Source organism: Impatiens glandulifera, chromosome 9 (assembly GCF_907164915.1).
Source record: "Impatiens glandulifera chromosome 9, dImpGla2.1, whole genome shotgun sequence".
In the NCBI taxonomy this organism is placed as follows: Eukaryota; Viridiplantae; Streptophyta; class Magnoliopsida; order Ericales; family Balsaminaceae; genus Impatiens; species Impatiens glandulifera.
In genome coordinates this window covers 1866913-1939001 of record NC_061870.1, presented here as the reverse complement: position 1 = coordinate 1939001, position 72089 = coordinate 1866913, and the positions used below count along the sequence as shown (strand labels likewise).

At 35.3% G+C, this 72089-nt stretch overlaps 5 protein-coding genes across 7 annotated transcripts; 4 read left to right on the top strand and 1 right to left on the bottom strand.

Moving 5' to 3' along the window:
* Nucleotides 1–21580: 21580 nt before the first annotated feature.
* On the top strand, nt 21581–29559 carry LOC124915340. The gene is made up of 9 exons (XM_047456037.1): nt 21581–21735; nt 23229–23266; nt 24099–24136; nt 27742–28005; nt 28087–28336; nt 28448–28663; nt 28732–28824; nt 28898–28996; nt 29069–29559. Exons 6-9 carry the CDS (start codon nt 28469–28471, stop codon nt 29495–29497), a joined length of 816 nt encoding a protein of 271 aa, XP_047311993.1. The 5' UTR covers nt 21581–21735; nt 23229–23266; nt 24099–24136; nt 27742–28005; nt 28087–28336; nt 28448–28468; the 3' UTR covers nt 29498–29559.
* LOC124914407 lies at nt 24331–26919 on the top strand. Its single transcript, XM_047454949.1, has 2 exons — nt 24331–25894; nt 26354–26919. The coding sequence occupies exons 1-2, from the start codon at nt 24331–24333 to the stop codon at nt 26917–26919; spliced, it is 2130 nt and encodes a 709-aa protein (XP_047310905.1).
* An 11766-nt stretch (nt 29560–41325) lies between the features above and the next one.
* Nucleotides 41326–46171, top strand: LOC124915123. The gene is made up of 5 exons (XM_047455785.1): nt 41326–41560; nt 41773–41943; nt 43735–43959; nt 44809–44898; nt 45808–46171. Exons 1-5 carry the CDS (start codon nt 41366–41368, stop codon nt 45922–45924), a joined length of 798 nt encoding a protein of 265 aa, XP_047311741.1. The 5' UTR covers nt 41326–41365; the 3' UTR covers nt 45925–46171.
* Nucleotides 46172–46880: 709 nt separating this feature from the next.
* On the bottom strand, nt 46881–47778 carry LOC124914930 (40S ribosomal protein S27-2). The gene is made up of 4 exons (XM_047455564.1): nt 47671–47778; nt 47430–47531; nt 47302–47330; nt 46881–47213 (listed from the first exon to the last, which is right to left on the bottom strand). Exons 1-4 carry the CDS (start codon nt 47671–47673, stop codon nt 47087–47089), a joined length of 261 nt encoding a protein of 86 aa, XP_047311520.1. The 5' UTR covers nt 47674–47778; the 3' UTR covers nt 46881–47086.
* Nucleotides 47779–54077: 6299 nt separating this feature from the next.
* On the top strand, nt 54078–58860 carry LOC124914958 (CBS domain-containing protein CBSX6). 3 transcript variants are annotated; one of them, XM_047455593.1, is made up of 3 exons: nt 54078–54160; nt 54285–54649; nt 57742–58860. In XM_047455593.1, the coding sequence occupies exons 2-3, from the start codon at nt 54306–54308 to the stop codon at nt 58607–58609; spliced, it is 1212 nt and encodes a 403-aa protein (XP_047311549.1). In that variant the 5' UTR covers nt 54078–54160; nt 54285–54305; the 3' UTR covers nt 58610–58860. The 3 variants fall into 3 exon arrangements, with proteins under 3 accessions (XP_047311549.1, XP_047311548.1, XP_047311547.1); XM_047455592.1 differs by having other exon boundaries at nt 54094–54198; XM_047455591.1 differs by having other exon boundaries at nt 54101–54214; nt 54262–54649.
* Nucleotides 58861–72089: the final 13229 nt, after the last annotated feature.

The following is a 72089-nucleotide window of genomic DNA, read 5'->3' as shown; positions in this document are numbered from 1 at the left end:
GGGCGCAGAAAATGGTCATTCCGAAGAAGGTAATTAAGGAACTCGACACGCTGATGAGAAACTTTATCTGGGGTAGTAGTGGAAGAGGAGGAAAGAAAGTCAAATGGACCGCTCTCTGCAAACCGAAGAACGAGGGAGGCATCGACTTGAAGAACTGTATCGAGTGGAACAAGGCTCTAACCTTCAAGCATCTGTGGGCTTTGGAGCGCAATCAGGAGTCACTATGGATCAAATGGGTGCATACGAGGTTTATGAAACACGAAACCAGCATCTGGACCTGCAAAATTCACGAAGGTATGAACTGGTCTCTAAAAAAGATTCTTAAACTAAGAAGCGACATTGCAGATCTTTATGACATCCGACTAGGGGACGGGAAAGGCACTCTATTCTGGCACGACCCTTGGTTAGAAAACCAGCCTATCATCGACAAGGAGGAGTTTCAAAATACTCGTATTAGAAGGGACTGCGCAAAAGCGAAAATCAAAGACATCAAAGACGGGAATTGGAACTTGCTCTTGAGAAGAATTCTAGAAGGAAAGAGGATACTTGATCATATAAGTAACATACAACTACACGACAGACCGGATATTCATGAATGGAAAGCTGAGGACAATGAGAAGGTGGTATTGAAGAAAATATGGGAGGTAATCCGGGAAAAAGCGCAGAAAGTAGAATGGGTTCCTCTTGTATGGTCAACGAAGATTATCCCTCGACACCAGTTCATCTTATGGCTCGTCTTCTGGGAAAGACTCAGCACTCGTGATCGTATCAGTAAGTATATGAGCATTCCGGACGCGAGCTGTCTTATATGCATAGGAAATGAAGAAACCATAGATCACCTATTTGGGAGCTGATGTATTGCTTCGGAGCTTTGGGACAGATTCTATAAAAGCCTGGAGCTGATCAGTTTCCCGAGCGAATAGAATGAAATCAAAGAAGTAGCACTACTAAAAGATAAGGGAAATAGATTTGCAACAAGCATGTTCAAGTGTGGCTTTGGAGTAGTGGTGTATAACATTTGCAAGAACGGAATGCAAGGGTATATGACAGAACCCGCAGGAGCATTGACGAGTTATGGAAAGATAATATATCGGATTGCAGCGCCCTCGCGGGAACGTGGAGAAGAATTCCAAGCACGGAGCAGAACTAGAATATCTGCAGGAATTGCAATTTACCGTTTTTTAAACTCACTAGAATTGAAAGCATTGTAAACAAATAATTTATTTACGTTTTTAGCTTTTTAGTTTTTATTTAGAATGTTACGACTTCAAAATCATTCTAAGCCTGTCTAGAATGATTTCTTAAACTCGTGGTTTTTTTTCCGGTTTTTGGGAATTTTTAATGAAATGACGCTAAGTCGTTTTTCCCAAAAAAAAAATCTCTCTTTATTCACCTATTCAAACACTTAGAATTATTTTCGTGTTTTGGGGATGAGATCATGTTAGGATCTAGGTAGCCGCTAGAGGACCGGGGGTTGGACTGGTTAGCGGTTCTCTCTCAAAGGGTGGTGATTAATCCGGTTAGAGATTAACACCGGGGTTTCAATACTACACAAACTGTCACAAACCCTTGAACTAAGTTCAAGCGCGGAAGAGGTTTGTTTCAGGTTGAAGCAGCACACTTGTATGATAGGCAGAACTGGTTTCGGATGATGAAGGTTACAGAAAATGATGGGTCGGTTTCGGTAACTTGGTAATTCGGCTTTTAGTAAAGTTAGGTCGTTTATAGCGGTACGGGTCGGTTAGATAATGGAACCGGCAGAAAGTAAATGACAAGACAAATTTTATGAATGTTCGGAGATAAAACTCCTACGTCACCCCTTCCTCTCGAAACCGCGAGAAGGATATTCACTAAGGAATACAAGTACAATCCGATCAAGACTTATCTCCTGCTTGATAACACTCTTACAATTTGCACCGAAATTGTAAAACACACACACTTCAACTTTAGCACTTAGGCTTTTTCTAGAATACACTGTTTGGAACTTGTAAATTAAATGCTCTTAGAATCTCTTGTTATTCCTCTTGTCTCTCTGTGTCGCACCTTTACTCTTCTTCAACTGCCCCTTTTATAGATGAAATATGCCAACGGTCATACTTCATTTCCTTGAATCTGATTGGCTGAGAAGAGGTGCAGAGGTTCAGTGTTTCAGTGATTCAGACCCTGCGGTCATCTTTGCAGACCTGACAGTCAACCTCAGACCTGACGGTCAATCTCAGACCTGACGGTCTGTTCTTCCGGTGTGTAAGACAAACCTGCTAAGTTTGTCTTTTACTCAATGTGGACATTGTCTGTTAGACAGTTGTCTGTACTTGGAAGATCTCCTTTCTGACTTATCCCGAAGTGGAAAAATCCTGTAGGACTGTCTTCTGCAGCCTGCAGACTTTTCTCAGACTTGTATGGATATGGAAGTGTTCAGTCTGTTCCTTTGGTATCATTCTCAACAGATACCCGAATTGTCTTCTTGTGTTGGTCGGTCATTCGACTTAACCGGATGGCTTCCGGTGTGAGTAGTATAACCGGACTTCTTCCGGTTATTCCTCTGCCTTGTGGCTGATCGGCTGTCTGATGTTTCCGGTTTTAAGCTTTGCCCGATCCTTTCTTTGTGCGGTCATGTTCCAAGTGTTCCTGGTCGGTTTATTAACTTGACCGGCTAGTTTTCTTTAGCCGGTTCTTTTGTTTGACCGGTCCGGTTCCTTGTTCCTGCATGGAAGGTTTATTTAAGTTAGGTTTATGTGAACCGGTCTAATTTTATCTAACAATTTCTCTCTTTTTGATTATTTTATTTAAAATTATCAAAACAATGTAAGTTTGCAAACGTAGGCCGGTTCTTTCTTTGACCGGATTTTTGAAACTGACTTAGGAGAATTTTTCGAAAAATTTGGAAAAATTTTGAGAAAAATTTAGTCTTATCTTTTATCTTATCAATTTCTCCCTTTTTGATTATTTTATTTAAAATTATCAAAACAATGTAAGTTTGCAAACGTAGGCCGGTTTCAAAAATAACTTTATATATATGATAGATAACCGAAAATAATATATAGAAATACTAAGACAAGCATAGGTAAAAGAAAGAGAGCCCCTATTCCGAGTCCGAGAAGTCATAGCTGGCCCTCAGATTCTTGTTCCGCTTTTTCTTCACTGGTTGCGGTCGACTGGCCGATTCGGAGACTCGTTGTCTTGTAGACCGAGGCTGCAGGTGCTCTTCAACCTCCTCTTCGACGTGAGTAGCCGGGTCCGGTTGATTCTGAGTAATCGTTTCAGTGACCTCGTTCAGCAGTCCGGTTACTAGGTCCTTCGTAGATGGTTTTCTTTTTTGCTTTGCCGGTATCGAAGAGGCAAAGGCCTCCTTTTTCTTTTTGTTAGCGGCTGCAAAACCTTCTAGCCTCTGTCTTTCCCTTTCTAACCGTTCTGCATCCTTCGCAGCTTGAGCGGCTACCGTCTTTGCAAATCCCGGGAACTAAGCCTCTGTCCTTCGAATTCGCTCGGCTTCTTCCTCTTCGGGAAGTCGCGGTGGGTCCTTCGCATTTCTTGCTTCGTTGTCCAGCGCATCCTGGACTTCTTGAGCCGCTCGGGCATCGGCCTCCACAGCCGCGGCATCCGCATTCATCTTTGCTTTGAGTAGTTCAGCAACTTGTGCGGAAAGCGCCTTGAGTTCGTCCTCGAGACCCGCATTCTTCTTTTCAAGTTCGGATACCCGTCCAAGTGTTGTGCCGACCAGGTCCTCCGTGACTTCTGTCAATCGATGATCGGTTTCTCTTTCAAGCTGGTCGAAGTTCTTTTCTATCTCGGAAGTCTTATCTTCCAAAATCACGGTTCGCCGAAGAACGTTAGTGTGCAGAGCCGCTTCTTTCTGGTGATCATCTTCGATTTCTGAGAACCGGTCTTCTGTTCTTGACAAAAGTTGCCTTGTAGTGTTGGCGAACTTGAGTGCCGAGCTAACGGTTCTCTGCATCTTTTCTTCTAGTGGGTTAACTGTCGAGTCTTCAAATTTTTGAAAGAGACTCTGGACCCATTCTTTTGTGACGCCCGGTTCGGAGACTTCCGGTTGTTTATGTGGAGACTGCCCGGTGAGAGGAGGGTCTGTCCTTTCATCGGTGTCATCTGTTGCCGGATTCGCCCTTGGAGGTGTTGGACCGTGAGCTGGACTCGTATCGATCCGGGGAGTTGTATAGTGCGGTAGTTCCCTTTGTCCGTACATCGCCTCCAGCCAGTCAATTTCTTTAATGAGTGCCCCTCTTACTTTCTCAAGCCTTTCCAACACCAACGGTGTTAAGGTGTCCTCCGATGCTACCTCTTCGAACCTTGCCGTGATCTTCTGGATCCGTATGGTTAGCTTCCGTAGTTGTGCTCGCGGTCTTAAGAGGCAGGTTCGGCCCAGGACCTCATGAATGGTTTCGGAGTTTGTGAGGTCCATGACTACGTCCTTCACTTCCCTTAGCCTTTGGAAACATTCCTCGTCGGTGTAGCCCAGTAGGATGTGCCTATACCGTTTGCCGAACCGGTGCTCGTGCCATTCCCGGTATATCTCGTCAACCTTACCAGCACGCCGTTCAATGACCTTTAGGGTTTTGAGCGCTATCTTATCGGCCTTTGCCTGTTCATCCTCCTCCTCCTCTTCTTCACTGCTTTCCTCACCGCCCTCGGCGTTCTCAGAATTTGCGCCTGTTCCGGTGTTGTCGGGTCTTTGGCCCGAATGCTCTTCATTGTTCGGTCTTTCGTCATCGGTCTTCTCTGATTCGGTTCTTTCAGATGTGGAAGCCGACTCTTCCTCCTCCGTTGGTTGTGGCGGTTCCGAGAAGACTATTTTCTCTTTCCCTTTGCTTTCGGCCTTTTCTTTAGCTGGGGCCGCTTTCTTGCCGGTTGTCTTCTTTCGGCCACCCATGGAACCGGGGGCCGGTTGCTTTCGTTCCAGGAATTGTTTGGCTCTGATTAGGCTTCTTGATGGGATGGTCACGCCGGGACCGATCTTGAGGTTATGGTGAAGGAAGATTTTACCGAGAGGAACAGCGTACCCCCATGACCGGTTTGAGTCCGGTTTCACCATTTCCTTCAAATTGTGGAACACTTCCTTCGCCTAGTTCACCTTTGTTCCTTCTATCAGGCCGACTAGCATCCTTATTTTGTCTTTGGTTAGGCTGCTGTAGTTTCCTCCTCTCGCCTGAACCGCCTTTGTGAAGATATCACAAATCGGTATATACTCCGGTTTCAACGTCGATTTGTTACCGGATACTTTTATCGGCTCCTTAGTCGCTGAGAGTATCTAGCATGCTGCTTCAAATGTCCTTAGCTCTATATCCGCCGTTGCATCCTGACCGGCTGTTGGAAGGCGCAGGCTCTCCGCCACCGATTCCTCGGTTAGCTCTAATTCAGTACCGCCTACAGTTGCGTTGATCTTGTCGTCAGAGATAGTTGCGGTGTTGAAAAATTCCTCAACCGCATCTTTATATAGAACGTGAGGACCGCCGAGAAAATACTCCAGACCGGCTTCGGCTACCCGGTTAATAACTTCTACTGCCGCAGGTGTTCCCTTCTGTCGGATTTTCTCGAAATCTACTTGAGTCATGTGTTTGAACAAGACCGAGTTGCGCCCCATCTTAGATAGTTGAGAAAGTTTGAGGAGAATAAGTGCAGATAACCTCTTGAGAGAGTTTGAGAATTTAGAGAGAGAAAGCTGTTTCGCGTGAGAATGAAAGTAAATGGCCGAGAGCCCCTTTTATAGGTGCGGTTTGGAAATCCAACCGTCCCATCAATATTTGGCGGGAGTTTTCCCTCCAAGCCAAAAGGGCGGCAAACCATGGGCGGGAATGAAAAGGCGCCAATCTGTGGGCGGTAAACCAGGAGGCGGGAGCTTTGGCGGGAAATTTCCCTCCAAAAATTTTGCTTTCGCCATTGATGACGCAATCTTCTTGAGACCGATTGATGCACCGGTTTTCTAAAGTTAACCGGTTAAGCAGAGTTTTGCAATCTTCTGAGTTTAAGCGGTTTTTCTTCGAGACCGGATTAGGGCGCGGTTATTTTGATGATGTTAACCGGTTACTAGATAGATATTCAAGGTATTTAGAAGACCCGGTCATTTAAACTGAAATGAAATTGTATTCAAGAAACAATACCATAAAGAAGAACGAAAGATAGTTCGGTGCGAAAACAGACATTCATAAGATGGAAAAGTACAACTTATGTAAAAACCATTTTGGAGAACTTCTCTTCCACCGCATCCACGTCAAGTATGTTCAAAGGGGATGTCGGTATACCTAGTCCAAACTCTGGCCGGTACTTGAGAATCAGCTTACTTATGTGAGGTGCATAACCGAGACCTTTCTTGGTTATCACCATGCTCTTCAGATTTTGAAATATGACCGTTGACCAGTTTATGGCCGTCTTGCCAACAATGTGAGTCATTATGTTGTAAGTATTTTTAGAGTACCGCTGATTCGGTGACTGACATAGGATAGACCGAGTCACAATCTCAAGAAGAAGTTGACCGTGACTAGCGAGTCGGGTTTTTAACCCATAGTGTTCCACCGGGTCAATAGTGGCAGAGAGGTATAGTGCGTGTTCAAATTCCGCAAGTCCCTCTATAGTTGGAAAATCAGAAAACCCTTCCGTGGGCAGGTTGAATTGGGAAGCAAATTCGGCTTCATCAAGCCAGAAGGTGTGGTCTCTTACCGTAGAGACGATGTAATTTCCCCTAATGCAAGCGCTTCGAAAGAAGGTCTTGACATCCTCTAAGAGAATGGGACTGGATTCTTCGAGAAAGGGTCGAAGACCAGTTGCAATGAGAGAGTGAAACATGAACTCCTTTCCATGATTTCCGTCCCACTCTTCCATACATGAGTTGAAATCAACGCTTAGAAAGTTTCCCAAAGTTCGGCTCGGCATGGTTTTGCAGATAGAGATAGAGTTCAAGAAGTTTCAAGAGTGTTTTGTGTGTTGAGTTGAGTAGAGGAAGGCCCTTTATATATGGTCGGTTTTGGAGGGAAACTATGAACATTGAATGTCAGTTTTGTTTTATTAGGGAAGAGAATCTTTATGTTTCCAAGGTTTATTGGGAAGAGGCTGATTGCGGAGCCCGAGGTAGGTGTTAGTTGAGAAGTAACCAAATTAGTTGGATAGTAATTATTCAGGTGGTTGGGGGTTACTACATTAATTAAATATCACTTTTCAATTAATGCACCAACACAAAAGAGATTAATCAAAAGAGACCGAGAATAACATAGATAAAGCCGAAGAAGGCACGGATAAAACCGAAGATACCACCGAAGAGAGACATGATAAAAGCCGAAGTGATCATAATGATGTTGGATAAAGATACACCCGGTACGTGCAGCAAAATGACCGGGTGCAGGAATGAGTGATTTAGTGTTCATGAGAGTTGACGACACTGTTGGGGTTGTTGCGACGGTTCCTTCTCCTCCAAGCCCTTTCGAACCGCTCATAGAAGGAGTCGGTTATCTCTTTGGTCATCACTTGAGACTGGTTAAGACCCTCCCCCGGACAAGTCGGAACACCAAGTTCAACTAGTAGGCAGCTTAGTTGTGGGACCAGGCCGACTGTTCGCACCCCAATCATCCAGATCAGGACATCGAACAGGACCCTCGACCAATTCACCGGTGTACTGGTGGTGATGGCTGCCATCATGTTGAAAGCCGCTGTGTAGTAAGTGTTTGTTACATCTCTTCCCAAGATGCTTCTTCCTATCACATCGTTGAGGAGCTGATATTCAGCTCTCAAGAGTGACTTAGTGCCATGATCATCGACAGGTTCGTTTGAACGTGCAAAGGTGAGGGAAATTTTGGCCTTGACATCGGCCGGAACATTTAGATCTGTCAACCCTTGCTTCGGTAAGCTGAAGCACCTAGCGAAGTCGTTCTCGGTGAAATCAAAGACTATACCTCCTACTTTCGATTGGATATGAGTATCGAAATGGGGAGTTCCTCTGAATACCCTGGCATTATACATGAATTCCAGGACTGATTCAGAGTATATAGTCTGCTTATCATTCAGGAAATACCGAAGACCAGTATCTTCCAGGGATTTGATCACTTTGTACACCTCATAGTGTTCGGTGCTCAAGGCAGATTGGAAATCAACTTGAAAGATGTTAGGGAACTGAGACATTTTTGCCTTAGTGAGAGAATGATCTTTTGTCTTGTGAGTGTTTTGGTGAATGTTTGCTTCTCTTAAATACTAGTTGGGGGAGTATCCTAATGTCCAGGTATTGCATTCGATGATATCTATTAACTGCAGGATAACGGGTATTGCATGAAATAGGTATCTTTGCAGTCTAGGATGTTGGTCATAGACCTAGACTGTGGAAGATATCATCGAATCTTCACGTCTTTTTAGATGCGACCATTTTACTTTGAAAAGGCAATATTTCAGAACAGATATCTTTAAACACTGATAGTTATTCCATTTATGTTTGAAATTCAAATAATCTAAAATAGCCTATTTCCGAACTAGTCAGCTATCAGTTGTTCATCCCGATGCGGTTATTTGGTGCATGCACCAAGTAGCCGGTCGGTTTACTCTATCCGATAAGCTGGGCGGTTCTTCCATAGATACCAAGAAAATTTGAAGTCCAACAGGTTAGGAGGAACTACCGGTTTTGTCTGTCCGAACCGGTTTTCCTTTTTAGGCATCCTTAGGAAGGATTTGACTAATGTCGGTTAAACCGAGAGTGAGTCTGAATTGAGAGAACTTAGCTTCATGTAGAGGCTTGGTGAAGATATCGGCTACTTGTTGATCTGTCGATACGTATTCTAGCCGGATATGCTTCAGCATGACATGTTCCCGAATGAAGTGGTGCCTTATGTCAATATGCTTGGTTCTGGAGTGGAGAACCGGATTGTAAGTAATTGCGATGGCACTCGTGTTGTCACAGAAGATTGGAGACTCTTCGGCTATGACGCCGAAGTCCGTCAGTTGTTGTTGGATCCAAAGTAATTGTGAACAACAACTTCCGGCCGCCAGGTATTCAGCTTCTGCGGTTGACGTGGCCACCGATGTCTGTTTCTTGCTATGCCATGAAACAAGTCGGTCACCTAGGAACTGACATGTTCCGCTGGTGCTTTTTTTGTCAATCTTACAACCTGCATAGTCTGCATCTGAATAACTCGTTAGATTAAAGGACGAGTCCTTTGGATACCACAGACCGACATCAGGTGTGCCCTTTGGGTACTTCAATATCCTCTTTGCGGCTGTGTAGTGGGATTGTTTTGGATTTGCTTGGAATCTCCCACACACACCGACTGCGAATAGAATGTCCGGTCTACTCGCTGTCAGGTATAGGAGAGAACCGATGATTCCCCGGTAAGCTATCTAGTCTACCGATTGACCCTCATCATCCCTGTCCAATTTAATCGATGAGCTCATTGGAGTAGCCGTTGAGGAGCATGTATCCATCCCAAATTTCTTTAGGAGCTCCTTAGTGTACTTGGGTTGGCTAATGAAGGTTCCTTCTTCGAGTTGTTTAACCTGAAGACCTAGGAAGAAACTTAATTCTCCCATCATACTCATTTCAAACTTGTTAGTCATCAAGGTTGAAAACTTATCACACAATTTAGGATCGGTTGAACCGAAAATAATATCATCTACATAGATTTGAACAAGTAGGATATGTTCCTTCTTTTCAAATTTAAACAACGTTTTATCCACCGAACAGATGGTGAAGTCATGTGCGATTAAGAATGCGGTTAGCGTGTCATACCAGGCTCTAGGAGCTTGCTTTAGACCGTATAAAGCTTTGTTTAACCGATATACATGGTTTGGAAATTCTGCACTTTTGAAACTGGGTGGTTGTTCAACATACACCTCTTCACGTAGGTCACCGTTCAAAAATGCACTCTTAACATCCATTTGGAAAACCTTGAAGTTTTTAAATGCAGCAAATGCTAGAAAAATTCTAATGGCCAAAATCAATACCTTCTTCCTGTTTGTAACCTTGTGCCACTAATCTGGCTTTGTTCCTCGTGACCAAACCGTCCTCATTGAGTTTATTTCTAAATACCCATCTTGTTCCTATGACCGGATGATCTTTCGGTCTAGGGACTAGGTACCAGACTTTGTTACTCTCAAATTGGTTTAGTTCTTCTTGCATCCCCAAGATCCAATCCGGATCTGACAATGCTTCATCTATTCTTTTAGGCTCAATCTGGGATATAAAAGCGGAATTAAAGTATTCCTCCAGAAGTTGACCCCTAGTTCGAACAGGTTCTGAAGGGTCACCTATAATTTGCTCAGGAGGATGTTTAGTGTTTCTTCTGAAATTCGGTTCAGGGATGTCTACCAGATTACCGTTTATTTGATCAAGGCTAGACATGTCAGTAGGCTGAACAGGATTGTCAGACCGACCGACTTCCTCGGATTGGGCCGAAGTGTCAGCTTCCTGTCGTGGGACAGCTTGATCTGGCTGGGTTTCAATATTACCCATCTGGTCATGGACAAACCGCCTGAAGACCGGTGTTTCATCTTCACTATCAGAATGGATGTTGTTGTTTTCCAATCTGTTGTGTAGATCAAAGCATGATGCAGTATTACTTTCAACCGATTCATCGAAAACAACGTGAAGTGTTTCCTCCATGGTTAAAGTTCTATTGTTATATACTCTATATGCTTTACTCACTGCCAAGTAACCTAGCATGATTCCAGTATCGATTTTTGGATCAAAAGCAGAAAGATATGTTTTACCATTTATATGAATGTAGCATTTACAACCAAAAATCATGAGGTACTTAAGATTGGGAACCCTGTTAAAATAAACCTCATATGGTGTTTTGTTATGAAACTTGTTAATCAGAGACCGGTTTTTTGTATAACATGCAGTGTTGATAGCCTCAGCCCAAAATTTCTGAGCAATGCCTGAATCGGCTATCATGGACCGTGCGGCTTCCTTGAGAGTCCGGTTTCTTCTCTCGGCCAGGCCATTTTGTTGAGGAGTCCTAGCACTAGACAACTCGTGTCTAATGCCGGATTCATCAAGAAATGCGGTTAAAGTACTGTTGGTAAATTCGGTACCTCGATCACTTCTAATATTATTAATGCGAGTTGATTTTTCATTTTGCAAACGCTTAAGAAGTGTGATCAGGTTTGATGCGGTTTCACTTTTAGATGGTAAAAATATTACCCATGTAAACCTAGAATAGTCATCAATAACTACCATGGTGTACAGCATACCTCCTAGGCTAACGACCTGAATCGGTCCAAAAAATCCATGTGTAAGAGATCTAAGCATCGGCTAGATTGGATATTTCCTTTACTCTTAAAGGTTGACTTAGTTTGTTTACCCATTTGACATGCTGAACAAACCTTATCCTTGTTAAATACTATGTCAGGGATACCTTCTACTAGCTTTTTACCGCGAATGTAGTTTAAGGTTTTCATGTTTAGGTGGTTTAGTCTCTTATGCCATAACCAGGTTTGATCAGTCTTAGCTATCATGCATACAGGGTATTCTACCTTAGTTTTCAAGTCTACCTTGTAAATATTACCTAACCTATTTCCGGTTAGTAGTATAACGCCTTGAGAGTTCTTAACTAAGCATGCATGTTTAAGAAATTCTACCGTATATCCAGCATCACACATTTGACTAATGCCTAGCAAGTTAAAACGTAGGTTTTCAACTAGGAGTACGTTATCAATAGTTAAGTTATCATGGACAATCTTACCCTTGCCCACAGTTCTACCTTTTGAATTGTCACCGAAGGTGATTAGAGCACCGGTTTCTATTCTGATGTCGGTTAGCAGGTTGTTGTTTCCGGTCATATGCCTGGAGCAACCGCTATCCAAGTACCATTCAGAGTTTCCTAGCCGTTTCTTTAGATCCTGCAAAATGTACATATTTACAACTATTTGGTACCCACATTTACTTGGGTCCACATGCGATTAGTCCCTTGGGTATCCAAACCTTGACAAACCGGACGGCCTTCTTTGCTAGGGTTTTAACCGTCCTTTTGGCACTCGGTCTTGTGTATCTCGGTTTTCCTACAAAGGTCTTAAATGGTGGTGATCTTTGGTTTGACCTATGCGGTTCAGGATTGGCTTTCATATATTTGAGGATTTCGGCTTTTCTTTTCACAGGGTCAAGCCACTTCTCGGAATCGGTTGGACCAACATAGTCATATTTTAGCTTTTCTTCCCTATAATATGCGGTCAACTCTTCTTCGGCGGTCCAGGAGCTTTTGAGAAATCTTATAAGAGGGAGGTTACTTTTTGTAAATCTTACTTTCTCTACGGGTTTTTGGTCTTTGGAGCTATCCTCTATGTATCCTAGGCCAAACTTGCAACGGGGATGTCTGTAATGACTACACATTTTCTTTACTATATCACTAGATCTCTTATATGCAGCCATCTTATATTGGAGTCGGGCATTTTCTTCTTAGGTTAGTTCTCTAGCCTGTTCACTAGGCTGTTCGGTACTAAGTGGTGGTTCAGGTTCTAACTCGGTTTCTATGCTAGGGGTTTCATCTGGTTTTATGATTTCCGGTTCGGTTATAATGAGTACTTCTGGTTCTGTCGGAATGGGTACTATAGAATCGGTTCTAATGTTGAGGTGCTTAGGTAGCATGGCTAGAAGGTTCCTATACTCTTCTACCATGTCATTCAATGCATTATATAACTCATCTTTAGTGAATTCTTCACAGGGAGAATCAAATACCTGTTCCTCATTTGCCATGAGACATGTGAGTTCATCATCACTGTCACTGTGAGCCCACAAGCTTCCTCCATCATCGGCTATCAGTGCTTTCGGTACCTCACTTCCTTCACCGGTTTGTTGATAATTGTTTCGGTTATTTTGGTAATCCGGTTTCCGGTCATCCCTCTTTGGTTTTCTGCATTCCCACTTGAAGTGTCCCAAACAGTTGTAGTTATAACACCTTATATTGGATTTATCACCATAGTAGTTGTTTGTCGGTTGGCTTCTTTTCATGAACCTCCCAAACTTCTGTGCAAGCATAGCCATGGCATCCTCGGTGAACTGTTCGGCGGTTCTGATCGGTGTAGGTACAGGTGCAGGTGCCGGTGCGGGTATAGCTGGTTCTGTAGATGTGATTAGTGCTCTAGTTGATGTTGAGGCCGAGACTTCTTCTTCAGTCCTAGATCTCATTTCAAACTCATATGCCTTAAGGTCTTCGAATACATCGTGTAGTTTCATCTTACGTAGGCTTTTTGATTCCCTCATTACCATTGTCTTTATGTCCCATGCACTTGGAAGAGATCTCAGAGCTTTCATGATGACCTCTTTGTTATCATACCTTTTGCCAAGAGTTGCTAGCTCATCTAACACACCTGTGAACCGGTCACTGTACTCATTCATTGTTTCTCCCGGTTTCATCTTGATGCTTTCAAACTTCTGAGTAGCTACCATCACCTTGTTTTCCTTTGTTCTTTCGTTTCCCTCAAAGATCTGAATGACCGTATTCCATGTCGCGGTTTTGCAATCTCTGATCTTGCAGTATGTATTTCTGTCCACACTGTTGGAGATCCGGTTTCTAGCATGGTTATCCAAGTTGTTTCTTCTCCTATCTTCAGCTGTCCATTCTTTTCTGTCCTTATCAATGAATATCGGTCATTCGGTCAGAATGGACTCCATCTCATCATCAAAGGTGATTAAGTGTAGGTGCATGCGTGCCTTCCAGTTGGCAAAGTCATCACCTTCTAGCATTGGAGGCCTATCCTGAAACATGCTTGCTTGAGTATTGAAACTAACTGCTCTGATACCAATTGTTAGGATCTAGGTAGCCGCTGGAGGACCGGGGGTTGGACCGGTTAGCGGTTCTCTCTCAAAGGGTGGTGATTAATCCGGTTAGAGATTAACACCGGGGTTTCAATACTACACAAACTGTCACAAACCCTTGAACTAAGTTCAAGCGCGGAAGATGTTTGTTTTAGGTTGAAGCAGCACACTTGTATGATAGGCAGAACCGGTTTCGGATGATGAAGGTTATAGAAAATGATGGGTCGGTTTCGGTAACTTGGTGATTCGGCTTTTAGTAAAGTTATGTCGTTTATAGCGGTACGGGTCGGTTAGATAATGGAACCGGCAGAAAGTAAATGACAAGACAGATTTTATGGATGTTCGGAGATAAAACTCCTACGTCACCCCTTCCTATCGAAACCGCGAGAAGGATATTCACTAAGGAATACAAGTACAATCCGATCAAGACTTATCTCCTGCTTGATAACACTCTTACAATTTGCACCGAAATTGTAAAACACACACACTTCAACTTTAGCACTTAGGCTTTTTCTAGAATACACTGTTTGGAACTTGTAAATTAAATGCTCTTAGAATCTCTTGTTATTCCTCTTGTCTCTCTGTGTCGCACCTTTACTCTTCTTCAACTGCCCCTTTTATAGATGAAATATTCCAACGGTCATATTTCATTTCCTTGAATCTGATTGACTGAGAAGAGGTGCAGAGGTTCAGTGTTTCAGTTATTCAGACCCTACGGTCATCTTTTCAGACCTGACAGTCAACCTCAGACCTGACGGTCTGTTTTTCTGGTGTGTAAGACAAACCTGCTAAGTTTGTCTTTTACTCAATGTGGACACTGTCTGTTAGACAGTTGTCTGTACTTGGAAGATCTCCTTTCTGACTTATCCCGAAGTGGAAAGATCCTGTAGGACTGTCTTCTGCAGCCTATAGACTTTCCTCAGACTTGTATGGATATGGAAGTGTTCAGTCTATTCCTTTGGTATCATTCTCAACAGATACCCGAATTGTCTTCTTGTGTTGGTCGGTCATTCGACTTAACCGGATGGCTTCCGGTGTGAGTAGTATAACCGGACTTCTTCCGGTTATTCCTCTGCCTTGTGGCTGATCGGCTGTCTGATGTTTCTGATTTCACTAGTAAAAAAAGCTTTAATAGCGACGACAAATGCCGACGGGGATAAAAACCATCAGTATATAGTATATCATTGCCAACCACAACTACAATCGTAGGTATTTAGGGTTTAATAGCGACCACTTAAAAAGCCCTCAGTATTTGGGGCTTTATAGCGACCATTTAAAAAACCCTCAGTATTATAATCAATATATCGATGATTTTGAAGCCTTGGTATGCCTCCTTAGTTTTAAATAAAATATAAAAATTTAATTTATCAGATATTATCAAATTAAAATTTTATATATCAATTTGTTGAATTATCATCTTATTTTAAATTGTTTATTAATCTCTTTAATACATAATTTTTAATTTGATTACATATTATCTTATTTTTCAATTTAAGACTATTATTAATATTTATTTAAATAAAATAAAAATACTATAATTTTAAAATAATTAATTTATATTATAAAAATTAAATTATCCCATGTTATCTTTCTGATCTTGTCGGCAAAGAAAAAAAATCATGTAGAAGAATTTGGATAACATAATTAACTTTTTTTTTTTAATCTTAATTTTATATTATATTTGAACATAATTAGTTTTAACTATATAATCTTAATCTTAAGTTTAAGTATGATTGTTGAAATGATCAAAATATAATTTTTCAAAAAGATTCAATTTATTGTTATATTTTTCTTTCTTTATAAGAGAAGATTTTAAAAATATAACTTTTTATAAAACCAACGAATGAACGTTTGACTAGGATGAAGCTTTCTAAAAAAAAAAAATTTATTTTTTAAAACATGAATGAAATAATTAATTACAATAACAAGTATGAAAACATGGAATATTGCTAGTGCAAACACAATCACACTAAGTTTAGTTCAGTAAATAACAATATATGTTTCATCATTTATTCCTTCAACATACTTAACTGTTGATTAGTATTATTTATAAAGAAATAATGGGCAACATTGATATTTTTTTGTTTGAATTTTAGTACTACATGAAAATCAATTATTTTCGTTTCTAAAATAAATATATCTATATTATTTTCTTACTCGTCTGAATGGACCAGTTTTTTTAGAGGTATATAGGGAAATTTGATGAAATGGCCCTCATAAGTGGCTTAATTCTAAAAAAGGCCCGCGCATACTAATGTTTGCAAAATGGGCCTTTTTGCCATGCGAAATGTTCATTTTACCCCTGTAATTGCATTTACTCGAATTACACTTGCGCGTAATACACTTACGCGAATTACACTTACGCGAATTACACTTACGCGTATTACATTTACGCGTATTACACTTACGCGTATTACACTTACGCGAATTACACTTACGCGTAATATGTAATATGCGTACATTGAAAGACGCATATTACATATACGCGCATTATGTAATATGTGTCTTTGATACTATATAAAGCGCCTAATTTTGACCCTCATTTTAAATCTCCAATTTTTAGGGTTCCGACTCTCTCTCAAACCCTATCCCCTTCGATCCCGCTGCTCCGCTAAGGTAAGACATTCTCGTCTCAATGCATTCTTATGTATTTTAGGGTTTTGAATATTATCCAAGTGCTATTATGTTGGATGAGGATTTAGGATTTTAAGTAAATCTTACAAGTTTATCTATATAAATGACAATCAACAACACATGGGTTTGTACTTCATTGATCTATGGAAGCAGAAGTTAAACATTTCGACGGATATGGAAATTGAAGAGGAGAATCCGACGGAGCTTAACACTCTCATCATCGGTAGAGGATTCGTTAGAGTAGGCAGATTGATGGATGGAGTAGGCAGAAAGTCAGATTGGACGATGAACCATGAATTCAATGCTCATTTATATTAAAAACATGCTCTTTCATTTTGTCTTCCATCTTCCATTGATGATGAACCTATTCCTATTTTGATCTTCTAGAAGGTGCATCCATATATTTTCTGCCAAATTTTCCTTCTGCTGCAATTAAGTAAATAACTTAACATATGGATTAATTACTATGGTACACATTTTTCATTTCCTGGTTTTTTTGAAATAAACATAATTTTCAATTTGTTTGAACATTATTTTCCATTATTGCAGGAGATTCTTGATGGAATTGAGTTTTCTAGGGGTGACTCCAAATCAACCTGGGGTTCTATGCGTGCAGCAATGGGGCACCCATAACCTTTTGACTTGAAATATGTTGCTATTGGGAATGAAGACTTTGTTACTATTCAATGATATTTTTTTATTGAAAAAGATCCATATTTTATGAATAGTAATAAAATATGTTAGTATTCAATGATCTGCGAATGTGAAACCGTCAAATGGAAAAATTCTGAAATGAAATGCATAATCTATTTGAAATTGCGAAAACCTATGTTGTTTCAGGGAATTACCTCCAGTTCTATTCTGCCATAAAACACGCCTATCCAGACATCCAGATAATCATAATCTGTGACGGTTCTTCTCAACCATTGGATCATCCAGATGATTTTTATGACTTTCATGTAAGATAAGTAATTTTGTATAGATTAGAATTTGAACTGAATATTCTTACAATCTTCCTTCCTGTTATTAGATTTTTTTGTTAATAGATTGATTTTCTCAACAAATTTATTACAATGCAGATGATGTCTTCTCTAAGACTTATAAGTTTGATCAAACATCACGAAATGGCCCAAAGGTACGCGCTAAATCTTGTCTTATATTTACTTAATTCCATAAATATATATTAACAAAAAGATAATTGTTGCAAGAAACATTTAGATGGTTCTGAGGCCGACTCTATTATTTCAGGCTTTCGTTAGTGAATACGCTGTGACAGGAAAAGATGTTGGTCAAGGAAGCCTTCTAGTAGCATTAGCTGAAGCTGGATTCCTTATTGGTGTAGAAAAGAACCGTTTTTTTTTTTTTTATATAATTCTAAAAAAAGATCATAAAAACTTGCCTATAGATGACAATACTTGGTTATATGTAAATATAGTTTTTTTCCACTAATATGCAAAAAATGAACAAGGAGGCAATTATATATCTTCTTTGCTTTTTCGTATTTTTAACCTTTCTTTGCTCGCCTTTGATACTTGAATGCAATGATGTTGTGTCAATGGTCAGTTATGCACCTCTGTTTGTTAACTCCAATGATAAAAGGTGCATATGTTTTATTTGACTCTTGTCTACTATAATACTATTACACTAATGATGGTGTTTATATCAAAGTGATACTCTATTTTTTATATGATCCCAATGAAGAGTCAACATATTTTGTGAAGGTGGTACATAATGGAACACATAATCTGGAACAACAGATTTAAGGAGGATTTCACCCATATATAAGTTCGTTGCAATGTGCAGTTGGCTCCAATCCAGAGTGTGTTTGATAACATAGACACGAAAATAGATGTAACGATCTCCCCGCATTCGTTTACATGTTTAGACTTGACAATTGATCAGTTTAACCATCTGCATACAATATCAGACAACGCCACTGCAGTCAATGCTTTCAACATGAGAAAGACTCAATCCATCTTACTCGAAATACAGTAATAAAATTGTGGGGGATGTATAACTATGATCACTACAAAGTAGTTAATTAATTATATATATTTTTGACTTCTTTATTATTGATTGTGCCTCTGGGACTGCACTGCACAAATGCATGTTTATTTTATTCTATGGTTGTTGTTTATGTTTGAATTTGAGAAAAATATCTCATACTAATTTAAGGCTCAAAATTAATCTGGTTTCTTTTAGTACTTCCACTTAAAAGGCAAAAAATATGTAGAAATGATCTCAAACCAGTCATTCTGAAAAATATAAAGGCAAACAAGAAAATAGAATTAAGCCACAAGCTTAAAGAAAAGATATCATTGTCATAGTAACATTTTTAACAAAAGATCATAAACCAGATGACCATTATCTCACATTATGATTGTCTAATGTAACATTTTAACAATGTTATTATTACAAATATCATATGACAGAAATTACTTGGTCGGTCGGTGTCTTATGAGTTCACACAGCTAATAAGTAACTTCATAAAGTCTTAGCCTGGTGGCCAATTCATTTGACGTCCCCCAAGGAGATGGACATGAAGGTGTTGATTTACATTCTGCTAGTCCATCATTAATCACAACTCTAAAGCCATCTTCAAGGCCTTCCTGCTTGGCAACAATTTTGGCAGTGCACATTAGTCGGCCAAGAATCTCACAGTGCCTCTCCTCAGCCTGACAATAATATTAAGCAGCTATCTATTAGTTTTTCGTAGACTTATGTTATTATGCAGCTTTCCATCTAGAAGGGTTAAGGTTTCGAACAAATTCCTTTTTTCTTATATGAAAAATACAATTTTTTAGCTTGTCCAAGTTATATGCCCATTTATTCTTCTGAAATTCTTTGGGAGTGAATGAAGCAAATAGGTTCAAAAGAAAATATAGTCAACCAAACCAATCTTTGGATTTGCACTGAAAAATGAGAATTTCCCATCAAATAATTGGTTTAGTTTAGTTATGTTGTCATAGAACCCCAAAAAACTAACAAAATAGTTAGTTCAGTAAATTTATGAATTTTTTAACCAAAATAGTTAGTACTTGAAGCAAAAACGATTTCATCACATTAACATCATAGACGTTCTGAGCAATCAGCCCCTCGATAAAAAGCCACGCCAAGGCTTTGGAATCTTTTTTGTCCTGCTGTGTTCCATATCTGCAGGGATTGATTACTATACTAAAAATATTGAGAAATTAAATATATAACAACTTGTGTAATGAAAATTGGAAGTAGAAGTGAGACATTTAGTCTATCACCAAACTGACATTTCCATGTTCAACTTATTAAAGAATGAAAAATGAATATAAATTATCATCTAACCATTATATCAAGTATATAGGACCATATTGGCATATTCAACATAAACATTTTGTTCATTGCAAATCATTAGGTGTTTGAATCCCGTTGTTAAACCCTAAAGAAAATGGCACAAAATTTAACCTCATTATCTTTTTGTGACCACCAAATACATTTTTTTAATGTGTTTAAGGATCTTGAAAAAAAGAATCTAGTGCTGACATTACATACCAATTAAATAATCCAATCAAAATCTAATAGTGAAGAAAGCTGACCTCCAAAGTGAAGGCTCTGTCTTCAAACTTTAAATTGCTGAACTTCTTTACTAAGGAAATCAGCTCCAATGGTAGCCTTATACTGATTGCTAAACTTACGATTCACATACTTACAGAGCCGAAGCAATAAATAAAACACTAGACAAAGAAATACATCAAAGAACTTCAACAAAAGAAATCATTATCAGAATGTAGGGTACCACATGATTCTTATTGATTCATCAATGACGTCTTCCAGACCTACCAGAAGAAGATGAAAGATATATCCATGTCAGCAAATCAAAACCTCGAACCTTAATATACAAACGAAATCAAAAGTTGAAATTCTACAGAAGGGCATGTTTTGACCAAATTCAGAAAATAATGTTTCAGATCTACGAGCAGCCAACATGATATCTCAAGTAAATGATTCGAATAGCAACATATTTCAAGTCAAAAGGTTATGGGTGCCCCATTACTGCAAGCATAGAACCCCAGGTTGATTTGGAGTCACCCCTAGCAAACTCAATTCCATCAAGAATCTCCTGCAATAATGGAAAATAATGTTCAAACAAATTGAAAATTATGTTTATTTCAAAAAACCAGGAAATGGAAAATGTGTACCATAGTAATTAATCCATATGTTAAGTTATTTACTTAATTGCAACAAAAGGAAAATTTGGCAGAAAATATATGGATGCACCTTCTAGAAGATCAAAATAGGAATAGGTTCATCATCAATGGAAGATGGAAGACAAAATGAAAGAGCATGTTTTTAATATAAATGAGCATTGAATTCATGGTTCATCGTCCAATCTGACTTTCTGCCTACTCCATCCATCAATCTGCCTACGCTAGCGAATCCTCTACCGATGATGAGAGTGTTAAGCTCCGTCGGATTCTCCTCTTCAATTTCCATATCCGTCGAAATGTTTAACTTCTGCTTCCATAGATCAATGAAGTACAAACCCATGTGTTGTTGATTGTCATTTACATAGATAAACTTGTAAGATTTACTTAAAACCCTAAATCCTCATCCAACATAATAGCACTGGGATAATACTCAAAATCCTAGAATACATAAGAAGGCATTGAGACGAGAATGTCTTACCTTAGCGGAGCAGCGGGATCGAAGGGGATAGGGTTTGAGAGAGAGTCGGAACCCTAAAAATTGGAGATTTAAAATGAGGGTCAAAATTAGGCGCTTTATATAGTATGAAAGACGCATATTACATAATGCGCGTATATGTAATATGCGTCTTTCAATGTACGCATATTACATATTACGCGTAAGTGTAATTCGCGTAAGTGTAATACGCGTAAGTGTAATTCGCGTAAGTGTAATTCGCGTAAGTGTAATTCGAGTAAGTGCAATTACAGGGATAAAATGGACATTTCGCAGGGCAAAAAGGCCCATTTTGCAAACATTAGCAGACGCAGGCCTTTTTTGGAATTAAGCCACTTATGAGGGCCATTTCATCAAATTTCCCGGTATATATGGTTGTGTTACATGGAAGAAGTTGCATCATTTGAATTTTTTTATCCTTAAGTTTTAAGGAAGAATTTCAATTTTGATAAAAGATCAATGGCCCTTTTAAGGGTTTATCCTAAAATTAAAAACAAGAAATTTTGGGGTCCATTCTCTCCGACCTTCATTTCAGCTCCCGCCACCCGCTCCCTCTCCCTACTGCTCCCACATCGATCTTTGGATCAGTTACCAGAGGAGAACATCATTCAGAAGTCGGCGTTCTATGACTACCACCGCTTCATTGACGTCAAGAAGATAGTGTACGAGGAATTGTCATCAGGTCTCTGGTGAGTTTCGTGCGTGTAATTGTGTCTTATTTCTGATATGTTTTAGGGTTTAGGTAATTTGAGAACTTCTGATCTGAGATCCGACTATTAACTAGTTCAAAGTCAATGTTCTTTTCCAGAGTTTTCTTTAGGTAATTTGACGAAATGAATGTCCTCTTATAGCTTTATTCATACCGAATTGTATTTGTTCCTTTATTTTCTACTGAAAGAATGATTAACTACTATACTTGCCTTATTTTCATTCACATAGATGAATTAGTAAGTTATTACTTGTATCATTGTTCATGCCAAATTGTATTTGTTTTTTTGCATTAGTTCCTTTATTTTCTACTAAAAGAATCGATAACTACTCTACTTGCCTTCTTTTCACTCACATAGATGAATTAGTAAGTTATTACTCTGATACTAATCAGGCTTTATACCAATGATATCATTCTTCAAACATGCTTTCAATTACTGCTTACTTTGGCTCCGCGATTCCAACAGCTCTTTCTCCCTGTTTCTTGACAAAAATGATTAAAAGGTCATGATTATTCATATAACAACACAAATAAACACCTGTAAAATCTTGAAGACTTTTTCTGCAATGTACATTTGATGAAGAGCACTACATTTCTACTGTAACTTATTTGGATGTAAATATAGTAAAACTCATTGATATGCTCTTTTTACAGTATCCAGATCCAAATCCTACATTTCATTTTGTTACACACATCGTTCTCAACATAAATTTAATGAAAAACACTCTATATTACCTCATTCCTAGTACTAGTAGTACCAATTCCATAGTCATTGGGTAATTTCTTTACATGTTCAATAGTCATGATGATACATGTCAGTTTGTTTGATTAAAATAAATTGATATAAATAAAGGAACAAATACAATTAGTTTATTTTAGAAGAAACTGTCCAGGGAATCCTTAGGACATTGCTTGTAGGGAAACCCTTTCAAAATTGGAGGGATTCTTAGTTGGACATTCTTACTTCTCGTTTTGTAGTTTGAATTTGACGAATTGATGGAATTTCTAGAAATAGGAAATCTGGATGGCGAATATTGATCCCATTTGCCAAAATCTCAAGATTTTCTAGCATGAATAATCTAGTCATGGTGAACTAGGTCTTCTTCTTTTGTAGTTATGGTCATTGATGAAAACAATTATTGAGATGAAAATAAGACAAAAAGAAACATCACTTTTAAGATTTCTATGACATATAATTGTGTTTCTATATTAATGTGGATGAACTAGCATCATTTTTAATAACTAATAAAACTTAATTAAAATGTCATGATTATTTATGTAACAACACAAATACCTGTAAAATCTTGAAGAACTTAACTAATTTTTGTAGTATGGGGTTGCTTTTTATGAAATATTTATATATAATTTTGTAGTTAAACAGATTTATAACACTTCTATGATAGTCTAAAACTCTATATTAAAATTCCATTTCTTTAGTGAGAACTTAACTAATCCACTTTCATATATTTGCAGGTTGAAATATAAAAAGTGAGGTTTGAAATAGTGTGCAGGTACTTGTTCCATTCTTTATTTTATGTTCATTTTTGTCATGTTTGTTTCTCTCTTGATTATTTTTTGTTTTTTCTTCAAATGTTTACATCATTAGTAGGTGGGCCATTTCAATACAAATAAATTAAAAACAATGAGAAATGTATTAAAATTATATGTAGTCATCTCCTCCTAAGGAGGAAGACCTAAAAGTTTAAACAATCCCCATCAAAGTTACTATAATACATAATGTTCACTAATAGTTAGGTTCTTGAATGAATCCTACATTTTTAACACATCTTTTAGTTTCTTCTTGAACAATTTTGTTTTGATTTTATTAGAGAAGGACCATAGTACTATAATCTACTTATTTCCCTGTTCTATCATGCCTATGTTTTATCATTAGCAGAATCAATGACATGACAATCAAATATTTCCTTAAATATTCCATGATTTTGATGTAAGTTTATTCTGGTAGGATGATGAGTGGTTAACCTAAGGAATATGAGAATTATTAAAATTGTAGTTAACCGGATTCAAGGGGTTATTGCATTGAATAGAATAAAGTTTAAATACTTTGAAGTGGGTAAAAACTTTCAGCTGAATTTAGTTAATAAGAAAAGGATATATAGAACTCTGGGTTGTTTGGTTATCGCCCCTATTCTAAAAGGAAAAAAGATATCACGGTATTTATTATCATTTTTGTCGTTGGGATTTTTTTATTGATTAAACATTGCTATGTTCACGCCACTTTATTTTGTCATTTATAAATGATTTTTAATTATTTATATTTCCTAATGTCTTAATAGTATTTTGAGGTATCCATCTTCATTCTTGTCGTTGAAAATTTTTCAGAGTTCTCGCGTGTTGATCATTAATTCATCAAATCTCAGGTATCAACTTTTACCATCTTATCTTTCATTTGATAGATTTAGGAATAATTATGATAGACAATTGTTGACCCACATAACAAAGCGTGTGGAATTTTGTGTTAGTTTTCATAAACTCTTGAATTTGAATTGTCATAAATAATTCAAATTTTTGTAAAGAGTTTTACGTGAAAATGATATTATAATTTATTTGTAGAATGCATACACCTGATAAAACATGGATGAATCTTGCACGTCAACATCGAGATAGTCAAATATATATTCAAGGGGTTAATTCTTTTTTGGACTTTTCTGAGAGATCGGGTAGAACAAGTAACATTTCATGTCCGTGTGTTAAATGTGGGAATAGAAGTTACTTGGATAGAGACATCGTGAAAAGTCACTTGATTGTGTATGGAATAAGACAAAGTTATACATTTTGGTATTGTCATGGAGAAAAGCGATCTAGAAGTTATGAAGATTGTGATAATAATGAATTAGAGGGTGATAATGATGAAGTAGAGGCTGATAATGATGAGTTAGAGGATGATAATGATGAATTAGAGGGTGATAATGATGAAGACAGTGATAACGATGTAGAAGATTCAAATCGTGGTAATGATAGTGAAGAACCACATGAGGAAGCTAAAGCTTTTTTTAGTTTGTTAAATGATTCCAAAGAACCTTTGTACCAAGGATCAAGAATTTCAAAATCGTCAACATTACTTAAGTTACTTCACCTCAAGAATGCTGGACAATGGACAAATACATCTTTCAACATGTTGTTAAAATTGTTGAAAGATGAAATATTACCTGAAAATTCTAATCTTCAAGATTCATATTATGAGTGTAAGAAGTTTATTAGGGATATTGGTCTTTCTTTTGAAAATATAGATGCGTGCAAAAATAATTGTATGCTATTTCGGAAAGAGCATAAGGATTTGCAATCTTGTAAAATCTGTGGATTATCTAGATTGAAAGTTGACAATTCTAGTGGAGCAACTATAAAGAAAGTCAATGGAAAAACAATCCCAAATAAAGTGTTACGTTATTTTCCACTAACACAAAGGCTACAAAGGTTATATATGTGCTCAAAAACCGCTCATTTAATGAGATGGCACAAGGATACAAGAGTTGATGATGATATTTTGAGACATCCGGCTGATTCTATGACATGGAAATCATTTGATGAAAATTATAAAGATTTTTCCTTAGAGCCTCGTAACTTGAGACTTGGTCTCGCAAATGATGGGTTTCAACCATTTGCAAATGGAAAAACATCGTATAGTATTTGGCCTGTGATCCTTATTCCTTATAATTTACCACCAACTATATGCATGCAATCATCTAATTTCATTTTATCAATGCTAATTCCTGGTCCAGATAGTCCTGGAGATGCAATTGATATTTATTTACAACCTTTGATAGATGAGTTGAGTGAGTTGTGGAAAACTGGAATAAAAACATTTGATGCATCAACTTCACGACATTTTACTTTGCGAGCTGCATTATTATGGACGATTAATGATTTTCCTGCATACGCAAATTTATCTGGTTGGAGTACAAAAGGAAAGTTAGCATGCCCTTACTGTAATAAAAATACCATCTCAATGAGATTGATAAATGGTCGTAAAGAGTGTTACATGTGTCATCGGCGTTTTCTCTCAGAAAACCACAAATTTCGAAAAGAAAAAGATTTGTTCGATGGTACGATTGAAATTAGAAAGGCACCTGAATTATTATCAGGAAAAGATATTTTACATCAAGTACAAGATTTGAAAGGTATAATCTTGAGTAAGGACGCTACTAAAAAGACAAAAATAATTCATGGAAGTCGGGGTGATAATTGGAATAAGATGAGTATTTTTTTTGAGTTGCCTTATTGGGAATCATTATTATTGAGACATAATTTGGACGTGATGCATATTGAGAAGAATATTTGTGATAGTGTTATTGGAACAATTATGGATCTTCCTGGCAAAACTAAAGACAATCTTAATTCACGTCTCGATTTGCAGCTCATGAATATAAGACATTCATTACATCCTGTTGTCAATGGGAATAATCTTGAATATCCCATCGCTCCTTATACATTGTCCTCCAAAGGAAAAATACAACTTTGCCAATTTCTTAAAGGATTAAAAATGCCAGAAGGTTTTTGTTCAAACATTGGAGGTTGTATAAGTGTTAGCCAATCAAATATTTCAGGTCTTAAAAGTTATGATTGTCACATATTGCTAGAATACCTGATTCCTCTTGCAACACGTGGATTACTTCCAAATGAAGTGTATGAAGCCCTTGTTGATCTATCAAAGTTCTTTTCTATGTTATGTTCAAAATCAATAAAGAAAGAGGACTTGGAAAAACTTCAAATTGATATTACTTTGACACTTTGCAAGTTGGAAAAAATATTTCCACCATCATTTTTTGACATAATGGTACACCTATCAATTCATTTTCCATTGGAAGCTTTGCTTGGAGGACCTGTTCAATACAGGTGGATGTATCCGATAGAGCAGTATATGGGTATTTTGAAGACATATGTTCGAAATAAGAAACATCCAGAAGCTTCGATTTCTGAGGGTTATCTTGTAAATGAAAGCATTAGTTTGTGCTCAAGATATTTTGAAGATTTATCAGTACAAATTTCTGATCAACCAGAAACATCCTTATCAATATTTTCTACCATTGAAGAATTATCAACAGGCACGCCATATATTTATGAAGATGGTGATCGAGAGCGAGCTCATGTGTACATATTAAAAAATTGTGAAGAAGCTGAACCATTTTACAAGTATGAATATTAACTTATTTTTCAATTAATCTCATTTTTTATAAGGATTGCTTTTACCATGATTAAATTATATCCAAATTTTTGTGTAGTGAGTACATGCAAAAACGTGTTCTAAATACACAGGTTTTGTCAAATGATGAAGTTGATAGACAATATTCATATTTTTCAAGGATAAAGTAAGTTGAAAATTTTGAATAAGATCATATATGTTTCTCAAAAAATACTTAACACGTTGTTTGAACTTAATAGGTGGAATCTTTAACAAACGAAAGTCAAAGAACAAAAGATCTTATAACTTTACGACGTGGTCCTACGCTGTATGCAAAGAAATTTGTATATTGTAAAATAAACGGGTATAAATTTACCACGGAAATGCATGATCAAGGTTTAAAGACACAAAATAGTGGCATTCTTGTGGCTGGAAACAATGGCACGGAAACAATGAACTATTATGGAGTATTGGAAGAAATTATTGAAATGCAATATCTTTGTGGAAAACGGATTCTGGTTTTTAAGTGCAAGTGGTTTGATGTGCATTCTGGAGATAAAGGAATCAAAGTTGATAAATGTGGTTTTGTGAGCATAAATTGCAACCGAACATTGAAAAGTCAAAATGAACTTTTTATATTGGCCACTCAAGCAAAACAAGTATTTTATGTGAAAGATAATACCAATAAATTAGGTTGGAAGATTGCAACGAATACAAATCCTCGATACTCAAACATTTGATATTCTTTAAAGGTTTATGTATTATCATTATTATTGTTTATTGATCAAGCATTATATTTTATTATTCATTATTTAAACAAAACGTTTATTGAATTTGTTATTGTAGAGATGATGAGACCTTAAGCAAAGAAGAAGAAAACATTACCACCACTTGGCTTGGCTGCCGCTGTTGCACAATTACAAAGAAGAAGTACTACACAACAAATGAAAAATGTAGTATCTGATCAACCTATTAATGAGGAACATATACCATCGAATACTGTAGTACCACCATCAATTAATTTAGTACTCCCATCGACTAATGAGGAACATACAACAAAGATCAATGTGGTACCTCTTATTGATGATGTTGAATCAACGACCGAATCAGGTATAAATATTAAATTGAAGTTTCTTTAATCAATAAGTATTTATATGTTTTGTAATTCAGTAACAATTATTTGTAATGCAGCATTACCTCCATCTACTTCCAAAAAAGATGAGGAACTAATAAAAATTTGGCATTGTCGAAATTGGCGAGTGGAGAGAAGTTACCGCTAATTTTTAGTCCGATGAACAACCGACCATGTTGTGAAAACAGGAAAAGGTGGTCTCGTCACTTAGGGGCTTCAGTGCGTGATAATCAAGTCATTCCACACCGCACTTTGAAATGGGAATTTTTAACTCCGACGGTTATAGATCATTTGTGGCAGACGGCAACTGTGAGTTAAATTTACAACATTAAAAACAATCTTCTATGTCAAATTATTTTACGTTTTTTTGTTAGATTAGTTTTTTATAATTGAACTCCTAAAATTAACTCATATTTTCAGGATAAATTTGATAGTTAAAATATGTCTAGCTATCGCGATGCCACATTGAAACACATGAACGATTTGTGGGATAATTGGAGATGTGAAATAAATTTGAAGCATATCAAGCCCCACATGGGTAATTTAGTAAGAATTAAGGCTGACAAACCACATGAAATTTTACAAGAGGATTGGGATTGGTTAATTACACATCGCTTCTCGACCGATCGTTTCAAGGTTATTTCTATACTAATAATTTTTATTATAAATAATTTGTATAATTTATAAAATTCTATTAATTGCAGAAAATGAGCACAACTAATTCTAATAATAGAAAAAATGTATTGTTTGTGCATCATTCTGGGAGCAAACCTTTTTCACAAGTACAACATGAAATGGTAAGACATATAATTGAAATTTATTTTATAACTTGTATAAAGAAGATAATTTACTTATTTTAATGGTATTTAGGAATTAAGGTACGGACATCCACCAACTTTTGAAGATGTCTTTCTTGAGACTAGGAAACAAAAGGACAAAACCGTTGATCCTACTGTACAACTCAAAGTTGTAAGTATTTAATGTTTTATTTATATTTTATTATTTGTTTTATGTTTTTAAAATCAATATATATTGTTGAAGGATGAAATGCGAGCGGTGAGATTAGAAAATCCGTCAATTTCAAATATTAATTTAGCTGACATGGTATTTGGGCATCAAAAGCATGGATCTGTGATTGAAATGGGAGGAGGAGTCCTTCCTTCACAATTGAGAAATAAAGAATCACAACAAAGCTTCCACCAAGAAAATATTGCCCTTAAGAATGAATTACAAAAGTTAGCTGATCATCAAAAGGCATATGAAGCTAGAACTGAAGCCAAACTAAAAGCAGTTCACGATGAAAGATTGGCTGATAAAGCTGAATTTGAGAAAAGGTTGGCAATTATAATGTCATTTATGTCACCCAATTCATCAATGCCTCCCACTTCATCAATGCCACCAAGTGTATCGCTTCATGATATAGGTCAGACTATTATGTCATTACATATTTTATTGTTTATATTCCTATGAAATATTATTTTGGTTATTTTAACTTGTTAACTATTTCATAGATGAGTTCATTTTGGATGATATTCAAGAAGAATGAATAATTTTCATTGTTCAATGGATAAACAGGTATTTGTTTTTGTAATTTTTGTTATTTTAACTTGTTATATAAATTTTAGTGATGTTTTCACTATTATGTTGGTTGATTGCAATTAATTTTTCATATTATTTATAGGTACTTTAAATTCATAAAGATGGAAATTTTAAAAAAACATATTGAAGACTTTTGTTTTTGTAAGTTGTAGAGTAATTTTTTATAACAATTTATATAAGAGCACAGTTATAATAGAAATCTCAATTGACTCAAAATGTAAGGGACATGATTGCTTTTCTAGGTGTCAACGGTGTATTGCTCTCTTTGCTCAGGTTTTCTCACATCCCTTTTCTCTCCTTTGACGTATATTTAATATAGTTGATCTTTATGGTTCAGAATCGATCAACTATAATTATCATTAATGCTATATTGATATTAAGATTTGAGATAATTTATGTATTAATATTTGTAAAATGAATATTATATTGTTGATTTTTATGGTTCAAAATCAAATAAACAGAGTGATCATGAAGGATATACTGATATTAGGATTTGATATTATTTATGTATCAATATGTTTAAAAGGAATATTATATAGTTGATATTTGTGGTTCAGAATCGATTAAATAGAATGATCTAATAGTTGTGTAAGATTTGTGCATAATTCTCTTTTGTATTTGGTTCAGTTGGATGAAGTAGATCCAATTTTTGTGTGCTGTAAGGAGGATTCATTTTCTAGGTGTCAACGGTGTATTACTCTCTTTGCTCAGGTTTTCTCACATCCCTTTTCTCTCATTTGACGTATATTTAATATAGTTGATCTTTATGGTTCAGAATCGATCAAGTATAATTATCATTAATGCTATATTGATATTAAGATTTGAGATAATTTATGTATCAATATTTGTAAAATGAATATTATATTGTTGATTTTTATGGTTCAAAATCAAATAAACAGAGTGATCATGAAGGATATACTGATATTAGGATTTGATATTATTTATGTATCAATATGTTTAAAAGGAATATTATATAGTTGATATTTGTGGTTCAGAATCGATTAAATAGAATGGTCTAATAGTTGTGTAAGATTTTTGCATAATTCTCTTTTGTTTTTGGTTCAGGTGGATGAAGTAGATCCAGTTTGTGTGATGTAAGAAGGATTCATTTTCTAGGTGTTAACAGTGTATTGCTCTCTTTGCTCAGGTTTTCTCACATCCCTTTTCTCTCATTTGATGTATATTTAATATAAGTTGATCTTTATGGTTCATAATCGATCAAGTATAATTATCATTAATCCTATATTGATATTAAGATTTGAGATAATTTATGTATCAATATTTGTAAAATGAATATTATATTGTTGATTTTTATGGTTCAAAATCAAATAAACAGAGTGATCATGAAGGATATACTGATATTAGGATTTGATATTATTTATGTATCAATATGTTTAAAAGGAATATTATATAGTTAATATTTGTGGTTCAGAATCGATTAAATAGAATGATCTAATAGTTGTGTAAGATTTGTGCATAATTCTCTTTTGTTTTTGGTTCAGGTGGATGAAGTAGATCCAATTTGTGTGCTATAAGGAGGATTCATTTTCTAGGTGTTAACAGTGTATTGCTCTCTTTGCTCAGGTTTTCTCACATCCCTTTTCTCTCATTTGATGTATATTTAATATAGTTGATCTTTATGGTTCATAATCGATCAAGTATAATTATCATTAATGCTATATTGATATTAAGATTTGAGATAATTTATGTATCAATATTTGTAAAATGAATATTATATTGTTGATTTTTATGGTTAAAAATCAAATAAATAGAGTGATCATGAAGGATATACTGATATTAGGATTTGATATTATTTATGTATCAATAAGTTTAAAAGGAATATTATATAGTTGATATTTGTGGTTCAGAATCGATTAAATAGAATGATCTAATAGTTGTGTAAGATTTGTGCATAATTCTCTTTTGTTTTTGGTTCAGGTGGATGAAGTAGATTCAATTTGTGTGCTGTAAGGAGGATTCATTTTGAAGTGTAAAGTGGAATGGATGAATTTTTTTCTGAAACTTTCTCAATTGTCTTGCTTGAAATTGGTCATTTGGTTAAAACTATAAAGCAATTTCGATTTTCTTTTTGTAGTAAGGAAATAGTTGTGATATAATTACTGTTCAATGGTAAGTTAGGAAATGGTTTATTAATACCTTAAAACTAAATATTTTATAATATTCTATGTTTGGTTTATGTTTTAAAAACATTATTTAGTTTGTTTTAATATTTTAAAAATTGACATTACAAATAGGTTACTCAATGGTGAGGGTAAGAGTTGTCATGACAGAACATTCTATGACGACGGTAAGAGTGGTCGTCATAGAGTCTTTAATAGCGACGGTAAGAGTGGCCATGATAAAGTTCTTTATGGCGACGGTAAAATTGGTCGTCATAGAGTCTTCTATGGCGACGGTAAAAGTGGTTGTCATAGAGTCCTCGATGGCGACGGTAAGAGTGGTCGTGATAGAGTCCTGTATGGCGACGGTAAGAGTGGTCGTGATAGAGTCCTATATGGCGACGGTAAGAGTGGTTGTGATAGAGTCCTATATGACGACGGTAGGAGTGGTCGTGATAGAGTCCTATATGGCGACGGTAAGAGTGGTCGTTATAGACTATTCTATGGCGACGGTGAAAGTCGTCGGCATAGAGGGCTTTATGGCGACGGTACTAAATTGGTCGTTGTATGTGTATTTGGGCAATAACGACAAGGGCAATGCCGACGATTGACGACTGCTTTTTCACTATCCCAAATTGTTTATAGCGACGACTTATATCCCAATACCGACGACTCTTACCGTCGTTATTGAGCCTTTTTTTACTAGTGTTTTAAGCTTTGGCCGATCCTTTCTTTGTGCGGTCATGTTTCAAGGTGTTCCTGGTCGGTTTATTGACTTGACCGGCTAGTTTTCTTTAGCCGGTTCTTTTGTTTGACCGGTCCGGTTCCTTGTTCCTGCATGGAAGATTTATTTAAGTTAGGTTTATGTGAATCGGTCTAATTTTATCTAACAGGTCAATACCAAAAGATTTATATAAATCTCTCCCTATTTACCTCTTTCAACACTTAGAATTATTTTCGTATTTTTGGGATGAGGTTAATACCAAAATATTTATATAAATCTATCCCTATTGACCTATTCCATAACTTCGAATTATTTTCGTGTTTTTCGGATGAAGTCAATACCAATAGATTTTTATAAATATCTCTTTATTGACCTCTTCCAACACTTAGAAATATTTTCGTATTTTTGGGATGAGGTCAATAGGGAGATATTTTTATGAATCTCTCTCTATTGACCTCATCCAACACTAAGAATTATTATTGTGTTTTTTGAGATTAGGTCAATACCGAAAGATTTATATATATCTCCTCCTATTGATCTTATCCAACACATTGAATTATTTTCGTGTTTTGGGGTTGAGGTCAATACCGAAATATTTATGTAAATCTCTCCCTATTCACCTCTTCAAACACTTGGAATTATTTTTGTATTTTTGGGATGAGGTTAATACCGAAATATTTATATAAATCTATCCCTATTGACCTATTCCATAACTTTGAATTATTTTCGTGTTTTTTGGATGAGGTCAATACCGAGAGATTTTTTTATAAATCTCTCCCTGTTGACCTCTTCCAACACTTAAAATATTTTTGTGTTTTGGGGATGAGATCAATAGGGAGATATTTTTATAAATCTCTCCCTATTGACCTCATCCAACACTGAGAATTATTATCGTGTTTTTGGGATGAGATCAATATCGAAAGATTTATATAAATCTCTCCCTTTTTATCCAACACATAAAATTATTTTCATGTTTTGGGAATGAGATCAATATCGAAAGATTTATATAAATCTCTCCCTATTGACCTTATCCAACACTTAGAATTATTTTCGTATTTTGGGTATGAGGTCAATACCGAAAGATTTATATAAATCTCTCCCTATTGAACTATTCCAATACTTAAAAATTATTTTCGTATTTTTCAAATTAGGTAAATACAGAGAGATTTTTATAAATCTCTCCTTATTGACCTCTTTAAACACTTATAATTATTTTCGTGTTTTTTGGATGAGGTTAATACCGAAATATTTATATAAATCTCTCCCTATTGACTTATTCCATAACTTTGAATTTGTTTCGTATTTTTCGGATGAGGTTAATATCTAAAGATTTATATAAATCTCTCTCTATTGACCTATTCAAACACTTAGAATTATTTTCGTGTTTTTCGGATGAGGTCAATAATGAGATATTTATATAAATCTCTTTTTATTTACATATTCCAACACTTAGAATTATTTTCGTGTTTTGGGGATGAGGTCAATACCGAAAGATTTATATAAATCTCTCCCTAATGACCTCTTTCAACACTTAGAATTATTTTCGTATTTTTTGGATGAGGTTAATACCGAAAGATTTATATAAATCTCTCCCTATTGGCTTATTCCAACACTTAGAATTATTTTCGTATTTGTCGGATGAGGTCAATACCGAGAGAGTTATTTAAATCTCTCCTTATTGACCTATTCCAACATTTAGAATTATTTTCATTTTTTTAGATGAGATCAATACGGAGAGATTTATAAAAATCTCTCTATATTGACCTCTTCCACACTTAGAATTATTTTCGGATTTTTTGGATGAGGTTAATACCGAAATATTTATATAAATCTATCCCTCTTGACCTATTCTAGAACTTCGAATTATTTTCGTGTTTTTTGGATGAGGTTAATACCGAGAGATTTATATAAATCTAGTCTTCTAGTGAATATTTTTTCTTGTTGAGGAAGAAGGGGTGACGTAGGAGTTTTATCTTCGAATATTCGTAAAACTCCTTGTGTTCTTTTACTTTCTGCCATTTACATTCATATGTCTAAAACTTCAAATCAAACAAATTGTTCCGCACTTGAACTTGTTCAAGAGTTTGTGAAGATTTGCTAAAAATAGAAACATATTTTAACTTCTAACAGAGTTAAAATCGAATTGAAGTTTGTAAACTATTAACAATAGTCAGACCCCAGTCTCTATTGTCAACACCGATCCTAACAGTTTTCTAAGTTGATGCATGACAAGTTTGAGATGAGTATGATGGGTGAGTTGACGTTCTTCCTTGGACTTCAAGTTAAGAAACTTGAAACTAGAATCTTTATAAATCAAGCGAAGTATACCAATGAATTACTGAAGAAATTCGGTATGGAGAACTGCTGAGCTGCCTAAACTCATATGAACTTTTTGTGCAAGCTAGATAAAGATGAAGGTGGCTAGGATGTCGATATCACATCTTATAGAGGGATCATTGGCTCTCTACTCCATCTAATAGCAAGCCGACCAAACATTCTATTTACTGTCGGCGTGTGTGGAAGATTTCAGGCTGATCTTAAACAATCTCACTACATATCTGCTAAACGTATTTTAAAATATTTGAAGAGAACTCAATGTGTTGGACTGTGGTATCTGAAGGATTCCAGTTTCAACTTAATTAGTTAGTCTGATACAGACTACGCAGATTGTAAGATTGATAGGAAGAGCACCAGTGGAACGTGTCAGTTCATTGGTGATCGTTTGATCTCTTAGTTCAGCAAGAAGCAGACATCTATTGACACGTCTATAGTAAAAGAAGAATATCTTGATGCAGGTAGCTGTTGTGCTTAGTTATTGTAGATTAAATAACAGTTGAATGACTTTGGCATTCAGGCAGACGAGTCTCCTATCTTCTGTGACAACACCAGCACTATCGTAATCACATATAATCCGATGTTGTATTCACTGGAATACGTTCCCACTAATCAACAAGTAGTTGAAATCTTAATGAAGCCACTTCCCGAGACTAAGTTTTCTTACTTTAGAAATATTTTAGGTCTTTTAGATTTAAATTAATTAATGATGCATAAACTTAAGGAGAATTTATCGGACAACTGATAAGCTAGACATGTTGAAAATATTGTCTCCAACCATGCTAAAAGAAGAGTCGGCTGATGACACTGTACATCACACGAGGCTGTGCTTAAGCAATTTGGAATTCCAGCATAGTAATGACACTAAGCTGATAGGAGTCTACTGTCGACACACAACTGTTGTTGTGCGTCAGAAACTCACCTTCAACATAGTAGTGATATTAAGCTAAAAGGCAAGTCATGCGGACAATACAGTTAGTCGATTGTATTAGTGTATATCAGACGATGCGTCTTAAGATGAGTGGAACAATTATTTTAATCTTATTAATACGCTGTGGTTTCATTCCTCTTTAGACAATGAACGGTCACATTTTTTAATAAGATTTTTTTAAAAAATAAATTTATTTTTAAAATAAATAACATGAAGACACGTGTCTATCATGTTCTATAAAGTGTGACCAACATGCCTAAACCGATTTATATTCCTATTTGCCATTTACAACCCTAAAGGTGTCTATCTTCTCTAGAATCCCAGCTTTCTTCATCTTCACCCTCTCAAACCCTAATAATCTGCAATGGTTTCTTTTGCACAAAATACTATGTAGGTAGATTTCGAATCCGTCTACAACCTAGGGATGCCGAAGATGTTGGAAATATTTTAAGCCCTAAAAGCTTCCGGTCTAAGGAAGTTTCTTAGGGGACCATTCACAGTTCACGAACCTAAGGTTCGCGAGTTCTTTTCCTCAGCAAGGAGAATCAGAGACACGATTCAGTGCACCGTGAAAGGCGCTTATGTTATTATTTTAGATGAGCTGTTTGCTCAATATTTTGTGCTTTCGACGGAAGGGATATCAATTTTTAACCATATTCCGGCCGATACGATCAAGGAAATGCAAACGGTCTTCTTAAACGACTCCTTTCCTGTTGAGACTCATGGAAAGAAGAATCTATTGAGGCCGGAATACTGTCTTCTCAACGACATTGTTTTGAAATCCCTTTGGGCGAAGGTAGGGTCCTTTGATTCTTATACTCAGGACATATTCGAAATAATGGTGGCGATAACAAAGGGAATGAAAATTAATTAATCATCTATTCGTTTCTCAATCCTTATAATGATGGTGTCGTTCCCAAAGAAGTAGCACACTAGATTTGCCATGCAGATCAGTAGGCTGCTCGAGGTCCTATACAAGGGAGTAAACGTCCACCCAAACAGGATTATGACCAACAAAACGGTCAACAAATAAATTTTCAAAATGAAAGGGGTGCAAGACTCCTATCTTAACTCATCCACTTAGTAGTCGAGCGGACAGTCAATAACTCTATCCAAACGCTCAACCCTCTCTCGTCGTCCAAGGAAAAGAAGGAAGTTGATGGTTTAGGAGTCTACAACGAGCTCAAACAGCCAAAACCTTGATTCAATCGAAGAGACAGCTAAGACTGTCTCCAAGGGTAAGAAGGCTAGATTAGAGGAAACCCCTATTGCAGAGGAGACTCCTAAGGTGATTCTTGAACTGGATTTAGTCGAGGCGTCTGCTGAAGTTCTTGTTGAAGCACCAACTGTTGTGTCTGCTGGTGTTTGTGCTGAAACACATGCTGTAGAGTCAACTATTAGGAATGCTGAAAATACAACAACAACATCTCCTGTAGAAGCTGCTCCCTCAACGAATATCTCTCCAGCAGTTCTCATAGCAAGAGTTCATGATGCTATAGGTATTATATTTAGAGAACATGTCCCTACTACTGCACAACCTGCCGAAGTTGCAGGAAAAGGAAAAAAATCTTGCGGTCTTTGTTCCTATTGCTCCCTCCACGTACAACGAACCATCGATCTAGTTATGGAGGAGGTTGAGAATACAACGACGAAGAGGCTGAGACTCTTCGATAAATAGAGCACTAAAAGGCTCCACAAGAGGTTTTCTAAAAATTTTCTTAGTGCCGATCATAAGAAGAAATTTAAGGCGCTGATATTTCTGGAGAACTCGATCTTGAAGTGGTCATGCACTAGAGACATTCATGAAGCTCTTAAGAGGAGAAAATTAGTTACTGCCAATGTTAGAGGAGGTGTTCTACACCCAATCCTTCGTGTAAGATAGGAAAGTTACGATCCACTTGAGAGAACAACATGGCTGGATGTAAGAGCCAATGAAAAGCTGCAAGAGATCTTGGATTCTTTCAGCTCAAATTTTATGTCAATCCTACATGGTACTAAGTCCTCCAGGGGTGTTGAGATTGAATCAAGAGGGAGTTCTCTGGCCTCTCCATCTTTGGAAGTGCCAAGAAGCCAAGATGTCGAAGAGCAACCTATGTCAAAAATATGTTGTTCTTGTTCCCTGTGACTGAGAAACAACTCTCTTTAGTTGCATTGCAAAAGATCTCCCATGCTCTAGAGCATCATCTCTCTCAAGATACTGAGCAACACTTCTTGTTAGATGTTGAGCAGCAGTTCTCCCAAGCTGCTGAACAACCATCCTTCCTTGCTCCTGAGAAGCAGCTCTCCCAGGCTGCTATGTAGCAGATCTCTTCAGATTTTGAACCACAACTCAGTCCCTCTGTCAAGAAGCATCCCTCTTAAAACGAGCAACAATCCTTCTCGATTGAGAAACAACTCTTTCCGGCTGCATCCAGTCCCTCTGTAGAAGCAACTGGGATTATCAAAGGCATTTGTGTAGAGATTTAGAAGCTTCACTTCTCATCTCAAGCGCTAATACATGTATTGTCTCCTCGATCTTCCCCAAATTCAAAAGATCCGAAGCCATTTGACATTCAGGATAGTGCACAGGCCATTCCTCTACAGATTCTACCAGTTGTTTCCCAACTTGAATAGTCGACTCATCATTCTCTAGAAGAGTCATCTTTAGGAATGATGGATCTGTGCAACATCATACATGATACCATTGTTCCTCTGCAATAGAGTATTAAAATAATTATTGGGGAAATGGAATCCCTTAAGGAGCAGGCATGAGGTACATCGACTGCATTGGCCTCGTCATCATCCGATCAAGCTAAAGTCCTTAGTTAGGTCACAAAGAGTAACATTGATGTCACTATCATCAAAGAATCAATGACCAAGCTCAAAAGTGTTTTGACTAATTTCATCGGCAACAACAATAGGAAGCTCTCTACGAAGATTGATACTATGGGCATGCAAATTGCCGAAGTAACTAACTTCCTTAAGAAAGTAGTAGATAATAGAATAGAGGATGTTGATGTTATAAAAGGGGGAAAGCAGTAAAAGAGGCAGAGGAGTAAGGGGGAAGCCTAGACGAGGAGGAAGAAATTAAAAAGGGGGGATTTTTAATACTCTGAATATTTTGCTTATTCGTATTTATATATATATATATATAAATCTACCTTCAGTTTTTTTTTTGTTTTTATAAAACTTAGTTTTAACATCATTAAAAAGAGGAAAATTGTTAGATTAAGTTAAAAAAATAAAAAGGGGAAATTTATTAAATTAAGATTAAAAGGAAAACCATTAATTAAGTTGAATTATGAAAAAATGATTTAATTGATTAAAATGGACTTAGGATAATTAAAATTAATACGACATAGTTTTGATGATGCGTTGATTTTCAGCAAATGTTTTAATGCGCATGTAAATTTAAAGAAGCGCTGGCAGCAGAGCTGAAAAGGCGCTGGCAGCAGCCTTGTTCAAGCAGCAGAGCTGAAGAGGCACTGGCAACAGCCTTGTTAAAGTAGCAGAGCTGAAGAAGCGCTGATAGTAACCTTGTTCAAGCAGTAGAGCTAAAGAAGTGCTGACAGCAGACTTGATCAAATAGTAGTGCTGAAAAAGTACTGGCAACAGACTTGATCAAGTAACAGTGCTGAAGAAGCACGGTCAGCAGTCTGAAGAAGGGATGACAACCTTGCTCCATCAGCACAGTTGTGTTGCGCTAACTACCAAGTAGCGAATAGCAGTGTTGTACCAACAGTTGTGTTGCGCTAACAGCCGAGTAAGCAATAGTAGTGTTGCACCAACATTTGTGTTGCACTAACAACGTACACGATCATATGAATTTATGATTGTGTCATGATCGTACAGTTTCAACACAAAAGCAAATATCAATAATAATAACATAAAAAATATTAAGGAAAAATAACTAATAGATGTCAAAGTTTTTCAACTTGGAAATGAATTGAGTATATCTCCATACAATTCGTGGTATTATCCAACAACATTTTTTTGATTATTAAAAATCATTTTTAATTTTGTGCATTGATAATTTTTTTCTATAAAATTGTCATTTTAAATATTAATATTGAACTAGATTTAATGTTGATACTATAATTTATTAGTATCGTATATCATGTTTGATCATGCTGATTCATTTTGATCCAATCATTATTCAATCCATAATGAATGATTTGTTGGAGAATTAATTCCTTCAAGGGTAATATTGTTTTATTTAAATGTCCATTTAATTTACAAAGAACTAATATATATATATATATATATATATATATATATATATATATATATATATATATATATATATATATATATATATATATATATATATATATATATATATTATTAAGAACTAACATTAAAAAAATCTCTAGGTAGTGACTTCTTTCAAAAAAATACGAAAATAATTCAAAGTTATGGATTAGGCAATTGGGATAGATTTATATATATCTTTCGGTATTAACCTCATCCCTAAAACACGAAAATAATTCTAAGTGTTGAAAGAGGTCAATAAGGAGAGATTTATATAAATCACTCTATATTGACCTCATTTGAAAAATACGAAAATAATTCTAAGAATTATAATAGGTCAATAGTGAGAGATTTATATAACTCTCTTGGTATTGACCTACACCGAAAAATACGAAAATAATTCTAAGTGTTGAAATAGGTAAATAGAGAGAGATTTATATAAATCTCTCGGTATAGACCTCCTCTGAAAAATACAAAAATAATTTTAAGTATTGGAATAAGTCAATATGAAGAGATTTATATAAATCTTTCGGTATTGACCTCATCCCAAAAACATGAAAATAGTTCTAAGTGTTGGATAAGGTCAATAGGAATCGATCACACTAATATTTATGTTTTTGTTTCTAAATGTGTGACTAAGAATAGTTTCAGTAGTCCATCGACTAAGGTTTTATAAATGGATACAGATCTAGAAACCTAACTTGTTTAAAATGTGTAGTATTAGTAGGTCTATTCTAATATTTAGGTTTTTTTCTAAATGTGTGAATAAGATTTTTTGTAAATGGATACAAATTCAAAAACCAGAAACGAAAATAAAAAAGTTTCCAAACATTAAATCAAGTTCCCAAATATGGACATGTTTGGGATAACCCTAACTACAGGAAAATCATGTTCGGGAACTTACCTTCTATTAGTGTTGGACTTGGATATAATTTAAGAAAATTGATTCTCCTGAAAAATAAAAGTAAAATGATGTTACTAAAATCATCATTTTAGGGTTTGAGTTGTTCGGGAACAATGTTGTTGACCTTTGAAGACTTACCACTTTCGAACTTGCTGAAGAAGATACGCGGAAGAAGGAAGAAGTCCGAAGTCGCGGAAAAGAAAGAAATAAACCAAAGTCGCGGAAGATTAAAAAAGAAATTAAAGTCGCCAAAGAGCCAAACGTAAAAATTGAAAATGAAGAGACTGTCAGACGGGGTAGAGGGTCGCTACTCAACGTTGCTCCCTCTCATTATTCTAAGTTTAAATAAAAAAAAATACATATATAATATTAATTAATAAATATTATAAAAAAATATATCCTAATTAAATAATACTTGTGTGTAATCGGTCGGGGTTGAATTTACTTGAAAACAATGAGAATGAATCTTTTACCGCACAGTTAGGTCTTAAAAGTGATGTGGGAGAAAGAAATGGAGTTAGGGAAGACATTGTACCAGCAACTGCACAAGCTTTCTGCAATTAAGTCCGAAGAAGACCTCGAACAAATACTTGTAATACTCTGGGCTTCCCGGAAAACTGGTCTTTCTCTTCCTCAGAAATCACATTTCCAGTCTTTGCTCAATCTTCCTTCAACTGCCGAAGTCGACCTTGTAATCTTCATCCTCTCCTTCCTTCTCTCATTCTTGCATCATTTGCACCTATCGATTACATCCATTATCTATAGTTTATAGATTCCTTTCTTCGTCAATTGATAACACATTTAATGATCGTAGTTGGGTTTTGAACTGATCATTTATATTCATAATCCATCATTTCTCAACCAATTTTTTCAATGAATAATGGATTATATTCATCTATATAGGTTTTGGCATGCCTTCGTTCACTTATCAGAAAATGTAGTCGTGAGAACTTGTCTGGTGATGACCTTTTGAAGCTATTCCCTCCTGATCTATCTCTTGATCTGCAAGACATTCTTATCTTGCAAATTCAGAAGCACCAGAACAGCTGGAATGAAGAAGTGTCTAAGGAAAAGGTGATTTCAAGTTGTTTATTTCTCCAGTTCATTACTACTTTTCACTTCCAATAGCACATAGTGTTAGATTTGATAGATGTCCATGATGCTTCATATTTAACATATCAGTTGATAGGTTTCTAGCTCCACTTTTCAAGAAAGGGATGCTTTACAGAAATTTATTTACTGCATTTACATACAAAATTAATGGCTAAGAGGGTTTATAACAACAACTTATTCAGGGATGACTATTTAATTAACTTAGTGAAAATCATAAAATTTAATAACAGCAGTTAGATTGAAATCTTGCTTGCCCAATGCAGATAATTGGTCCTAAATCTGAGACCATTCATGTCTTAACAACGGGAAAAAAAGGCACCTTGTATAAATCTTGCTTGTCCAAACGTATAAAGCAATCATGTACAGCGCATGGAAAACTCACTTACTATTGACTGATGAAATGCAGCACAGATCAACTGCCACATACTGGGCCTTGTTGATCTTGGGTTATTTGAATAATTAAGTGTTTTTTTAAAATAATTTTATTTGATGTAGATTATTAAAGAATATAAAGTTATTTGTGTAAAAAGACTCTAATTAGAGGTATAAATATATTTGTCTAAGATATTGAAGGCATTTTGGTTGATAATTTGAATATTATCACATCTAACAAGCCCAAAAAACATAATAAGTAAATTGACTGACTCTGTTATGGTTCTTGATGAAAGATAAGGAAACAAGACTATCGGAAGAGAAGATGGATGAACAGATCAAGATTGGATCCAGAATAGAGATGAGACTACAACTGTTATTCATCATATATTTATATTACTATTCTAACAAACTAATTAAACTACTAACTAACATACTAACAGACATATTAACTACTATACTAACTATCTCTAACTATCTAACTACAAACACGTGATAAACTCCTAACGATAGACATTGTAGCCATTGGCCAACAGTACCATAATCTCCTTTTCAAAGCTAATATCTTGTTTTTTTCTGAATACTTAGATGAACAAATAGAGTTACAGTACAGTATAGCATAGGAGTGTAAATTAAGTGGGGACAAAATTCCAATGTGGGACTTCTTCTGGTCTGAGCTATGACATTGTCTTTGGGTTTATTTGTTATGATGACGGTTCAGCTTGTGTGAACCTCAATTAATTCATGTGGAGTCAAATCTAACATGAGATCTCAAAGTGGTCAACTTCTTTTTTGAGACCATTATCTTTTTTTCTTTCTTTTTTTTTTTCCTTTTGGAGAAGTCTAACACAACATCTCATCCGCCATGAACCTCCATTTCAATAAAGATGTTTTTAATTGAATCAAATTTGAGACTCTTAAAAAGACTGTTATCACTTGTACTACCTTGAATGATCAGCTTATTCCAACCTTCTTACCTACTAGTCTACTACCCTAGTGGATTTGTGTGAGTATATCCTTAGCTTAAACGTGGGGATGTGAACACATGTTAATCAATCTAGGGTTTGTATTTGGGAATGCAAGTGTTGAACCCTTGTTTTTATATATTTCATGATCTGAGTTGTGTACATAATTCAATCTTGGGAGAATTTCATCAAATTAGGGCCCAATTAAAGAGGGAGATATGTGTATAGTCTCATAAAGGAGCATTTTTTGTTATCCAAAAGAATATTTCCACAAACATATTATTACTTGTTTGGACTTCTGTATCACTTAGATTGTCAAATTGCACTATTTCTAAATTCTAGTTGAATTTTCTTTTTTCCTTATAATTTATGCTTGTCTTGGTCTTCTGCTGATATTTAATTTTACACTTGCCAGAATCTATTGCCAAGGGCCGAAGCCTCCCTCCATGTCAATGAAGTTCTGTTATCTTCTTTCATGTCTTCCCTCTCAGATAATATTCTACCTTTTCGGCAAGATAATGCAGTTAACAGATTCATTAACAAGAATATGGAGATTCCTATGCCAATCATTGATGAGACTAATGTGACACACTTAGCTTCCATCCCTCTCCAACATGATGTTGGTCCTTCAGATGATCAGGTACATGATAACAAATCCTGTAATATTATTGAGTGTTGTAGTTTTATTGTTCTTGTTAGAAAAACTTAGACTTATTTCTCTTGTTTACTTTCCTTCCTTTTAATGCTAGAGTTCCTCTCAATAGTGAGATACTGTTATTGTAGTGCTTTGAACCCTGTTTAATCCAAATTATTCCCAAACAACTTCGTCGAGGGTTGTGAAAGAGAGGATTTTAACTAGTTGTGAAATTATATGATTAACTAAAAAGGAATTTCGATGATGCTTTTAATTAACACTTGGATAAGATTACCTTTATTCAAAAAGCTGAAATTGAGAAATTGGTAGAAAAGACCATTAAGAAAGTTTTGGATTACCTCTTTTGAGTTAAAGGCTATTCCTCCTCTTAGTGAAGAGCATATATAAAGAAAACGTCTCCATGTTCAAAAGCAGAAGACCTGTCTTCAGGAAACCACCCTTTAGTTAGTATTTGATGTCAAGCATAAATCAATCTAATTAATGGTTTAATCCATGTGTTTGAATTTGAATGGAATCAAATGCTAGTTTTGTCTCAGTATTCACATTGTCCTATTTTACATCACAATTTGCCTACCTTGCATCAGTGATTCTGATCTTTAAGCAAACGTCTGATTTATTTAAAATCCGGTTGATGACTTCCATTTTTGTCCATCACGCACTTATTTCTTCTACGTAAGTTAGAGGCTTGTATATAATCGAATTGTCCTGAAATGCAACCTCAATGCTTAAAAATGACCCAAAAATCCTTCATGTACTATTAGTTCTAGTAACAATTTAACAAAATCTAGTAGAAAGTATTAAATCAATGTTTTTTTTTATAACGATGAGATATAGGGAAGTTTACCTCTACTCAAATCAATGACATGGACTGTGGAGAATCAGAACGACGAACCCGCTAACAGACTGGCTATAATTTGTCTTAAGGTATGATTACTGTTAAAAAAATGGTTAGATATTGATTTTTTTTTCATTTGTTGTCTAACAAGGAAAAACATTTTTATTCTGTTCTTATTAAAGAGTTGGTGGTAATTGAAGATTATACCATCTGAACTACTGCAGAAACTTAACAAAAGTTAGTTTAAAAATCGTAGCAAGTTGGCATGTAATTTTAAGAGTAATTATACGCTTATAGCCTATTTGATATAATTGGTAGTGAATCTAAATCATGGTCATTCACTTGCATTGGTCCTTTCCAGAAGTAGAGACTTGTCATTTGTTTTTATTAAATTTTGTAACAAAACCACCAGAATTATATATCTTCAGTTAATTTACAGTCATTCTTGAGTCTTGATTTGGAATCCTTTGATCTTGTGGGAAAATATTAGGCCATTTTTGTTCTTGGGTTATTTGATTAACTAAGTGTTTATTTCAATATAACTTGATTGATGTAGTTATTGAAAATTAGGCTTATTCGGGTGAAAAGACATTCCGTGCATAAATAAATAATGAAAAAAGTTAGAAACAGAGTCTTTTGGTTGATAATTTTGAATGATATTATTAATGAGTAGATTGTTGATTAGATAATGAGTTATATTAACATAAACTCAAATAATTCACATGAGGCATTGCCTTAATATTCTAGTTAGGCTTCACCAACTTATTCTGAATCTGTTTCTACGTACTATCACTTCCTTCCTAACTGTTGATCCAACTTATTACGAGTCGCACATTTCATACAAAAGAATTTGAATCTTTATCATATTAATTCATTGACCATATCTAAGACAAATTTGGATTTCAGATACAAAAGTATTTTCAATTAAAGTCAAAATGAATGGTTGCTTAAATTATTCAACAAAGTCTACAAAATTTAATTTTTTGGTGTTTGTACAGCTTCAGGATTATTCCCTTTCTCCTTCAGGCGAAACGGAGGTGAAGTTTCAGCTTACTAAAGACTCTCTTGAAGCTATGCTGAAATCACTAGCATGCATGCATTCTCTACCATGTTGAAGAAACACAATTCAAAACCATAGGCAGTTATGAGAACTTTGTTATGGAGCACTAGATATATGCATATTTGGTCAAGGTGTGGAGTGTCCTTGTTGAGCATTTGGGCACATTCCAGATTGAAATCCATTGAAAATTTCGTTTGGGTTTCTATCCTATTGTATTCCAACTTTTTTTCATATTGAACTGTTTTTTCACACCCATCTATGTAAATACCGCGTGTATTGGATGGTTTTTCTATGAAATTTTTTTCACGTAGGCACAAAGACATTTGAAACTCGTTTCTGTGGCCGATTGATTCACAAAATGATCTATTTAAGAGAGAAGGGCAACAATAAGACAAATTGAATTAAGAAATGCACTTTCTTTGCCCGGAAATATGTAAGGAGAAGAAGGGCCACTTTTCTTGTAACAAATTTATTCCATTGAATTTGTCCACAGCAAAAAGAATAAGAACGAGAGTGCAAAGCGAAAAGGGATTGACTTGATTGGTTCTCGCCTGTGTATCACCCGCTGGCGAGGATGGTAATGTAAAAAGTAAAATTTTATCCATCCGACTTCGCGAGACCATTTTGGCCCCATTTCAACTTATTGAGAATCAACTTTATGGTCTCTTAGACAAGCTTTTGTTATGCCCTTTATTTTAATTTAGTGTGAATTTATGTAAATCTTGAAACATTCATTTGATAGAATGCATTTAATCAATATATCTTTCAACAAACCCAATCTCCTATAAGCTTCAACCTTATAGTAAAACCATTGGCAATCTAATAGTTTCAACTTACCATTGTCACAAAAATCATACATAGACAAATAGATTCAACAATAACTGTCATAAAAACAATGATTAACATCATACATACGAGCTCACTCATGAATAAAAATTAAAATTGCTACAATTGAAGAAGAATAGAATTTCTCAAGCAAACTGTTTTTCAGTATAAATTTGATATTCAATACACAGAAAAGAAGAGAACCCTTTTAATATAATGCAAAACCCACCATCAAATTAAGGATTCATACTTGTCTTTGACAATTAATTAACAAAACCATCCTAAAATCAAGAAAATTCCAACTATGGTACCAAAAAGGTTTGAAGTTTGAAGCAAATAACTAACACAACATAAAAATAAAAAAACTTTTCCAAAATAAAATACTGAAATTCTTAATCTCCCTTTCTCCTGAAAGAACATCCCTCAGTCAGCCTGGCACGACCACCCGTAGGTTGACACAAAACAGTCTGGCAGTTTCCACAAACCACCACAGTCTGAGAGTGGCTAAAGACTGTCGTTCTGCAAATTCAGTTTTATACATAAGTTTTAAGATAAATCATCTCTAGTAATTAAATGTGCAAGATCATATATATAGTAGGCAACTTACATATTGAAACATCCCTGGCACTTAACATCCTTCAAGTAGCAAAAGAGAACGAAACAAGAATGAATTAATACAAATATATAAGAATTGGGACATTAAAAGACTAGTGAACAGAAGAGATAATGTTTTACCATGAAGAATGAATTAGGGGATTGGACAAGGCGTTTAAGCTTGTGCTTCTTCTTCTCCAATTCAACTGGAGGATTCAACAAATCGACATCGTTTGGAAGAACCTAAAATATAACAACCATAATAAATAAATAAATAAAACAAAAAGATTTAAGATTCTAACAACAGTTCAATTCTCTATTTCATCTCAGAATAACCGATCTACAATAATGAAGTTTGGAGATTTAATGATTTAAAACTCACCATTCTGATAGAGAAGTTGAAACACGGATGCCCTAGACAAAATGCCTTCTCTAGCTCTCTCTCTTTTCTAATAGCAGCAAATCTTAGAAAAGAGAATTAGGGTTATACATTATAAATAGATGCTTATCAAGAGTAGGCCGTTGGATTAAAATATAATAAATCGTATCCGTTGGATTTTTTTATAGAACTTATGGGCTTTTAAATGTCCCCAACCCGGACAGGGTTTGTGGCCCGACCTCTTAATATTCTATTATTATTATTTAAATACAAATAGGAATTCATTGACAAATCAAAAAAATATTATAAAAATACAATAACTCATCATTTTAAAATAAAATAAAATAACAGAATACATTATTTTATTATCTAATATTTATTATACTAATAAAATAAAATAAAAATATTATGAGTTTTTAAATGTTCAACCACCCTTTTTTTTTCAAACCCAGGGACAATAACGCAGCGGAATTTTGACTTGATTTTTAGCCCTTACACGACTTGTTTTGCGCACCAAAACAATCAATCAAACTCAACAAGCAGTCAATCACCACAATAGTCAATAAAACATACAGCAAAAAGAAACACACACCGTTTACGGGCCACGCCCAACTTTATAATTATATTCACTCACAAATAACGATTACAAAGAGGTTATAAACTCTCAAGGCTGCACACAAAATGACTCTCACTTGTGGGGAATATTTTTCTATCCGAAATCCAACAATTTGTCTTGTGCAGTTTAGGAGATATTTATACCCAAAAAATAACAATCTGCCTAGGAAAATAACCGACCTAGGGTGGGGGGAAAAACTATCAGGCAGTTGTCGTTGAACGTGGGTCTTAACTATCGGTCGTGGGTCTCAATCGTCCACTACTTCAGCCCCCACGTTCTCCATCGGTCTCAGCTGCGCACCAGCTACTAGATGTGGGTCCAACCGCCTATAGTGGGTTATAACCGTCCACTATACACACGTTCTCCACCAGTCCCAACTGTTTCTGACTTTTTTCGCCACTCTGCCCATCATGCCGACATTTCTGGTCCTCTCTACCATCATGCCGACATTTCCGGTCTTCAACCCATCATGCCTACATTTTGGGTCCTCAACCCATCATGCATATATTTCTAGGTCCCCTATTTAGTCGCCATTGGTCCTCATCTAACCGTCTCCATTTGACTCCATTTTTTCCGCACTTCATGCACGCATTCTCTCAATGCGCTAGACGTTGTCACTCTTATGCCTATGTCGCACGCACACGACTCCTCCTAGGCATTCACTCGGTCTTGTCATTCCGCAATCATGTCACGACAAACGCACACGACTCTAGTTGACTCCATCTTTTCTGCACTTCATGCACGCATTCTCTCAATGCACTAGACGTTGTCACTCTTATGCCTATGTCGCACGCACACGACTCCTTCTAGGCATTCACTCGGTCCTTTCATTCTGCAATAATGCCACGACAAACGCTTGGCTCCAACCTTGTGCCTATGTCGCCCGCACACAACCATTGTTCAACACACTTCTCTTGGTCTTGACACTCCACACTCATGCCACGATAGAAGTTTGGTTGCTTTAGCACTTCGCATATCAGGTGCCTATGTCGCCCACCCGCGACTCTTCTAAAACACCTTCTCGGTCCTAGCATTCCACAATTGTGCCAAGACAACTTGGCTAACACCTTGTGCCTAAGTCGCACGCACACGACCCATCTTCGGAACTCTTTTCTCGGTCTTTCCATTCCACAATCATACCCTGACAAAAGGTTGATTGTCTCCACACTTCTCATTTTCGGTGCCCTGTCGCACACCCGTGACTCTTTTTAGGCACCTCTCGGTCCTGGTCATCCACAATCATGCCAAGACCGAGGCCACATATTTAAGGTTGTAACAGACCACCCCCACTAGAGGAACACAACGTCCTCGTTGTGGGCCACACCAAACCCGCCTCGCCCAAGTACCTAGAAAATACTTCATCGGTCTTCCTAGCCGAACTCACTTTCAGCATCTGCATCAAGACCGTGTACTTGGCAGATCTATCCACACCTTGGATAGAGGTCTTCCCGCTCGCATTTAGGAATCTCATCGCACACAAGTATTTGGAAAGAACTTCATCGGTCTTCTCAACTGAACTCGCCTTCAGCAATGCTCTTTAGACCGTATACTTGTTTGATTTATCCACTACCAGAATAGAGGTTTTTCCGCTCGCATTTGGGAATTTAGCCTCGCCCAAATATTTGAAACACCCTTCAATAGTCCTCTCGGTCGAACACCACTTCAGCCATACAAATAAGACCGTATATTCGGATAATCTATCCGCTCCCGGGATAGAGATATTCCCGCTCGCATTTGGGAAACCAAGAAAAAAGTTCCTTGAGAGTCCTTGCCACGGTTTCTCAAGAATCACCAACAGTTTCACCCATTGTACCTTCTTTTCGGCCTTGTCCAGATAGTACACACCTACTTCACATGCAGCTGATGCGTGGAGTGCTCTTTGGTTACCTTTCGAGCACCTTTCGAAAGTCTAGACTTCACAAGCGTTGGAACCTTAACACATGCCGACGTTTGGCCCTCGCTAGCCAGAATCTCCAACAAATTCGACGCATTCGTCTCTCCCTCCAACATTCGGCTTTCAACTAGCTGAATGACCATGAGACGTCCCGACTTTCCTCTCCTTGGAGAATCGCAAGCTTCTGCCACAAAGGAGGGAGAACTCGGCTCTCCAAATAGCAGTTCTCCCAAATAAGGCCTCACCATGACCTTTTCTTGGACAATAAACTTATTTCCTATGATGACATCACCATTATCTAATGGGACAGAAACCCGTTTGATCTGCCCCTACCGACTTCCCACCCGGAGGTCAACAATCACCACGATGGTTTTTGGCGCGACTTTGGAATTCAAGGCCTTCTCTCAAGTTTTATGTTGGGACCACTCATATCCCCGCTTTAGAATTCTTAAGATGACTTCCCGCAATCCCATCTTCTCATGACTCACACAAGAATAATTTAATAATCGAGCCCTACAACAAAGCCCTACATCACCCATATGATACTTACTAGTTATATATCCCCGCTCCTCCATAGGGATTTTTGCTACTATGAGATCTACTCCAGGATCCCACGGAAACTTCTCTAATTTTTTGCAGCTCCTCACATCGCCAAAGAATGTTGGTTCACGCACCCTAAACCATGTTGAAGAAACGGATACTGTTGCCAATCTCGAGGCAGCATCTTTCTTCGAAAACTTGATCTCACTATCAAGTTGTTCCCATTTAGATTCAAGGTCTTCCTCGCATAGAAGCACATTCCTTCTAACAAACTTTGAAACTTCAGCAGTGTTATCCCGCGTGGACAACCAATCTGAATTTAGGCAGTCTATCTCAAAAATAGATAAAGAAACTTCTCCACCGGGGGTTGGGGTATCAACCAAGTCATCAAGGTGTCGCACCCTTGGTTCTATCTCAAGAACTCAACTTCTGGTTGATTTATATTCGGGCATATTCGATAAATATTCAGCGGTTGGCTCTGATACCACTTGTTATAAGGGACAATAACGCATTAGAAAATAAAAGTTAACTATGATTTACTAAAATAGGCTAAATGAGTCTATTGTTTATAGTACATATGTTTAAATGACATTTTATTAGTACACGTCTAAGTGAGCTACTTGTACGAATATACATCTAATTGAGTTTTTTTTTCTTAAAATGTATCTCAAGAACATTCAACTCCATAATAATTCGGTCATTTGTGTTTAGAATTTTAATGATGCATCTTAATTACAATGTCAAATTGTAAAATTATAATTATTTAAGTATATTTTGTTTTTATAATGTTTATTTAAGTCTTTGTTTAAACTTCTTTTTGGATGATTCTTAAATCATTGCGTAATTAATTTAGAAACCTATAAATTTAGATTTTCTAAGAAATTTTAAAATATTTATATAAATTTTGGTTTAATTAAATTGTAACTATCTGTTAGGATTGGGTACAACAATAGCAGGGGTGAATATTGTTGTGCTAATCATAACTTTCAATTCGATATTAATCTTGTTAGAGATGAAAATTTGTTTCTATTTTTCACAAATCTTCGCAAGCTCTTGAATGGATTCAAGTGCGGAAATGCTTGCTCGATTTGAAACAACAAATATAAGATTGGAAGAAGTAGAAATGAAATAATACAAGGAGTTTTATGGATGTTCAAAGATAAAACTCATATGTCACCCCTTCTTCTATTTCCATAAAGTTTTTCACTAGAAGACTTTGATTCGTATAGCAACTACATAAACTCAGTCAGGAGCACAAGACTTAACAGTTGTCTGTTTCTGAACTCATGGATAACACTCTATTGAATAGACAACATCCTGTTCAATTTACAATACTAAAAATACACTCAAGTAAAATAGTAGATGAATTACATAATGATCTTAGAGCGAGAGTAAACACCGTGCTTATCAATTCTTAATTCGTGTGATTGTGTTCAGGGAAGCGAGCTCAAAGATCCAGAGATTCGCCGTTGTACTCTAATCACCTTTATATTGAAGGGTGGCAACGGTCGAATCTTTCTCTTGGATACGTGTCAGTTTTCCGTTAGACGTACGTCAGTTGTACGAGAAGGTACATAAGAATATATCTGTTGAATCATGGTGTACCTGATTGTACTATAGAATAGTCGGTAGAACGTGGTGCATTGGAAGGTACAACGCGGACTAGATGAATAATTGAGTACTTGGTAGTTAAGCGTATAAAGCTGACTTGGCAGACAACTGATAACATCGTCTACTATTCACTATGCTGATGAGTCATGCAGATAAGACAAACGCTTCTTCAAACGGCTACTGAAGTAAGGCGTTTGCTCGCGTACTTCTTTAGACTGGGGCGTCTGATGAAGTAAGACGTCTGCTCGCGCACTTCTTCAAATCAGGGCGTTTGATGAAGTAAGACGCATGCTCGTGCATTTCTTCAGACTAGGGCGTCTGATGAAGTAAGATGTCTGCTCGCGCACTTCTTTTGACTAGGGCGTCTGATGAAGTAAGACGTCTGCTCGCGCACTTCTTTTGACTAGGGCGTCTGATGAAGTAAGACGTCTGCTCGCGCATTTCTTTAGACTAGGGCGTCTGATAAAGTAAGACGTTTGCTCGCGCACTTTTTCAGACCAGGGCATCTAATGAAGTAAGACGTCTGCTCGCGCATCTTGAGACGTATTTGCGCATAGACAATTTACACAACTTAATTTTGTTCATGAATACATCATTAAAATTATGTCGTTTTGATTTAAACTTATTCACCTAAGTTCATTTAAATAAATTACAACATTTTTTTTTTAAATTAATTATTTCTCTTTTAATTAATTTTCCTTTATCTTTATTTAATTTAATCTAACACTATCTTTCTTACAAATCAATTGACGTTAAAAATTATTAAAAATTAAGAAATGTCCAAATAAAATTCATCGATTAAAAGATTAGGGTTTAGAGAACGATACGAATCTTGTTTCTTATGTTTTTTTGGGGAAAACGGTTAGTACCATTTTATTAAAATCCCAAAAGTAGGAGGGTTAGAAATCAATGCTAGACAAACCCTAACTATGATTAATGATGACCATCATTGTTTTTTATATTTGTATCTACATGAATGAATTATGTGAAACTAAGAAGATATTTTATCTTTGATAAATATATTATTGTTAATGGACCATTATGCATGTCTCTTATGAATGCAAAAGCTTTTATTACAAGTTTTATTAGGCAAAAAAGTAATATGATATATGGAAAGAACTATATCCATAAATAAAATAGAATAGTTACGATCCTTCTTATTTTCTTTACAAAATAAAGATGTCCTATGTTTTAACATTTGCTCTTGGTTAAAAGAAGGTATTTATATATATGAAAATTTTGTTTCAAGATATTTTTTGAAAAATGTCAAACTAAAAAAAGTATGATATTATCCTCTCTTAAGGATTTAAAACTATAGAAATAATGTTTTAAATTGTGTTTTACAATATAAACATAAAAAGATTGCGATCCCAAACAAACGTCATTTTCAATTAAAATTTTTACTAAAAATAAAATTTCAGTTAAATAATTAGAACATAGTTACTAACATTAAAAATCAAAAACTAATTTTCTATTCGTCATTATAAGATTGATTTCTTTCTTTTGTCATCATTATTTTTTTAAATCGGTTTTTGTTTAATTAATATAATAATATATTTTCTTGACATTATGAAATCATATTAAATAATTTTAAAATATTTTACTTAATAGATAGTGTAATAAAGGATTTACTAGGACCAGTTAATTAATAATGATGACGTATAGTTAGAATTGGACGAGGCGGCTTGAGAAACACATAAATTTAGATCTGTATATTAATTAATAGAGAATTATCCATTAATTTTTCTTCTTTACGACTCAATAATTGAAATTGAAGAATAGATTCCCTCAATCTCTCTCTCTTTCTCTCTCCTCGTCAAGTCAAGCTGGTGGTCTGTTCATCATTTCTTCCTCTTTAACGATTTTTGATGTCAGTAGTTTTCTGTTACTCCACTCCGATGAGCCGATGCTCCTTTACTGACTGACTACTCTCTTCATTTCTCTTCCGTTTTATAGATATAGCTAGCATCTCATTCGATGGCGGCGTCGGTGTTTCTGTACCATGTCATAGGGGACCTCACTTTGGGTAAACCGGAATTGGAGGAGTTTACCGAGACAGAAACAGTCGAGGCAGCTATAAGAGCGATTGGAGAATCCATGGAAGGGGAAATTCCAGTCTGGAAAAAGAAATCTGCCTCTCCAATCGAGGATTTTCAGGCGAGGCAGCTCAGGTTTGTTGGTATTCTCAATTCTCTCGATATTGTAGCTTTCTTAGCCAGAGAAGACTGCTTACTGGATCAAGAAAAGGCCCTTAAGACTCCTGTCTATGAGATTGTTGTTCCTAACGGCGCCTTGCTCAAGCAAGTCGATCCAGCTACCAGGTTAGCTACACTTGTCCTTTATTTCCCCTAATATATTTGACTTGATCTAACTACCATTTTGCTTATTTTCCTTCTATGTTGCATTCAGATAGAGATTTTCTTGTTTTGCAAATATTATTGCTCCTATCAATAAAGGAAAATACTTTATTATTTGGACTCACTTTGATTAGAAAAATAATGACAAGGATAGTGTTGAAACTCATTACTTATTGATGATATATAGATGATGCTTGAGAATCATGTTGCCTTTTAACCTTTTTAATGTCATCTGACTGACTGACTCCTATCACAAGGAGCAAACTTGCAAAGGCAAGAAGATGATTGTTTTCTCAAGGACAATGTACTTCTCATCATTTCCTATTCTTCCTTTGACTGTTTCTGGCGAATGTGTTGTTCATAATATGCTCTACCTAAAAGTGTCTAAAATCAACACTTGCCTAATTTGAGAACATAATGAATGGTAGACTGATGATACAAATGTAGTACAGTTAAGACACTAATCCATTCGATAAAACTGAAAATTAAGAGTTGTATGTTGTAGGTTGAATATTGAGTTTTAAGTTTTGAATGAGCTAAGTAATTGAAAGTAATGCTTAATAAACCGAATGAAGATGAACTAAATTTTGTGTACTTTGTTTGTAAGTTGGTTCGATAAAATTTGGAACTAATGTCAGAAAAAGTACTTAAAAAACTATTTTACTTTGGCGCAGGTTGATTAATTTTCAAGGTTAAAGTTGTCTTTTAGATGTTCTTACTAGATTATTGAGTTAAGTCATTCATAGCTTACTGAATTATGTCAGATTTTATAGCTGAATTTAAGTTGAATATAAGTAATTAAGTGTTTTTAAGTAACAATTATAAAAAAAATAAATTCAAATAAGCTTAATGATTTAGATTAAGTGAACAAACACCTTCTAAATGTGTTCCACAAGGGTAAATTGTTATCTTCTCGTAAAAAACGTGTTATTTCTAATCTTAACAGAGTATGCAGTTACATAAATTTGTCATTTTCTTTCCTTGTGTTTCGTTAAAAGACTTGTTGTTTCGTCTTAAACTTATACTATTTTTTTTATCACCCTCTTCTGATTTCATAGCAGCTGCACATTATTTTATCTTATCTTGATTATATATTTTATCATCAATACTTTCACCTCGATCATCTCTGCATATAGTATATCATTTTCCATGTGCATATATATCTGAATCTGCAAAATGCAACAGCACTTAATAATCATAACTTTGTAGTCTTAGTATTCAATCTTAGCTGTTCAGTTTTCATACTTAAAACTCAATTTTTATCAAGTATCTTTTTAGTCCAATCATATGCATAATAAACAATGTGATAAATTTGGAAATTGGAAGGATGATGGAAGTAGATTAACAGTCAGAGAAAAAATCATCTGTGTGCTTTATAAGGGAAGAGGATATTCTAAGGGAGGGTGAACATTCATATGAAATTTTCTTGTAACTGTTATATCATACCTTGAGTATTAGGAGTGAGGACATTGTTTATAATAACCATTTATAAACTATTAACTAAAGCACTCACATATAAGCGTATTCAACACCACACTTTTTTTTATTAACCGTATCCTCTAGGTTCAGAATAATTGTAACTAAATTACAACCATAAAAAATTGCATGTTTTAAAACTGTGTAAACCCATTTAATGTCCATCAAATGTATGGAATTTTGACTTCAGTTTTTCACTCTATTTTTGTTGGTTAATAACATTAGATTGCTATCCATAGTAATATGAATCATTCTGTCCAATTTCTTCAACAGTTCTTAGTTTTTCAGATGATTTATCTTCAAAATTATTTTCACACAATTGGTGGGTCAATAACCTCTATTGTTTCTCTTGCATTCAACAGCAGCACTATTAGTTTTTAACTATTTCTGGGGCTGTCCATGAATTAGCGCTAGATACCCCTTTTGAATTAGAGAGTTATAGGTAGCTTCTTGTAAATTGATCCCATTGAATCTGCTAACATAAGCTGGGCTAATGATTCTAACAGTATTAACTATCTTTTCTTGCAACCCATTAAGGTAAACCTTAATGATGTAATCTGCTGTCAATTTAGTGAATTTATATAGAACATCCATATAATCTCTACCCATTAAGGTTCGTGCTTGTTTAAGATTCTTGCAATCATTTAAAGGGTCATCAAATGCATTTGCGTCCAAATTCATGCAGCACTAATTTCTTAAGTTCTTTCCATCTCATAGATACACTACAATTAAGTGTAAGAAGACAACAAGTTCTTGGCAGCCCAACCCTTACCTCATAACTCATAATCTCTGTCACGGTCACGATCCAATGAGAAATCACCAAAGTTATATTGAATATAATTTTTTTTTAGTTTGGTATATTTTTTTTCTAGATTATGACCTATAGTGTGATTTGACTTCATTTCTAGATTTCTAGATCATTGTAATTTTTAATAATCATAGAAAATGTATATTTATCCAGATCATGATTCATATAAAATAAAAATAGATATGAAAGACAATGTATGCATATTGTTCGGTGAGTTTCTCTATGATAGGAGGAAAAATGCCTCGTTGTGTAAATATATTCTCAAAAAGTAAAGGATCTAATTAAACCGTCTTGACAAGTTTTTGGTTGCATATGCTAAATTGTGGTAAATAAAATGGTCTAATTCAAATTTTAGTAAGGACCTCAAAATACCATATATAAGTTCAGGTGGAGTATTGTAGGTATTGCCATTGGATTTGGCTTATGGATTTTGTTGAGAGTTCTACACTTTCATTTAGACTTGGGTGCATTTAGATAAACTGAATATTTAGTACTGTGAATACTGAATTTAAGTGATTGAAAAAGAATGATAAAAACCACCACATACAAACCACATTCACACACAACAACCACGGATAAAAAAGCTTAACAAACATTCTTATTACTTTTTCAAACCGACGAGCAACCAAACAAAACAAAACCAACACCACAAGCAAACATACTACAAATTTAACTTTGCTTTTTAGTTTAATTTCAACTGATCTTAACAATTAATTATTAGAACAAATTTAATTATTTAGATTAAGTGATAAATTGTGTATTTTATCCGCAGATTAATAGACGCACTTGAGATGATGAAGCAGGGTGTTAGGCGACTCCTTGTTCCAAAAAGCGTAGGTTGGAAAGGCATGAGCAAGCGGTTTTCAATGATGTACAATGGAAAATGGCTGAAGAATCTCGAAACAAGCAGCAACAACCTAATCTCAACCACCACAACAGACCGCCTCCCCTCTTTCTCCTCTCGAATCTTAATCCGCGACAAATTCTGCTGCTTATCGAGAGAAGATGTAATTCGTTTCTTGATCGGGTGCTTAGGCGCATTAGCTCCCCTCCCTCTCTCGTCAATAACTTCTCTTGGAGGGGTTAATCTTAACTACCATTTCATAGAATCCTCCCTTCCGGCCATGGAAGCCACGAAGAAGCTTCCCCAATCCGGAGCTGGTCCTTGCGCGGTGGCAGTTGTGGAGGCGATTACTGGCTCTAATAAATATAAGATAATCGGCGAGATATCATCGTACCAACTTTGGAAGTGCGATTATTTATCGATAGCGTGGGCTTTGGCGAATCTTTCGGCTGGTCAGTTCGTGATGGGGGTCGAGGACAATGTAGCTCCAACCACAATTGCGGTTGAGGAGAAACTATTACCGAAACCGAAGAAACTCAGCGTGTTTCCAGGAGGTAGTATTGTTGGTCGGAGTATTATGTATAGGGGGAGAAGTACCGCGTTGACTTGTAAGGTGACAAGTTCTTTGGCGGCGGTTATGGCTCAGATGCTATCGCATCGAGCTTCACATGTGTGGGTAACTGAGGCTAATAATGAAGATGTTCTTGTTGGGGTGGTGAGTTATGCGGATATTTTGTGTGCGGTTACTAGGCAACCGTTGATACATGCAACTGCTTCTCGAGATTCTCTTAGTTGATGGTACGGGAGGGTCAATTTATTGTGTGATTTCGATAAAAAAAATTTAAAAAAGAAAAAAAAATGTTTTGTAATTTTATTTTGGCTCTTGAAATTATTTTTTGAGCCCCATACCTTATTTGCCTTCCATTTATGGGAGGAAGGGCTATGGATTGTAAATTGTGATTTTAGATGTCTTGAGCATGGAAAATATGAACTTGTTTCATGTTTGTTTGTTTGGTTATAGATAAAATGGAAGAATATGCAGGTTAATAGTTGTTTGAATTAGGAAGTTAAAATGATCTATAGTTTAATCTAAGAGTAAGAGTAATAATGAGAGTTCGAAAAATCTTGACAAGAATGTGCAGGGAATGATGTATTATTTATTATTTGGACTAACTTTATATTTTTTCAATTGATAGTGGTTCTCCATCCGGTAGGGGTGTTCAATATTTGGTCTAAACCGAATATCCGATCGAATTCGAATAAACCGAATTCGAATTTTATTTTTGGTTTTTGAATCGAATTATAACTAATTCGAATTCAAATACGGTTTTCGAATTAGTTTCGAGTTTGGGTTTCATCTCAAAAACCAAACCGAAAATCGAATTCATTTTTTTATTATTTATTTTTCCAAACTTAGTTTAAGAAAAAGTTTAAAATAATCAAATTAAATATTTTGAACTCAAGATTTAATAATAAAAAAGAAGGTAACAAAAGTACTAGTGGTAGAATGGTACCCTGCCACGGTACAGATCCGGGTTCAATTCTCGGCTGGTGCAATTTATTTTGAGTTATGCTAGTTTCAAAGAATAAAAAAAAACGAATTCGGGTTTGAATTTGGATTATTTGAAATTCAAACCGAATATCGAATTCGGTTCGGTTTAATTAAAATTTATTCGAATTCAGTTCGGTTTTCGAATTGGCTAAAAAAAATAAAAATTCGAATAAACCAAACCGAAGAACTCGAATAACCTGAAAACCGAACCGATGAACACTCCTACCATCCGATGTCTTAATGAAGAAGGCCAACTGAAGTGGCGCACAACTTCAGTTTCTTGTTTGTCATAAATTTCGTTAGCATATCAGTTGAATTTTCACTCTCGGGAATCTTCTTAAAAGTTAACACTCCATTTTCTAAATCAGATTAGATGAAATAATAACAAACTTATATATGCCCGTGATTCCATGATAAATCGGATTCTTTGCCAAATTAATAACACTTTAATTGTCGCATCGCAAAACACATCCTTTTAGTCTTGACCCAATCTTGCAAAAAATGCTGCAACCATGTTGTAAACACTCATTTTTTCACCAATTTTGTTTATGAACAAATTATTTTTGAATTAATTGAATTTTTAAGTAGAGTTGATTTCAGATTTATAATAAGTTAATATTTTTATTTTATTTTCTAAGATGATTTATTTAATTAAAATCCTTAGATATGCTAAGTTTAATAAAAAGCCTCAAGTGTTCTTGACTTAGACAAATTATCTTAAAAACAAAAATGAGAGATCATGAGCATTTATGGACGAAGATTTGTCAAGAAGAGCAAGATCCATGAAGAAAAGGCCAAAGTCCATGAATGAGGCAAAATAATGGGCCAAGATCCACAAGGAAGAGCCAAGAAAGATTAAAGAAGGCTGAAATCCACCAAAGAGAAGGTCTAATTTCGAAATCAAGAGTGTCCAAGCCCATGTTATGGTCAAGATCAATGTCAAGATCAAGTCAAAATCAAGTGAAGGAATGAGCCAAATCGATGCCCAACCCAAGATCACCCCATGAAGAAGCATGAGGAACCTCCTAGAATCTTCTAACCATGTCATGAAGAAAATGGGAGGGAAAATTGAAATTCGAAATTCAAACATTAAGTCACGAGGTGTAAAATAAAGGACAAAAGTTATGGGTTAATTCGACGCTACCCCTTCTAGTAGTGCCCTCATCCATTAATTAGTTGACACCTGTACATTTATTCTTAACTCTTAAACCTAACATAAATAACCATAGTTTATTCTTTATTTGACTACAGTTTAAACTCAGGTAAAATATAGTAACCATAGTTTATTATTTATTTTACTATAGTTTAAACTGAGGTAAAATATACCCAGCCACCTGTGCCGTCTTCTTCTTTCTTCAGTTAATCTCTTTTCTTCAAATCTGCAAACCTTTTCTCCTCCGCTCAAAAACCGGTCTTCTTGTTTAGTTATATATGATCATATTCTTTGCCGCTGCACTAGAATTATCATCCGCCGATCTGTCGCCGATCGTCTTCCAATCCCCGCTAGCTGCTGATCAGTGTAGAGCTGCAAAACCTCATCTCTTGCCTGGCTCATATGTATGTATCTATCCCCTCTCTTATATACTTATTTAAAATTATTTGTTATCCTATCTGTCAAACAAACCATTCTATTTAGCTGATGAATATATGATATTGCATATATGTTTGATAATAAGATTATATTTAGGGTATAATTGAAATCAGTCATCGAACTAAATTATTTAGTTATTAAGTTTAGATCATGATTGAAATAGAGAACTTTGAGAAATGATGAGCAAATAAAAGTTCAAATAGATTATTACTTACCCTAACCCCTTTTAGGCTTGTCGACAATAAAGAATTGAGATCCCAAATGCACTTTTAAGTTATATTTATTTGTAAAAAATTGAATTAGGTATGATTTACAATTTGTTTATCATGTGATTAAAATATTTCAATTTTAGGTTTCTTATGCTTTAAAATTTTGTATGATTTCCGAAAATTTATCCATGCCAGAAAATATGAAGGACAAACTGAAAACTCTATTGTTATGTTTTGGAGAGTAAACTATTAGTGGGTACGGTTGTGAGTAATCTTGAAGATGTTTATTTATTATATTGTCAATATGCACATGCCAAGGGATTTAGTGTGAGAAAGGGTGATCAAAGATATTTTCCTCATACTAACGAGCTTCAATCAAAGGAATTTAATTGTTCATGTGAAGGTTTGAAAGACGAAAAAAGGTCTAGTAATAAAATTCTAGTTTATCAAAAACTGGTTACTAGAACTAACTGCAAAGCCAAATTGAAAATTACAAGGGAGAAAGAGGGTGAATGGAGGGTGAGTAGATTTATTATGGAGCATAATCATGAGATGTTTTCACCCGATCAAACTCATTTGTTAAGATTAACACGTAATATATCATATGCAAAAAAGTCTACTCTAGAATCTATGGTAAATGCTGGAATATCGATCTCTTCTGCTGTTTCTTTTATGGAAAATGAAGCATGTGGGTCAGAAATTTAGGTTTTGTTAGAAAGGATGCATATGATCATTTGAGTCGGTTGAGAAAATATACGAAAGTTGAGAATGGAGATTCTACCGCACTTATTCAATATTTTATAAGTAAGACGAATAAAGAGACTTACTTTTACTAGAATGTGCAATTGGATGATGACGATAGGACGATGAACTTTTTCTTTAGGGACTATAGATGTGCGGTTGATTATGAATATTTTGGTGATGTCCTATCGATTGATACAACATATAAGACAAACAAGTATAATTTGATATGTGCTCCATTTGTTGGTATAAATCATTATATGCAAATTGTTTTGTTTGGCTTGGCATTTATGTCAGATGAAACTGAAAGTTCTTTTGAATGGTTGTTTAGAACATTTCTTGATTCTATGAATGACAAACAACCTCAAACAATCTTTTCAGACCAATGTCAAGCCATGATGAATGCCATTGAAACGGTTTTTCCAGATTCACATCATCGTTTATGTCAATGGCATATAAATCAAAATGCACCCTCACACTTTGGGAGTTTAAATGGTGATCGAACTTTTAAAGGTTTATGGCATAAATGCATGACATATTGTGAATCTGAAAATGAATTTGACGCCACATGGAAATATATTATTGATAAATATCATCTGGATGATCATAATTGGTTGAATGGATTATACAAACTTAGGAGAAAATGGGCTACTGCTTTTAGTAATGAAAAGTTCAGTGCGGGACTTTTGACTACTTCGAGGAGCGAGGTCACAAATATGGTTTTAAAAAAGGCAGGTAATAAAATGATTTCTTTGTATGAGTTTGTGATGTATTATTTGAAGATTGAAGATAATTGACGGGTAAAAGAGAAGACCGATGATACTCGTTGTCGTCATGGTAAGCCTTCACAAATTTTAAAAAAACATCCATTGTTGATTCATGCTGTTGATGTTTATACACTTACCATATACCAATCATTTGAAGTTCAATTGGTTAATTCTTTGAATTGCAAATATCTTGAACCACCGTCTTGTTTTGGTAATGATTGGAGTTTGATCGAGATCAAAGTACAATCTCATGATGAAAATTCAAGAGTTAGACACGTGATGTTCAACAAACAGAATCATGAGATAAAGTGCAGTTGTCATAAGTTCGAGACAATGGGAATATTGTGTAAGCATGCTTTGATGGTGTTTAACTCTATGGATATTACTATTTTACCAAACCGTTATATTTTAAAGAGATGGACGAAAAATGTAAGAAACAGAATGAACTTTGATTTTCAAGAAAGGGACAGTGGTGGTCATGTATCTGAGATGGTGTTTGTCAACCAAGTAATGAGATCGATATACGATCTAACTCAATTGAGCAAAACTCATGAGGATGCGAGAAAAATATTATGTAGATTGCTTGACAATGCAAAAGATGAAATCTCCGAACTTGTCTCGAATTTGAATGTAGAAGAGGAGACACCATGTGATGATATTCAAAATGATGGAATACATGTACGTAACCCACTCACTACTAAAGCAAAATGAGTTACAAATGCAAATATTACACGACACTGGGATACTAAAAGCAAAAAAGGAAAAGGAAAGGGAAAAGCTCAAATTTCATTTAAGTTTTCATTTTTCATAACTTTATTCATGTATAGTTAATCTACCATTAATTTTATAATATTTTTTGATTTGTTAGGTGCAAAAAGAACAAAAAAGAATGGTCAAAATTCACAAAATTTCACAAATACACATGAAATAAACTATATATCATCACAACACTCAAATTCCACTTTATTGCAATATATGTCGGCACCTCCTCAATTTACATCTCCGTATGGACACAATAATCATTTTAATATGGTAACTATTTTTTTTAAAATTTTTAATATTAATGATGAATTTGGGCACATTCAAAATTTATATCTTATATTCATTTTTTGTATTTTAAATGCAGATTGGCGGTCCTCAATTTGGGGGTTTTCATCCATCACAATTTTTGGGGTCTTCATATCACTTTGGGGGTCCTCATCCAACACAAGTAAGAAATGTTGTAAAAAAATTAATCTTATTTAAGTATAATCGATTTTTTTTAATGTTTAGGGGCACGATCCTGATAATTGAAGAAGCTTTAGGCTTTGCATACCTATCAGCTGGAATTTACAAACATGCTATTCTACTTTAGTAGCTGTATTTTTTGTGTAGTTATTAAGAAAAATAATGAACTTGTCATGTTTTTGTTAAATTTATGCCATATTTATGTAGCTGGATTTGTAATATTTGTCATATTTTTGTTGCTGGATTTATAATACTTGTTATATTTATGTTATATTTTGAAAGTTGTTTATTGATAAGGTCATAATTTTGCTCTATTTCATGTGTTTAGAAGAAAAAAAAACTTGTTTCAATCATTTGTTTTCCAGGGCTTTGCTATACAGCGGATCATCTGGATTTGGAGCTCTTAGAATAGCCTGGATGTTGATTTTATGAACCTAGATGTTGTATCATTTTTATTTCATTTATGAGTATTATATAGAAGGAAGATTTCATGACCACTTTATCAATATTAAGGTAGTAAAATTTGTGTATCAATTAAACAAAATTATCAATTTATCATTTTGCAGTTGGATTGGTTTTCTAGTATTTTTCTCATTTGACTATGTTAAGATATTCTTATAATAGTGTTCTTTAATAGTGATGAGTTAAAAGATAATGTTTGGAGACTTGGACGAAAGTATGCTATACCCGTTAATAGATGATCAAAACTTATATAGTTTATAAAGTTTATACTACCAAACATCTCGATAATACATATCAATAATCAAACAAACTATATACATTCAGATTTTTTTTTGCGAGACATCACTTGAACAACCAACTTCTCTTGAACAACCAACTTTTCTTGAATAGACAATTTTTTTAAACAACCAAGACATGGAAAAACTATTGTCACATATCCAGTTGCCGCATCCGAGCAGTTGCCACATCCAAGCAATAAACGTAATATGTGGTGTTTGTGCGTTCATCATTTCTCAAAGTTCCCTGTTTCAATCAAGATCTAAACTTAATAATTATATAATTTACTTTGATGACTGATTTAAATTATACCCTAAATATAATTTTATTATCAAATATTACTTTGAAGACTTGGTTTGTTTGACAGATAGGATAACAAATAATTTTAAATAAGTATACAAGAGAGGGGATAGATACATACATATGAGTCAGGCAAGAGATGAGGTTTTGCAGCTCTACACTGATCAGTAGCTAGCGGAGATTGGAAGACGATCGGCGACAGATCGGCGGATGATGATTCTAGTGCAACGACGAAGAATATGATCACATATAACTGTTAGATAAAATTAGACCGGTTAATAGAACTTAACACAAACAAATCTCCTATGCAGGAACAGACAAAGAACCGGACCGGTCAAGTCACTGAACCGGTTAAGAAATTCAACCAGTCAAATACCTAAACTGACCAGAAATATGACCGCACAAAGAAGGCAAGATCGGTCAAAACAAAGAAGGCTGGAAACACTAGACAGCCGGTCATTAGAAGTCAAGGAATAACCGGAAGCCATCCGGTTAACACAAATAACTGACCAGCATAAGAAGATACTTCGGGTATCTGTTGAGAATGATACCAAAGGAACAGACTGAACATTGTCATATCCATACAAGTTTGAGGACAGTCCACAGGTTACAAAAAACCGTCCTACAAGATCTTTCCACTTCAGGATAAATCAGAAAGGCAATCTTCCAAGTACAGACAACTGTCTAACCGACAGTTACCACATTGAGTAAAAGACAAACCTAGCCGGTTTGACATACCTACTGGAAGAACAGACCGCCAGGTCTGAAAAGTTGACCGCCAGGTCTGAATCACTGAACCTCTGCTCAACCAATCAAATTCAAGGAAATGAAATGTGACCGTTGGCACATTTCACCTATAAAAGGAGGAGCAGAAGAGGAGTAAATACGGGACACAGTGGACAATTAATTTACAAAGTGATAAGATTGTGTTCTATCTCTAGAAAGCTTAAAGTGCTAAATTGAAGTGTGTATTTACAATTTCGGTTAAAATTGTACGGGTGTTATCGAGTAGGAAATAAGTCTCGATCGGATTGTGTTTGTATTCCTTAGTGAATATCCTTCTCGCGGTTTCGAGAGGAAGGGGTGACGTAGGAGTTTTATCTCCGAACATCCATAAAAACCTGTCTTGTTATTTACTTTCTGCCGGTTCTACATTCTAACCGATCTATACTAACCTACTTATACCGCTATAACCGATTCAACACTACCTAAACCGACTTATTGAGTTACAAAACCGACCCAGCAATCTCCAAACCTATCCTACCCAAATCCGGTACTGCCTATCATGTGTGTGTACTACTTCAACCTGAAACAAACCACTTCCGCGCTTGAACTCGGTTCAAGGGTTTGTGACAGTTTGTGTAGTATTGAAACCCCGGTGTTAATCTCTAACCGGATTAATCACCACCCTTTGAGTGAAACGCGCTAACCGGCCAGACCCCGGTTCCCCAACCGCGACTTAGATCCTAACAATAACTAAACAAGAAGACCAGTTTTTGAGCGGAGGAGGAAAGGTTTGCAGATTTGAAGAAAAGAGATTAACTGAAGAAAGAAGAAGACGATACAAGTGGCTGGGTATATTTTAGCTCAGTTTAAACTGTAGTAAAATAAATAATAAACTATGGTTACTATATTTTACTTGAGTTTAAACTGCAGTCAAATAAAGAATAAACTATGGTTATTTATGTTGAGTTTAAGAGTTAAAAATAAATGTACAGGTGTCAGCTAATTAATGGATGAGGGAACTACCAGAAGGGGTAGCGTCGAATTAACCAAAGTTATGACATTAAGGTCATGATTTGTTATAATCCTATTGGACGAAAATCACATGTCATTTCATTTAATGATGTGAATAGGAGAATGTGTCCACTTCATCAACATAACAATCCAACTCCAAGGAACGTACAAGGGATTGTAGAATCCCATGACATTTAACTTCCTAAAGACTAGGTAAGTCAGTTGCCCTCACATGAGTTGGTGTAGTTTGTTATTAGTGGGCCTTGGTATTTAGGATTTCTAAAAGAGTTCTCTATATAATCCAACCCTAAGTGCACTTGCACATAAAACTTGATTTTGCATTCTCATACCCCAAGGCTGCCCAAAAATCTGAAATTTTATAACTTAACACCCTTAGGCTGCCATATTTCCGAGTTCTCAAGAACCCTAGCAAGAATATCCTTAGTTTGAAGGTCACAAGTTTCTTACTTGAGAAAATTTTTAGTAGCATTCCTTTAAGATCAAGATAGCAGCCCTGTAAGCTTTCTTGATCCCCTTTTATTATTTGCTTTGTTTTTGTCTTTAATATAATGCATGCCTTAGATGCTTGACTTAATTTCTTGTCTTTTAACCATGTTGTAATATATGTATATAATCTCTAACATGTAAATAACATAAATAAATAAAAAAAATAAATAAATCAGAAAACCAAATTAATCTAAAGTCTCTTGACCAAACAAATCATTTCAAAACCAAAAATCGATTAATGAATTGACCATTTGATGATGATCGGTCAATAGTAGGGCTGTAAATGAGCCGAGCCGAGCTCAAGCTTGCTGGAGCTCGAGCTCGACTCGATTAAGTATTTATTAGCTCGAATCGAGCTTGAGCTCGAACGAGCTTATAAATTTGAGCTCGAGTTCGAATCGACTATATTACTTACAAACTCGACTCGACTCGAAAGCTTGAACAAAAATTGAATTTTCAAGCTCAAACTCGAGCTCGAAAAAAATTTATTTGTAAAATTAAAATATCAAACTTTGATACATATTAAACATTTAAAACATGATATTTCAAAATTAAAATATTAAACATTCATAATTATTCAAAATTCTAAAACATGATAATCCAAAACATTAAATCACCATTACTAATCAAAATTCTAAATCAAAAATCAAAGTACAAAACTTTCTAAATTGTTTGAACATTTAATATATTAATATTTTTTTAACTCATGTTCTTCAATCATAACACACGTACAACTACATGCATTCAATAATATGAAATGTTTAATCTTAAAAATATTTAATATAAAAAATAAATATTAAAACAAATAACTAAAATTTAAATTACTTTAAGAGGTAGATATCGACAACAAAATTTCTTGTTATGTTTTCTCTTTCTGAAAATGTAAAAAATAAATTAAATAGGTGATAAAATCCAGTATGTAACATAAGAATTTAATAATGAAAACTTACTTTTTTTTTTTTTTTTTTCTATTTCAATATTATACATAATAAACTTTTATTATATGTAAAATATTAACCATTTTTATCTGTAATATTTTATATATTATATATTATAATATACTAATTATTATATTCATAATATTTATTTTTATTATATATAATATATTAATATTGTTTTTATCTCTTTCAATATTAGGTATAATATACTTTTATTATAAATAATATATTAATCATTTTTATTTTTTTTTATACTAAGCTAATTATTATATCCTTAATATTACTTTTATTATATATAATATATTAACCTTTTTTTTTTTTTATCTCTTTCAATCTTATATATAATATACTTTTATTATATATAATTTATTAAACTTTTTTTTATCACTTTCCGTCTGTTTTTTTTATTATCAATTAGTGTTATTCTATATATTCATCCAACTTATGTATAGAATAATCTAAGCATAAGTTTATCCTAATACATGAAAAAGGATATATAAGCATAAATTTCTTTTAATACATGGAAAAAGGATAAACAAGATTTCCTTACCAATGAGTTAACAAATAAAATAGTTTCTTACTTTCTTTGTTACTAGATTTTCTTAAGGTAAAAAGAAAGCAAAGTTAAATAAAAAGCAAAAACAATAGTTATCATAAAAGTAAAAAATAAATTTTAATTATCTGTAAGAAGCCTCTTCTGAATGAGATCGATGTGAAGACGAAAAAAGAAGAAAATAAATAGATGAAGAGTGAAAAAATTTTGAAGACTAAAGAAGAAGAGATTAACAGTTAAATAAATGGTGTAGAATGAATGAAGAAAAGATGAAGAGTGAAAGAAATAGTGAAGAGTGAGTGAAAGAAACGGTGAAGAGTGAGTGAAAGAAATGGTGAAGATTAAAGAGAAAATAAAGGAAAAATGAAAGAATTGAAGAAGAGACACATAAATTATATTAGATAAAGAAGATTAGGTTAGATGGAGAGTCTTGTAGATATGTTAGGAATTAAGGTTTTACTTTATGGATTATGGGCCTTCATATGGGTTTTGAAGAGAAAGAGAGGAAGAAAAATATCAAGACGATAACTTCAAGATGCGTCCTGGAGAGACGATGACTGAGTTCGATGAAAAATTCAGTAAGATTATCACTTCTATATCCACTCTAGGCAAGACTTACAGCAACAAAGAGGTTGCGATCAAGGTCATGCGTGCTTTGCCTAGAGAGTGGGATATCAAGACGATGGCGATGAGGGAATCTAAAGACCTCAACAAGATGAAACTCTATGATTTGTTAGACGATCTGAAGGCCTATGAGTTCGAGTTGAAATATAGAAATGAAGAGGAGCACCCCACATCCACCATCATAACAAAGGCATTGGTGATGGCTGAGGAGCCATCTACTGCCACTGCTGTGAAGGCTGCTGCTATGCAGATTAGCAGCGATGCCATGGCTCTTTTCATGAAGAAAATCTGCAAATTCATGAAGAAGAGACACTTCAAAGAAGGAAACAGCAAGCCGAAGCTTGATGAGAAAAAGAAAGATGAGAAAAAGAACAAGAAAGAGCTGAAGACTCTCATGGCGGCTGAAAGCAAAGGCAAGTGGGCCGACAGCGACTCAGATGATTCATCATCCAACGATAGTGATGATGAAGAGGTAACTTGCTTCATGGCAAGAGAAGAAGAAAACTCTGAGGAGTCTGAGGTATGTGATTTCTCTCCAAAAGAGTTTACACGAGATGAGTTAGTGGTTGCACTCAATGACATGTTCATTGAGTACAAGAAACTATTAGACACTTTTGATGAACTAAATTTTAAAAATAAATCTAATAGTTCTTCTTCATCTCAAAATAATGATTCTGAAGTTTTTGAAAACAAAATGGCTGAGATCTCATATGAGAATGAGAAGTTCAAGGAAAATGTTCAAACTTTGTTTTCTAAAAGCCAACGTTTGACATATGTGGTCAGTTCCTGGACAAAATCTGGAGATGTAGTCAGACAACAGATAAGTATGCTGAGGCCTGCCAGATGCAAATCCGGTTTAGGATTTGATGACAATGACTCAGACAAGTATTATGAAAAGTTAGACCCAGAAACTGACAAGTTTAAGTCTATAAACTTTGTCAAAGGGAGTTTAACTGAGAATGAAACTAATCCAAGGTGTGATGAGCTAACCTTAAAGGATGAGATTACTTATGTTCCGCCAACTGTTGGCTGGCTGAAACTTAAGATGGAAGCATCCAGTAAGTCTGACATATTAAAACTTGACAGGAAGTCAAGGAGTTTTAGACAAAAACCATCCTCTAAGATTAACAGTTCAACTGCTAGTAGGAAGACGTCTGCTAAGCCTAGATCATACGAACCGATCACAACGCAACATGGGAAATCCATAAAAATAATCAAAGTATGGATTCCCATGGGACTAATAAGCCATGGAACCAAAGAAAATTGGGAACCAGATTTATTGTCTTTAAATGCAGGTAAAACAGGAAAGCAGCTTGGAAGAGCCAAACGACATCTGGACAGCCGGCTGCTCGGACATAGCATATGACAATCAGTAGCCTGAAGTGACTGACATCTTCTCAAAGCCACTTCTCGTGTCTAAGTTTTCTTACCTTAGAAATATTTTTAGGATTGTTAGATTATGATAATGCCTAGATTATGTTTAAATCATGAACTCAACTAGTTTGGATAATTTAGTTTAAATAAAAAGGAGAAATTGTTGGGTTAAGATTTTTAATGTTTAAACTGATTTTGATAATTTAGTTTAAATAATTAAAAAGGGAGAAATTATTGGGTTAAGATTTTTAATTGATTTAAAATAACTTAACAATTTTGATTTGATGATTAATGAAATGGTTTTTGATAATAAATGGATAAAACTAAGTTCAATAATTGTTAGTCATATCAAATATATAAATATATATTTAGATATCAACATAGTCTGTGGTGTAGTGGTAAGTACATCTGCTTGTCATGCTGGTGACCTCGGGACGCATAATTAATAATTAAAGTTTTGTTAATTTGCAGGCACAACTCAAAGTCAACGCACGCGAGCAAAGTCGACGTGGAGTTAGACGTGCAGTCTAACTAGTTGAATTAGACGTGGAGTCTAATGGAAAGAGAAAGATGGGGGCGTCTAATCAGATGGACGACTAAGATGATCAGATGGGCATCTAAAGGCAGATGCTCTTCTAGGCAGCTGACAGTAGAGTCTTCCAGGTAGCTGACAGCAGAGCTCAGCAAATGAATAACCGCCACGTATGCCATAATTCAATTTGCCTGTACTGCATTGTACTACCACGATCTCAAGAATTTTTTTCTGCTATACTACCCAGTACCTCATGGATAATACATCCAATGGAAAGATGACATGTGTCCAAAAGAAGGATTTGACCGTTGAAGTTTTTCAAGAATAAATTGCTGCCTATTACTTTTCCTGACAGCTTTCAACATCACCATCGCTCCAGAGATTACCTTAAAAATTCCTTTTTCCAATTTTACCTGTAGGCCTTTTGACTCTAAAGCCCCCAAAGAATTGAGATTCTTTTTCATATCCGGTATGTACTGAACATCTCTGATAATTCTGGTGGATCCATCATCATTTCTCAGCTTTATTGAACCTATCCCTTTTATTTTACATGAACTAGCATCGCCCATGTAAACAACTCCACCATCAAGTTCTTTAAAATCAAAGAACCAATTTCGAACTGGTGTCATATGATAAGTGCAGGGTGAGTCCAATATCCACGCCTTAGAATGTGATGTTGTGTGTGACATCGATAAAGAGTATTCTGAATCTGCATCACCTTTATTTTCTGCAATATTCGCATCTTTAGAATCTTTCTCTTTCTTCTTCAACTTTGGGCAGTTAATCTTCCAATGTCATTTCTCACGAAAGAAAGCATATTCATCTTTGGCAACTCTATTTTTAGATCTTCTTCCTTTCCCTTTTGATTTGCTCTGCTGACGGCCAC

Coding starts and splice junctions, on each gene's coding strand:
- LOC124914407 (XM_047454949.1), top strand. CDS start 24,331: ATGCATACACCTGATAAAACATGGATGAATCTTGCACGTCAACATCGA. Junction 25,895..26,353: donor TCAAGTACAAGATTTGAAAG/GTATAATCTTGA, acceptor ACATATTGCTAG/AATACCTGATTCCTCTTGCA.
- LOC124915340 (XM_047456037.1), top strand. CDS start 28,469: ATGTCTAGCTATCGCGATGCCACATTGAAACACATGAACGATTTGTGG. Junction 28,664..28,731: donor TCTCGACCGATCGTTTCAAG/GTTATTTCTATA, acceptor TATTAATTGCAG/AAAATGAGCACAACTAATTC. Junction 28,825..28,897: donor CACAAGTACAACATGAAATG/GTAAGACATATA, acceptor AATGGTATTTAG/GAATTAAGGTACGGACATCC.
- LOC124915123 (XM_047455785.1), top strand. CDS start 41,366: ATGTGGGAGAAAGAAATGGAGTTAGGGAAGACATTGTACCAGCAACTG. Junction 41,561..41,772: donor CAACTGCCGAAGTCGACCTT/GTAATCTTCATC, acceptor TCATCTATATAG/GTTTTGGCATGCCTTCGTTC. Junction 44,899..45,807: donor TGGCTATAATTTGTCTTAAG/GTATGATTACTG, acceptor GTGTTTGTACAG/CTTCAGGATTATTCCCTTTC.
- LOC124914930 (XM_047455564.1), bottom strand. Junction 47,331..47,429: donor CCCCTAATTCATTCTTCATG/GTAAAACATTAT, acceptor TGCTACTTGAAG/GATGTTAAGTGCCAGGGATG. Junction 47,214..47,301: donor TGCCAGGGATGTTTCAATAT/GTAAGTTGCCTA, acceptor CTGAATTTGCAG/AACGACAGTCTTTAGCCACT.
- LOC124914958 (XM_047455593.1), top strand. CDS start 54,306: ATGGCGGCGTCGGTGTTTCTGTACCATGTCATAGGGGACCTCACTTTG. Junction 54,650..57,741: donor CAAGTCGATCCAGCTACCAG/GTTAGCTACACT, acceptor TTTTATCCGCAG/ATTAATAGACGCACTTGAGA.